The sequence below is a fragment of the Helianthus annuus genome, chromosome 1 (genome assembly GCF_002127325.2).
Source record: "Helianthus annuus cultivar XRQ/B chromosome 1, HanXRQr2.0-SUNRISE, whole genome shotgun sequence".
Taxonomy (NCBI): Eukaryota; Viridiplantae; Streptophyta; class Magnoliopsida; order Asterales; family Asteraceae; genus Helianthus; species Helianthus annuus.
The window spans coordinates 149,107,817-149,179,905 of NC_035433.2; the positions used below are offsets into that span (position 1 = coordinate 149,107,817).

Consider the following 72,089-nt stretch of genomic DNA (forward strand, 5'->3'; position numbering starts at 1 on the left):
TTATGACATAACTAATACCGAATGGATGTTACATCTATGAAACCTACTCAAATTCATCTAGAAAAAGTCCAACTAACTTTTAAGCAAGATATTTGAAAAGAGTAAACGTTTCCCTATTCAATCTTTTTTTTTTCTATCACATTAGGCTATGCTGGTATGGTGATGGTCATGATCCGTCACGTAGACGCCACGTAGAATGGGTGTGAGGATGGGGCAAAGAGGATGGAGGTAAGGAAATGGAAGATTGACCTAAAATGTATATGTATATGTTGTATGAGGGGGGGGGGGGGGGGGGGGACGGGGACGTCTCCATCGTCCGCGTCCGCAGGGACTGGGAGGACGCCGCTGGAGGGGGGCGAAGTGGGTGGAGGAGCGGCGCCGGTAAAGGATGGTCCAAGGACGAACCCCATACCGTGAAGCCTTATCATACTTTGTATGTATCATCCAGTTATTTAAAAATTGTCTGTTTCTACATGTGTCTTTTATTCTACACGTTGAAGGGGATTATTTTATTTGGAAGGCTGCATATAAAAAGGAAAGAAGGAGGTATTATTTGAGGGGAGGCATTCACGGCAGAAGCAGGTGGTGGGGAGCAAGAAAAAGAAAAAAAAAGGAAAGTCTATTGGAGGCTGCTCAACAAGTCGCGGCCAAGATCAAGAACTGAAGCAAGTTGCCAAGCTCGTCAAAAAGTCAAAGTAATTATTTAAGCAAGCTAGCAACCTGGTGTCAATTAATTTAAACTAACAGGCCCAGGCCCAGTAGCTCAATTTTTATTCTTTACGATGAACCGTATTTTTGATTGTGTTTTTGTTTTGTTCTTGACTATGAGTAGTTAACTTGTTATGGTTGTTTAGGATTGATGAACTAGACGAATTGTTTGAATGATTAACTTTTGGTTTCAAATGAATGTGATGATTTATATGTTACAACTTTAGAAGCCTATTCTAATTATTTGTGTGTTGGTGTTGATTGGTTTAATAATATATTCGTTGATTCCATTGCTCTAGATACTTAGAAATATGCTTTAGAGCCGAGAGTCAGTCTAGGTTGTTAATCTTTCAGTATGGGCCTAGGCCTTGAAAGTGAGAAATTTAATTCAAGTTTAATAATTATTAAAACCAATTAATTAAAACGTGCAATCTTTTCTAGAGGTGAGAAATCTAATCTAGAATTGCTAGATTATTAGCTGGGCGTTATTTGGTAGCAGTGGCAGAGCTTAATCAAAAGTTTCGAGGGGGCGTAAAGTCACGGGACCCAATTTTTTTTTCCTATCGCTATGTTTCGGGTCGGGCCGGCTATTCGATTCAGGTTAGGTCAAATAATAATAACTCCAAATAAAACTGAAAACTTTTCATTCATTCAAAGGACCCATTCTTACATATAAAAAAAAACTAAATATTGTTTAACAAACAAAAGACCAATATATATATATATATATATATATATATATATATATATATATATATAATGGTAGATTTTATGTTAAATAAGAAATTTAATAAAAAGATGAAAATAAAGAAAATAAATAGATTTTATTGTAATTAAGAGATATAATAAAAAGATGAAAATAAAAAAAATAAATAGATTTTGTAAAATTGATTTAAACTAAATAAAATCAGATGTTAATGCCCAAAGGTGTTATATGGATAAAATTTAAAAAAAATGGAAGGGTATTTTAGTCATTATATGGTTTTTAGTACCTAAATGTGTTACAAAATTGAAACCATAAAACCTAAACCTGTTAAAAAAAAAAGTTAGTACCTAAAGGTGAAACTAGCTATAAACAATCTGTGTAATTAACTCTTTTAGTACTATTGTCCATGACATTGAAATACAGTTTGACTTGACCGTTAGACAAAAAGACGTTTTTTAGCGTCTACAAGCACCACATGGCCAAAATTTTCTTCTCGTTATACCTATAGATGGATTAGGCTAGCATATGTCGTTGGTGGAGTACCACACTATCCTTAAGTATCGCCTCATAATTCCTTATTTCCGGTTGATAAGATATGTCTTGTTTGTCATAAGGCGTGTTTGGACTGTCACACCCTGCCCGAGGCGGAAACGCGAGGCGCGACCACAAAAGGTTTTCATAGCATCCGATTAGCAAACGTCGAAATGATTTTAAATAAACCAACGATGCCAAATACATATTACTTAAAAAGAAGTTCAAAAAAGCCATCAATATTTAGTTTGAATACATGAACCGATTAAATTTTAAGTTTCACAAAAAAAGTTGAAATTTTATAAACAAGGCTTTGGCCTATATATTCCGCATAAAGGCGGAAAATATAAGACAAACCCTCAAAATGGCATCATTCCATGCAATCCTATAATCTTGATTTCCAAATAATGCAACATCACTTATTTCTCGGTAATACATAATAATAAAACGTTAATATAATGTCAGTAAGTTCACAGGTTTTTCTTGACACAAATAAATCTTGAAAACATTTGATAAACTTTTTGAATAAACCGGTATGCATAGTGTCAATGAAATTCGTTGATCAATTAATGTTTTGCAGGGACATTAATGTATGTGTCGACATAAGGTAGTAATCAAACCATGACAAAGTTCCGCGGTTCCGTGCCACTAAACTCTAGTGACGCGTGGCTAGGGACATAAAAGCACTCCCACATGGTCTCGGCAATCAGGAGTGAAGCTTGGCAACACTCAATAGATCTATCCAATTGTTCTTCAAGTCATGACATGACTAGTGGCTACTAAAATGAATATCCCTTAGGTGGTTTACCCCGAGAGCAATAACTACCACTTATGCACACATAATGATCTAGTTGATTTCATTCGCTAACTATTATACCATTTGCGCAAACATGTATCTAACCCTAATTTTTTAAAGTAGCAATACTCACAATTTTGCGTTCCATGCAAAGCTAACAATACTCAAAGTCCAATTTAATGTTTCCGACCTACAATTGTCCTACTTCAATAAGACACCTAGGTCTAATCGTTTGTTTCGTGTACAAGTCTTTCACCAATCTTGTTAAGACTTAATAGATGTTCCATTTTAAAAACGCTTGTTTGTTTAGACACATTACCGGGCGATTATCCGGATGTTTATACATGTATTGTAACATTTCCATTTTTTATATTAAAATAAAGTATATAAAACCTTGTATTATTAAACGGGTAGATTACGGGTAAGTTGACTGTTAGAAATATGAGATATTTAGACGAACATTAGATCCGTTTAATAATTAAATTATAAAAATACATTATAACTGACCTTACTTCGTTTTTAATGAAACTTAGGTCAAAATGTAGATAAAAATATTCTCGTTCTAATGACATATTCATCGTTTTAATAAAACGTCATATTTTAGAAGTTATAAGCGATAAATAAGTGAGGCAGCTGAATTAATTATAAAAATAAAATAATATTAAAATCATAACTTACAATTGAATTGTTTGTGTACGTGTAACTCTAGAAACAAAAGGAATCTCATGCAAACGTGCTTTCCAAGTATGAAATTGAGTATAAATAGAATGCTTCTCCTCTGCGCCTTCTTTCTCTCGCTATCTCTCTCTGATTCTATTTTTTTTCTTTAATATTTCACCTATTGTTAGAATCTGAGTTTCTTTTGATTGTGTTGTTTAACTAAAATGAAAGATGAAACAGATAATGATGTGCAGCGGAAATGAAAAGTAAAATTTATAACACAATCATAGAAGAATAGTTTTCAGCAAACATGATTTCATTAGTCGAAAGATTATATCAATTACAAAGATCAACTATGCATCCATGCACACTAAACTCCCTCTCAAACTGAGCTCACAGTTAGTTCGTATAAGATGATGGTGAAAAAGAGCTAATAGAACAGTACAGGTACTGTTCTATTTATATAGTTCAATCCTAACCACTTAGCATCTAATGCTGACATCACCTAGACAGTGACATCTAACAGACTAACAACCTCTAAGCACTGATACATACAAAAAACTGATACAATAAACAACTGACACATAAACACTGATGTATCTTTCCACTGTTGTTGCCTAAACACTGATGTAGCAGATCAGTGCTTTCTTCAAAGGGTGATCAGGCCTTGAGTCAGCAGTGCTTTGGTCTTCATCAGTACTTGAGTAACAGCGGTTGTTAGGACTTCAGTCTTTATACTTCAGCAGTTCTTTGAATAATACTTGAGTAACAGCCCCTTAGCACCCAATTTTGCCCTTGGTTCAAAATTACGATTTTGCCCCATATAAATTTATAATTTTGCCATTAGTTTTTGTCACACCCCTATTTTCCACGTGTCACCGGTGGGCCCGGTGGGGAGTATCGTGACGTCATCGATATCATCATAGTCAAACAACACAACATATAAATGCACAACGGAAGCAAAAGATATAGATTTATTTCAACTGAATAAATTGTAATGTTTATGTATCACAAAACAGTCGAAACAGATCACAGGCGGATCAAATAAAAAGGAAAATTGTTCAACAGACTTTGACATCTGAAGCTTGCGAGACTTGAGTACTGATGCCTGGAGTAGCCAGCCTATTTCGTCTAGTATCTGCACTTAGCCTTTTTGGAAAATACGTCAGTTTGCACTGGTAAATACAACTTAACTGACTCAATTTGAAAAGAGTTTGAAAATTGATTTAAATGCAGTTCGGCAAAAATATTTTATAACTTGGGACAATTATTCAAAATAATCTTGTATACAGTTTTACTTATTTGTCGTCCATTAGGGCCGGTTTGTAGGGCCGGACTTAAGTTAACTGACAGGCCACATGTATAATGCCCACAAGGTCGATTCCTTATAGTGGGATACCAGTTTTTACATAATGCATCTGTCAGGTGTACGCCTACACCCCGTGCTTAGGTCGTGGCCATTTCATGAATGATGCCAATGATATCCGGGACATGGTCATTTAACCCCCAAGGGCCATACACCAAATAATACATATCAAACAGGTTATGTAAATACATCAATCACAATACGATTTAAATGACTACATACACCCGACCAAGCGGTACTTTTATAGTACCGTATCCCAAGCCCGTATAGGGAAAATAAGTTAAGGGTATTTACCTGAGCAAAGTATAAATCAAATACAGCAAGTGCACGTATCTTTTACTGGGCTCCTAATCTGGAACGAATGTTTTTAATAACCTATTACAATCCTAACGGGTCTTTAATTAAGCTTAGACTTAGACCGGTTAGTTTTCAAGAGAAAGACACGGTTCAAACGCATGATAAAGCGAAGACCGGTTTAGAATGTGTTTTTGACCCGACAAGCTTGGATACTTGTTTAATATGGGTAACTTAATCACATTCTGGATTTTGAGACAAAAATATTATGGTTTGACCCGTTTCGGCTAATATGTGTAAACTAGTTACATAGACTGATCCGAACGCGAAACAAGCGTAATGGGTAACCATAAGAGTCATGAACATGTTCCATAAGTTAATATGCCTTTGATATGTTGTGATATCAGTAGGATATCTTCCATTATGCCCAAAATGAGTTTAAAACCAACTTATGCCCCGTAGGGCTATTTTGGTCATTTTAAAGGTTATAAAAAGGGGTTAAATAGTAATCTGAGTTTCGGGTCTGATGTAAACAATAAAAATACTTAATTCACTAAGTTATATCAGTAGGGTATAACTTATATGTGAAATCTATCCTTTATAACCAGACTATGCATCTTAAGGGCATTTTGGTAATTTCACATAGGCTTAAAAGGTCAAAACTGGGATTCTGAGCTTAAGACTTTTGCTTACTGCTAAAGTATGAAAATTTACTTAAAACATCAGTAGGTATCAAGTCTTATAGATCTAAAATGGTTTTAATATGTATTATGCGTTAAAAACGCTTAAAAAGGCGATTTGGGGCCATTTCCGGGTTTTTAAAGAAAAGCTGATATTTTTATTATTCCAGAAGGCTCAAAATACTTTATTTATCATATTAGATCAGTAGAAAAAGGTTTGGGGTTAAAAATAATTTGTAAAACCCATTTTATAGCCCAAAAGGGCAAAACCGACAATTACCGAATCAAGCTTAGAACTCTAGATTATGCTCAGCTTAAAAATAAATAAAAATCTCCAAAAATCCCAAAATATTATATTACATCAGTGGGTAAAAAGTTTGGTATCTAAAATTGGGTTTAGATAGGCTATATGCTAATCAAACGGTTTATTAACCAAAAAGCTTCTTAATTACGCTAATGAGCATAACTCCTAATCTAGACCTCAAACTGATGTGAAATTTTGTGGACATGTTTATGAATCAGTAATAAAGGTTTTAGTCCTTTCACATTCTCAAGAATCTCGTTTTAACATCAAAAGGGCATTATGGTCACATTTAGGCATTATGGAATCATGCAATGAACTTTAATCCTAAAGGACCATGTAGTATAACTTTAGGAGGTTATACTAAAATATAACATGGTCACAAGGGACCCTAAGGCATAAATAAACTCAAGCTAATTCGGGTCAGAACTGAAAGTCAAAGCAAAGGTCAAACTTTGCGACTTTCGGTTGTGAACCGAGCCTATACTTAGAATTGTCGGGTTGAACATGCTTAGACATGTTCAACTAATATTTACCAAGTTATTAAAGTGACAAAACTGAGTTTATAGCTTCTTCATTATTAGTTATTAATTTTATTTAAAAACAACCCGTTTGACTTTTATTTTAATTAGTTTGACCCGACAATTAACTATGTAAACGTGGTAATTAGGAGGTGTTCTTTTGAGAGTTTAACACCTACCTAATTACGGTCACGTAGCCATGTTTGTTGCGAACCATGGCTCAACCGTTTAAAAGTCAAAGCGTTTATCGAAAACGCTTGACTTTCGGTTATAACCGCTAAAATTTAAACTAAGCATGAAAGGGGACTTACAAAGGTCCAAGCAAGGAGGGAATTGATCTTGGATGTTCAGGTATGAAGCACAAGGGCCCCAACTTAGAACAATTAGATCAAGGTGTGAAATGGGAGCAAGATCAAGGTGAGTATTTATAGGATTTTGAGAACCGTTAGGATCGTTTCTCGTAACCCGTGCTTCAATCTTGGCCCTCCATGTGTGCCCAAGGTTTCTAAATACAATGGGTGATGAAAACCAGCTCATGGTATTGAGAAAATTGTATAAAAACCCCTGAAAATCAAGCTGGTTGCTGAAAACAGGTTTGCTGAAAAAGGGCGCTTTCGCGCCACATGACAGGAGCACATGGGTTTGTCGCGTGGCATGAGGGAGCCTGTTTTTGCAAAAGTTTCATTTTTGGCAGAACAGGTCCCTGCATGCTATATAGTTGATTTTTGACACGTTTAAGCCCCGTTAACCCATTTTTAAGGCTCTACAATGATGCCTAAGCATAGGGAACATGAAACATGCTTAAAAACATGCCGAATGTCGGTTCGGTTGGCCGTACGGTTCCGTTGTTCGGTTAATTACGACGAAACACGGACGGACGCTAAAAACGATCCAAATTACGCGACGAATGGAATTTTATCAATCCAAACACTAAAACAAAATATTTTAGTGCTTACATAAATTTTTGGGTGTCCGGATATATTCAGAATGCAAGATATGCGCGAAAATGCAAACTTGTGCACTTTTTGACACTTTTAGTCCCTGCATGACTTAAAAGTTTATTTTTGCGCACCAAACACCTCTAAGCCTATATCTAAGCTATATAAGGGATAATTAGAGTATAATTAACTCATGGTCATATCCTGGAAGGTTCGATACCCTACGAATTGACATACTTTTGTAGTTTGACGCTTTTAACCCCTTGTATACGAATATTGCCATAACTTTCTCATACTTAATCGAAACCTTGTGAAATTTTTATCACACATTCTTGTGAGTATAATTTATCATTACAAAGCTTCGGGTCCGCTAAAAGATCACTCAGAGGTATACTTTAAGCATGTTGACACATTTAGCCCCTGTAGTTTGTAATTCCTCACTTTCTTTCACAATTAGCTTTGTATGATCCATGATTTATTCGTTTAAGGTTATAGACATCATGTAGGGTTATTGAAGGATATATTTATTCATTGTTGACACTTTGAATCCTTTTACGCACATAGATTTCTTGTTTGTCAACTTTAGTCCCTCCAAATCAATCCTTTATACGTTTTAAGTCCATGACACGTGTCGATATGATATTGGACATGAATTTTCGAGGTGTTACAGTTTTTTTTCTCACACCCAAGTTACGATTTTGCCCTCAAGTTAAATTTACATTTTGCCCATCGTTTTTTTTTGTTTTCCTGGTGAAATTACAATTTTGCCCCCAGTGTAAAATTACAGTCGTGCCGACAGCTTCCTGACACTCCCCCGTTGGTCCATTTAATTTACGATTTATCCCCGAATTAAAATTATGATTTCGCCCTCAGTTAAAAATTACGTTTTTCCAGTCGTTTTAGTTTTTTTAGCAAAACTATAAAGGTTTTTTTTAATTGGTTTACTCGATTTAATTTTTTTTTTCGTGTCAAGGAGCTGTCTAACACTCGTTCATTAGTCCTGAAAAATTACAGTTTTGCCCTGAGCCCAAAATTACGGTCTTATCATCGTTTTTGTTTTTTTTTTTCCTAGCAAAATTATAGTAGTCTTTTTTTAATTGATTGAGAATTATTCGGCTATCGCCCCGCAACACGGGCGGGGCATCAACTAGTTGTTATACAAATGGTGGCTAGATATATTACATGGCCGTATTTGATATTGGAAATCAATGTTTTAAATACCGGTATTAACCGGCCGGTTATACCAGTTAAACCGGATATCAGACACGAGTTCGGTACGATAAAGGCCGGTAAAACCCGAATACGGTATGTCTTATGTACGGCGATAAATCCGGTTTTACCGGTTCAAACCATTGAACCGGTTTGCATTATCTTAAGATTTGATTTCTTAATTTTAATAAAATACAATATTAAGGTAATATTGATCTTCTATATTTCCGGTAATTAACCTAGTGTCTTCTATTCCAATATTTCGTTATTGTTGAAATTGTTACTCACCTCGTACAATGCAATATTGTTTATAACTAATAAAAATATTCTTAAAATGCTTAATAGTTTACAATAAAAATAGTTGTTTCTAGATAACACTATGATCAGTTAAATAAATCCTAGTTGAGATTGGATTGTTTTTTGAGATGAATTTGTATTTTATGGAATTTTTAGGGTTAACTAGTAACCCGGTTCAACTGCCTGATACAACCCGGTTCAACCGATTGAACCATTTTAGAGCACAACCCAGTATAACTTAAAAAACCGATTTTTAAAACATCGTTATAAATATTGTGGGGCCGCCAAAGACATAAACTTACCAGATTGGACGTGAAAGTCATGCATAGGCCACCAAAGAATTATGAAAGTGTCCAACAATTTTAGGAAAACAGCATATTAATGGGCCTTTAAACAAACTAGTTGATTTTCCATCCGCGTATTACGGCGAGGACCTAATGTCTGCAAAACGCGTATTGGTAACGGTAAGCAGATACCAAATATCAAAACATAAATAAAAATGACGTGGTAACGCCAGTCACTTCGTCCTAAAAAAGCGATTTAAATAATCTAATATATAATAATAGGACCCACACGTCCTACGCGTTGGAAATTCGTTTTACTCCGATGTTTCCGCCATCGGTTGGGGTGTGACAGATTGATATCAGAGCCATAACTATAGGGAATTAGGAAAAACAATTCCATTCTTTTTGATCTAGTCTATAGTTTAGGAAACCATACCTGATCATTCTTGTTATCATGCTTAAATACTTGAAATCTCTCTACTTTGCTTCTCACCTTGTCTTTTGTCTTAGCTATATACTTCAGCCATAACTAACACGTTTGCCTATAATTCTTTAACACGTTTGCCTATACTTCTTTAAAAAGTATCTTATTTTCAAAACTCATCTAAATACATCTTTTTCGATCTAATATAGTATATAAATGTATACATTGAAAACTATATACATGTTGAAAAATGGGTGGGGCTATCTTCAAACATAAGGTTGAGTGTACAAGTTTAAAACTTTTGAATGAATTGTGAAATTATTACCAGTTAGTGTTAAACGTTTGAGAAGGCGAAACTTGCTATATGGACATGATACCCTTGAATAATTAGTGTTGTAGACCCATTTGCTATGCGGTGATAATTTAATCTTGGCGCTCTTTATTTACGGGGCTACATAAACCATACGCGAAATCAACAAAAAAATATGTTAAATTAACTAAATATATATTTTATGACATAACTAATACCGAAGGGATGATACATGTATGGACAAAAGATCAAGTACAAACACCCTTATCATACAAAACGTATGAATAGAGTGAAAATTTAAAAAACACGATGAAATGTTACGTAATTATTTACTCGTAGAGTAATTATCAAAATTACTCTACAATGGTCTTGTAGGGTAATTTTGATCTTGTAGAGTAATTTTGAAAAATGTCAATGTAGGGTAATTTTGATCTTATAGAGTGATTTTGTAGAGTATCATAATTACTCTACAAATGATCTTGTATGATAATTTTGATCTTGTAAGGTAATTTTACAGAGTAATATAATTACTCTACAGATGATTTTGTAGAGTAATTTTGAATTGTATGTTAACTTGCAGAGTAATTTTGATACACTTGTAGAGTAATTTTGATAATTACTATACAAGATCAAAATTACTATACAAGATCAAAATTATTATACAAGATACACTTGTAGAGTAATACGAGATCAAAATTACTCTACAAGATCATTTTTAGAGTAATTTTGATAATTACCCTATGAAAAAATAATTAAGAAAATGTCACCGAGGTTTTTTTTTTTTTTTTTGGTTTTTTCATACCTTTTGTACGTTTTGAACGATAAGAGTGTAAGGGGTGCATGACTAATGAGATTAGGCAAACTATCCCCCCACCCAATCATGTTATGCCATGTAATTTCTCTCTCATTCTTGCCTATTGCCCAAAAAAACATGAGGGGGGGGGGGAATTTCCACGGTCCTCCCAACCGCCGAGGTGATCCCACCTCGCAGACCGCCACCCAGCAAGCCTGTGTGTGAGGGTAAATCCGCTACCGTAGGGGCATTGGGAACGAGCAAGACTCAAACCCGCCACCTCCGGGTTAGAATGCGGGCTGGTGGCCATTGGGCTGACACCCAATGGTTAAAAAAAACATGAGAGGTGTATGCCTAAATTGAGATTAGGCAAACTAATTAAAAAAAAGGATGATTGGTTGACAAGAACTGGGGCCCCACCCCTTACCCCTATCCTCTTCTTTACCGCATGCGGCATGTCTTCCCCGAAAATCTCCTCCCTGCGCGGCAACAATGAGACGGTGGTGGGGTTGCCAATTGACAAAAGAGGTTGCCGAACTCTTTGCCAAAGGCACCCTGTACACCCTAAAGCAGTTTGTACGTGAACTTAACCCTACTCAAATTCATCTAGAAAAAGTCTAACTAACTTTTAAGCAACATATTTGAAAAGAGTAAACGTTTCCCTATTCAATCCTAGCTTTTTTCTATCACATTAATTATCGTAGTTTGTATAAATTGCACTAATTTTAACGTTATTTTACTAATCTCGTCAAAATAACGTTAAAAGCGACGGATGGTTAATCATGCATCATGAAGTGGCGTTGATAGCCGAAAGACAAGAGGGTGCATGCACCAATCTGTCTTTTTCCCGATCGGTAAGTGTTGTGTAACTTATGTCCAAGGCTTGATGCAAAACTACAATCGAGCCGGGGGTCTCACTAGAAGAAGCCCCTCTATCTTACGGGATAGAGGTAAGGCTGTCTATATCTTACCCTCCTTAAACCCTACCTTAGTTTTCCTATTGGTGGGATTTACTGAATACGATGATGATTATGTATGTATCATTAAGGGCGGACCCAAGCTTTGGCTTGGGTGGGCGGGCGCCACTGTGTATCATCCAGTTATTTAAAAATTTTAGTGTATTTTCGAGGTAAAAATCCCGACCGCACCCCTTGAAAATTTGGTTGAACTCTTCGTTCGCACACCCAGAAAATAATTTCTGGGTCCGCCACTGTGTTTCATCGAGTTATTTAAAAATTCTGTTTCTACATGTGTCTTTTAAAAAGAATTTTCTACACGTGTAATAGTGCGTTGGTATCTGCCAATAGGGACGTAGTTATTTAAAAATTGTTTGTTTCTACATGTGTCTTTACAAAAAAAATTCTACAGAGGAGTTGGTATCTGCAAGACCGACCAGTAGGGACGGGACGTTCAAGGGGGCCTTGTGTTAGAAATAACCCATTGATGTGGCCTTAAGGATCATTTGGTAACATTACCAATATGACATAACTAGTCCCCGACAATTACTTGATGGTAGTAATTGTAATTATTGATTAGTATTAACGGGCAATTATGATTTCCCTTTAGGTACCATTAATAGAGAAAACATAGAGTTTTATAACGGATCACCATTCATGATCATTATTTATTGATCTTTATATATTGGTGATAAGTGGTGATCAAAACTCTCTAGAAGAACACCATGATCAATTCTCTCTAGTGTGATCCATCAACACAAGGTACCATAACGGGAATCATGACTTCATCTTTATCCTCAAAGATAATCATCCCTACAAGTAAGTATCTCTAACTTGGCATCTATATTTACGTTATGATTGAATAAACATGATTAGGGTTCTTTATTTTAACCCATGTTTAAAGATATAATCAACATGTGGTATCAGAGCATTGTCGATTATATCTATTCAATCATGTGATTTGATGATTAGTTTCTTCAAAATAATTGTTGAATCATTTTTTATGAATAAGGGTATGAAATTGAAGAATGTATTTAATGAAATCCAATCATGGGATTCAAAAGTACACAATGGAAATACTATGGATGACATTGTTGTCGTTTGTTATCTTCTTTTGTTGATAAAATCAACAGTGATTTAAAACTCAATTCCTTTTCAATTCATTACTCATTACCATGAATCAAAATTATTTTCCATGACCCAAACTTAATTAATCTAATCATTTATTCAACTTGATTATTATTTTTCCATAAATGACCATCAATGATCAACTTAATGTTGAAACGTCTAATCATCAATTTGATATTATGGATAGTTATTTTGCCTTTACTATGGGCATCAAATAATGATATAGCATTGGTTGTCATATTTTGCAATAATTTAGTCAAGAATTGTTTCATGCAAAATGACACCATACTGTATTTTAAATTCATGAAATTGTGTATTAAATAATCAACACAATATTTGGTTGATGATATGAATTTTATTTTTTAAGTCATGATAGATGATTATGTATTCAAGTATAGGTTCCATCAGTTACAAATTTGATTATGTATTCATGAATGTTTTATTTGAGTTATTTTACAACTAATTCCATTGATTTGACATGAGAGTTTTATGTAATATTGGATTAATGAAAGTAATGCAATTTAAAATCTTTTGCAATGAGGATGAACTTATAATTAATAAATTTTCAATGCACTTGATTATGTATTCATGCATTCTTGAATTAATCGGTTACAAAGTCCTCATGAATTAATGTTTGAATTTAATGATTGCAATTAATGAATTGATTATAGAAATTCTAGATTATAATCCATGAACTGAATAGTTGATTTTGTGCCTAAATGTTTGTACACTTAAAGCCCTTTATTTTTATGTGAGATTCTTATTTTGCGAATGGCCCAACTTTAATTTATACCATTTTATGTGATTATGTGTATTGTTGGATAATGAAACCAACAATGAATTGTTTGATGATTCACATAATAAATTATCAGTCTAATTTACATAAATATTTCATTTCTGGCCCAAAGGTGTTATGTTATATTTATGTGCTTTACTTTATTATTTATGTGTGTTCATAATACATGAATTTTGGTCAAAGCCAAAGCGAAGCTAGAGTTCATGTAGAACATTGAGACAATCTATATTTATGTGTGTTCATAATATGTGAATTATGGTCAAAGCCAAAGCGAAGCCAGAGTTCATGTAGAACACTAAAGACGGTCTATTATTTATATCGTTCATAATGCTGAATTTTAGTCAAAGCCAAAGCGAAGCCAAAATTTAGGTAGAACATTAAGCCGAGGTTTATTATTTTATACCGTTCATAGTGCGTGAATTTTGGTCAAAGCCAAAGCGAAGCCAAAATTCAGGCAGAACATTAAGTTGGTTTGTTTTTATTTATATTCATAATACATGAAATTTGGTCAAAGCCAAAGCAAAGCCAAAGTTCATGTAGAACAATAAATCAGTCTATTATGTATGTTCATAATGCATAACTTTTGGTCAAAGCCAAAGCGAAGCCAAATTTATATAGAACATCAAGACAATCTGTTATTTATGTACGTTCATAATGTCTGAATTTTGGTCAAAGCCAAAGCGAAGCCAAAATTCAGGTAGAACCTTAAGTTAGTCTGTTATTTTGGTGTTGTAGCAGACTATATCTTCAATATAATAATTTGTGTCTGCCTTACTTGATTACCCCATAATGTAAATCACTCCAATTTTCTTCTTAGGTTTGTATCTCATCTGTTTTATCCACTCTAATTTCAAAACCTAAAATGTTTTGCTTACTAAAGAGTTTCTGCAAAATTTTCTCTTGTTGGATTGTTGATTATTTCTTAAGAAATGATAATTCTACTGCTCTTTTCTGATAAAAGTTATACAGAAGAAAACTAGAGCATGACTAGTGGGATAAGTCAAACATTATATCTCTTATGATAATCAAGAACCCACTTAATTATTGCTATCATGTGAGCTATTCTAGATTCTAAATTTCCTAAGACTAATTTATTTTCTTTGGAAGAATCAAAATAACTCCTAAGACGCATGCATTACTCTAGATTCTTACTATAAAGTTAGTGGCATATGTGAATACATCATGATGTACAATACCATGACCCATAATTTAAAGGTTTACACATGAAAATCAGTACACTTTTCTGATGCATTACATATAACTTTTCCACTAATATCATAAGTTGCCTTAAGAATCAACTATTACACTCAAGAGTACCAAAGGAAAATGAGTGTGTTGATTAGCAGCATATGTACAGGAAAAGGAATGCATGAAACTAGAAAATTAGATGTTCATCTCATCGCCACTAAACCTGAAAGGATGATACTTTTAAGATTCAGAGATAGTGTACAAGTACTACTTCCAGCTATAAGTTTCTTCAAAGGAAAGTCTCACTACAGGTTTATGCCATTAAACTAGGCATGAGCATCGAGACTATCCATAATTCAATGGAACAGCTGGCTAAGTGGTAAGATATTTATGATATTTAAGTCTGCTAATGGTAATATTCTAACCAACACATGACCGGTTGACTCTAGTTCTATGTGTTTCCTTACTAGAAATCAACAAATAATTAATATGAGAGTTAGTGGCAAAATTTTATGTTAAGACTATAAGAACCATAATAAACTGTTTTATAATTGGGCTTAATGATACCTTATATATTATGTATATTATTCAGAATTTAGTATCAATATAAAAGCTGCATTATGACAGTTGTGAGGTTTGCATGGTTAAAACAAAGTCACTTTTACCTTAAACTCTCATATTATTTGTTATCTCAATCTGGATAGAAACCTTATAAGATAGAACTTGATGATGCTACATTTTTCACAACCTTTTGTTATCATGAAAATGAAAATTTAACAAAAGAAAAATGAGACTTACAAATTCCATCCATTAAGACCAAATTTCATGACAAATCATGACTAGGTTAATGAAGGATGAAATATTATCAAATCTCATTTTTAGTGTCTTAAGAGCGTGTGTTAAAAGTCTTAATATTTAAATGGCTAAGGGAATAAATCAAGTTCCAGAAATTATATTTCACTGGAACTTATCCCAAAATGGAATATTTAGACATAAGTCATCTATCATTTCAAATAATATTTACTTGTATCTAATATGTCTCATATGGATCAATTTATTAAAGAAATTAATTCATATATACTATGATTCCTTCTAAATATGTCCCTCAAAATTTTTATAACATCTGGACATTAAGGAAATCAAGTCTAACATATATGACATGTTCCCACACCACGTACATCATTGAAACTTATCTTTTAGCATTCCTAGAGATCCAAAAGGTTAGTGGGAGCATTAAATGTCTTAATCTTAATTTGCGAGAGTTGCAAGAGGTAGGGGAGTGAAAACTTGTTGTTACCTCAATTTGTACCTCCTGTACGAGACACTGCTTCTTCACAACTTTTATCTTTAAGAATATACTACTACTTTAACAAAAGTTTCATTGTTGCTTAGACGTGGGCACACTCAGATTTCTTGCCAAACTTGTAATCCTCAAACAAAGAAACTACAAGAAGTAAATTCATTAATTTGTTTCTTTATTAGAATTTATTGGTCTTTTAATGTTGACCATAAGCATGCTAAATTGTTAAAGATTTCTAAGTCAGTGGGAGCAGTAAAAGTCCTTATCAGGATTTACCAGAAGTGCAAGAGGCGGGGGGAAGAGACCTATTAAATTTTACTCCGATTACACCTCTTGCACACCATACTGCACCAACTCTTACACACTTAGAATCTTGAAAGTGATAGCAACTTAATCAAGAGTTAATCCATAAAACTGAAACTCTTAATAAACCTAATAATCAACTAAGGAGGCCATCTAGGTTTAAAAGCCTACTAACTTTGATGATTATGTATCCTTCTTGACTGAAGTTGAAATGGATTTTAGAAAGTTTACTGATCCTACCTCTTCTAATTAAGCCATTAGCATCAATCAAATTTCTAAATGTAATAAAATTGTTATTAGCAAATTTGATTTTAACGTTTGGGATTTGGTTGAATTACCTAAGGGTGTTCATCATTAAACAAAATCTGAATGCAAACGTTAAGACTCTAAAAATATGATTGATTGTTAAAGGCTATGCTCAGAAGAGAATTATTTATCAAATAATCATCTTACCTTTCTTACAAAATGTTTCTTTGAGGATCATTGTTGTTCTAGTGGCTTATAATCTAGAGCTACATTATATAAACATTAAAACAACTTTCCGTAAACAAAGACTTACATGTTTATAAAACAACCTGAAAGTTCTAAGCTAAAGGTCAAGAACACTTACTTTGTAAGTCAATTAATTCCATGTATGGGTTTAAGGCAAACATCAAAATGTGATGAAATCTTAATGCATTCTTTTCATCAAGAATTAAGTGGATTTATGTGCCTACCTCAAGATGAGTGGGAGCAACTAATGTAAACTTATCCTTATATAGATAGCACTTTTTTGGATAAGTATATGTTACACAAGTCAAATAATTTCTCACACATATTTTGATATAATGAATCTCGGAGATACCACTTACGTGAGAGATATCAAAATATACAGAGATAGACCCAACAGGACATTTGTTTCGTCCCATAAGCTTTACTCTAAAGCGGGCTCTTACATGTGTAACAAACAATATAGCTCTCCTTTAGAGGATAAAATGATAAATGAGATTATTTCCTTATGCTTCATTAATTAGAAGCCTTACGAAGGTTCAAGTCTATACTCGTTCAGATATTGCTCACATTGATGAAAATTAGACCACTATAGATTATCGTGAAGCATCTTACAATATCTTTAAGAAACGAGAAAGACTATAAGAAGAGGTTGATTACTCTTACCTTGATTTTGTAATATTCAGAAGAAACTAAAAGTCAATTTAGGGTGATCCTTATGTCTGCGGACAAATTTGTCTCATGGAGTAGTCATAAGAAACTGATAAAACAAAATAAGTTATATTGACATAATATTTTGTTAATTAACAACGCAGTTGTCAATAAATGTTGTTGAAGATTTATTAGTGGGCTCATAAACTTGTTAACTCCATATAAATACTATATTGAAGACTTATTGTAAAAAGTCAGCTACCTTATTTCCTCGAGCAGTAACAGTTCGAGAGGTGCTGCATTAAACTTCGATACAAAATTATTGTTCGTTTATGAACAAGAAGAGGAACCTAAATACTTGTATCGAATACATTTACATTCATGATATGCTTGCGGATCCGATAACTAAGGTCTACACCCAAAGTCTTTTTAAGAGCTCATAATAAAGACGGGTTTTACTTAAGGCCTTACATAATAGCATATCATACATATGAATGATTAGTTATTATTTTCCTCAATTATACAATTTGTTTGTCTATAAATACGTATGTGCACCTAATGACGTATAGACAAGAATTATACAAATTAATTTTAAAGGGCTTACCTCAGTCATTTTGGTCTTAAATTTACGTATGTTTAGATTTGGGGTTGTAACATGATTAATGGGGGTCTTGAGTTGACAGTAACTCAATGACTGTATTTTTCTGTTGCAATTTCAATTTGAAACATTGATTAATGTTTTAACTTGGCCAAACTTACTTATACTTATCACAGATGATCACTCGGCCAAGTGGGAGAATGTTAGAAATAACCCATTGATGTGGCCTTAAGGATCATTTGGTAACATTACCAATATGACATAACTAGTCCCCGACAATTACTTGATGGTAGTAATTGTAATTATTGATTAGTATTAACGGGCAATTATGATTTCCCTTTAGGTACCATTAATAGAGAAAACATAGAGTTTTATAACGGATCACCATTCATGATCATTATTTATTGATCTTTATATATTGGTGATAAGTGGTGATCAAAACTCTCTAGAAGAACACCATGATCAATTCTCTCTAGTGTGATCCATCAACACAAGGTACCATAACGGGAATCATGACTTCATCTTTATCCTCAAAGATAATCATCCCTACAAGTAAGTATCTCTAACTTGGCATCTATATTTACGTTATGATTGAATAAACATGATTAGGGTTCTTTATTTTAACCCATGTTTAAAGATATAATCAACACCTTGATCAATTCAGATTTATTCTACATGTGTCTTTGGTTTAGCGCATTGGAGATGATCTTAAAATTTAACTAAACATGTATAACTATCGAGTGCATGTTATCATTGTTATGCAAATGAAAACTACCCAAATTCAAGTAACGTGGTTTAAAGAGTTAAACCAATTTATTTACTCATTCAACTTGTAGATCCTACAACTCACTTTTTCTTTTGGTTTAGAGTTTAGGATTTAGGATTTAATTTAACATAACAATATTCAACAACTATTACATCTTGTCTTTTATTCTACACGTTGAAGGGGATTATTTTATTTGGAAGGCTGCATATAAAAAGGAAAGAAGGAGGTATTATTTGAGGGGAGGCATTCACGGCAGAAGCAGGTGGTGGGGAGCAAGAAAAAGAAAAAAAAAGGAAAGTCTATTGGAGGCTGCTCAACAAGTCGCGGCCAAGATCAAGAACTGAAGCAAGTTGCCAAGCTCGTCAAAAAGTCAAAGTAATTTTTTTTTTTGAACGGCCAACAAACTCAATCTCGAGCACTCTTGAGGTACCCACTGGACAAACGGAGTACTCCGAGAGTAACCCGAGTCCACCACCAATTCTGAGGAAAACCCGATAACCCACCCGCCCATAGGCACGACAGTGAAATTTCCGGTAAAACCCGTTTGGCTCAAGGATCCAACCCAGGTTTCCCTGGGTCTCATATCATTGCTCACCAGTGCCTCACTCTGCACCAAGTGAGAGTCGAACCTGCATCTCTCAAGAGAAATGCAAGCCCTCCACCACTTGATCTAGAGATCATTGACAAAAATAAAGTCAAAGTAATTATTTAAGCAACCTAGCAACCTGGTATCAGTTAATTTAAACTAACAGGCCAGTAGCTCAATTTTTATTCTTTACGATGAACCGTATTTTTGATTGTGTTTTTGTTTTGTTCTTGACTATGAGTAGCTAAATTTGTTATGGTTTCTTAGGATTGATGAACTAGACGAATTGTTTGAATGATTAACTTTTGGTTTTAAATGAATGTTATGATTCATATGTTACAACTTTAGAACCTCATTCTAATTATTTGTGTGTTGGTGTTGATTGGCTTAATAATATATTTGTTGGTTCCATTGCTCTAGATACTTAGAAATATACTTTAGAGTCGGGAGTCACTCTAGGTTGTTAATCTTTCAGTCCAGGCCTTGAAAGTCTAGGCCTTGAAAGTGAGAAATCTAATTCAAGTTTAATAATTATTAAAACCAATTAATTAAAACGTGCAATCTTTTCTAGAGGTGAGAAATCTAATCTAGAATTGCTAGATTATTAGCTGGGCGTTGTTTGGTAGCAGTGACAAAGCTTGATCAAAAGTTTCGAGGGGGCGTAAAGTCACGGGACCCAAATTTTTTTTTTCCTATCGTTATGTTTCGGGTCGGGTCGGGTCAAATAATAATAGTTTCAAATAAAACTAAAAAAATTTCATTCATTCAATTCAAATGACCTATTCTTACTTATAAAAAAACTAAATATTGTTTAACAAACAAAAGACCAATATATATAATATATATAATGGTACGAGATAAATGAAACCTGGACGAAAATTTACAACTCAGCTCGACGACCTTTGAGATTTAAAGTGGTAACAAACTTTACCTTGATTTATATATTGTATAAATATTTAGGCAAAATAATTGGAGGGCGATCCTATATAATTTTAAAATTTTCGGACGATAAATCAAAAATTATACACTTCTAACCGAAACATTAGAAGGGGACGGGTGCACCCCCGAGCACCTACTAACCTACGCCCCTGTTTCTAAACATATTACCGCCGGCCTCCTAATGCTCAGGCATCTGCGCATCAAAGTGGCCAGTGTGCTCGGAGCTAGCACCATAGTTAATGTGTTTGACGATTTTTATGAAAACCTGATTTACATTTAAGTATAATATATATATATATATATATATATATATATATATATATATATATATATATAGGGCTGGGCTCTTTAGAAAACTCTATCTTTTTAAGAAAACTATGCAAACCCATTGTCATCCATTGATTATCTTTCATCTAACTTGATCAATGTCTCTCTTAATTTTGGTCAGAATTATATTTAAAAGAAATCTTATAATAGACATTAGTACAACTGGAAGGGCATTTTCGGAAGTACATTCCTTCTCTCTCCACTGTCCAATCCTATCATCTCTCTTTAATGCACTGATCTTTCTCTCTCTTCCCTCAATTGCCTCCCTCTATAAAATCACAGATCTCATTTCTCTCCTCCCCAAATCAAACCCCTAGCCCCCACGACTTTCCCTTCTCTCTACACAACAATTACAACCTACAAAGCCTAGAGAGAGAGTTCTATAACGACAATGGCGGTGGTTAACCAACCGGTGTTCTGATGTTCGCTTCTGTTGCTGCTTATAGTCGTCGTCGCCACCACCGGTGCCGGTCAGGAAGAGATGGAATCTAATCTCAGGTGTGATGATTTTTTCCCTCATTGAATGATATGTTCTTTTGCCTGTTGATTTCTTAATTTTAGTTTTTTTTCCCTCATTGAATGATATGTTCTTTTGCCTGTTGATTTCCCTCATTGAATGATATGTTCGTCGACACCACCGGTGCCGGTCAGGAAGAGCAAAGGAGTCTGAAGCCTTGAATGAGAGTGCGTTCAAGACCCTGAAGAGTGTCCATGGTAGAAATGTAAGATTCTCATTAATTCACTTGTATCTAGATACATTATTGGAATTGATATATTAACAATGTCTTTATGATATTCCTGACAAAATTACTTAAGATATTTCAATAGCAAATTATATTTTAAAAATAATAATAATAATAATTCATATCCACAATTGACCAATGACACTTCTAAATGTCACTTTCGGTGCTAACCGTCTGTCCATAACTTTCATTTATGTCGTTTCAAAACCATTTACAATATGTTGATTATGATAACAATTAGTCATTTTGTTCATTAGAGGCAAAGTTACTTTTTCGGTAAACTGGGATTGCATATTCAACATATTAGTTTGTTGTGATGAGCAGGAGCATGAGAAACAGCACTGAAAGAAGGAAACTAGGACTGGTGGAGGTGTGACCCGAACTGGCAAAAGAACCGCAAGCGCCTTGTAGACTGTGGTAACGGTTTTGGGCGGAATGCCATTGGAGGCCGTGAGAGCCGGTTTTACATGGTCACGGATTCTGGAGACGAGCCATTTATGGTAACACATGTACCGGTAATGTGGATAGTATGTAACGTGTAATATGAGACGAGCCATTTATGGTAACACATGTACCGGTAATTTTGGAATATATAATATGAAACGGGTCATTTGTTTTGCACATTTTGGAACGTATAACATGTGTTAAGCCTCTGTTATAATCTTTTTGTAACCTGACATGTATTCATGTATAAGCTAGTGGTTTACAAAACACCATGATGTGTATATACTGATCTAACATGTGTTACAATTTGTCTGTTTGGAACATGTAATTGCTTAACATGTGACAAGGGTGAAAACAGTCGACGGGGGCGATGAGTTTAATGGTGAGCTTAGTTAATATCGTAATCTTGTTGTAACCCCACTTGTTGTAACCCTATATAACGTGTGTTAACCTTTTGTTAATTAAAAAAAAGCAAGTAATATCTATTTTATTTTTGTTGATGTTTAAAATATCCGATAATGTGGATACTGAGCGTAAAACTTGTACAAGTAATAAATGTACAAGTTAGTATGTAACATGTAATATGAAACGAGCCATTTATGGTAACACATGTACCGATAATTTTGGAATATATAATATGAAACGGGTCATTTGCTTTGCACATTTTGGAACGTATAACATGTGTTAAGCCTCTGTTATAATCTTTTTGTAACCTGACATGTATTCATGTATAAGCTAGTGGTTTACAAAACACCATGATGTGTATATACTGATCTAACATGTGTTACAATTTGTCTGTTTGGAACATGTAATTGCTTAACATGTGACAAGGGTGAAAACAGTCGACGGGGGCGATGAGTCTAATGGTGAGCTTAGTTAATATCGTAATCTTGTTGTATCCTACATGTATACATATGATAACATGTAAGCATCCATTATAACCCAACTTGTATTCATGTATATGAAAGTGGTTTGCAAAACACCATGATGTGCATATACTGATCGTAACACGTGTACAAGTTATATGGAATTATAATCTTGGTTTAACCCTACATGGTGCCATGTATAAGCAAGTGGTTTCCAAAACACCATGATTTGTATATACATAATGTAACATGTGTTACGCGCCTGACATGTATAACGTATGTGTAACAACTGTCACTAAAATCCATAATTAGGATGGTAATTAGGTAATAAGGAAACCCTAATTGAAAAACCCACGTGATTCTGCATAAACATAAAATTTTCATTACAATCAGAATCAGGATCAGGGCCCCTAAAACTTAGGGGGGGATAAACCCTAGTTGGTAATATCTTAATAACTTTTACGTGGGAGCTAAGTTTCGTTGAACGTCGACTCAGCAGGGCTATACCCACAACAAGGCTACTCTAGGCTAGATGGGTTTCCCAGGCGAGTAGCGGAAGAATCCCTGTCATCTTCCGCGACACGCGGGAGATGCCAAATTCACGTATAAATACTAGGCATTGGGACTTGAATTCTGTCTTTGGAACGACGTAAATTCGAGTTACGTAGATCGAGTTATCACAGAAACAGTCCAACACACACACACTAATCACGAGGTGCTGCCACAATTAGGGTAATAACTCGATCGCTATTACGATTCAACGTCCGATCGATTATAACTATCCAACGATAGACCGGGTGCTGCTCAATTGAGCTTGTACTTTGATTATTCGTCGTGATTTCGACTTGAATATTTGAGTGCTGTTCGAATTCGGACTATGCTCTGTTATTCGTTGTGAATCCGACTGAATTATCGAGTATTGCACTGATTAATCGTTGTGAGGGTCTAATCTCGTGAATTGACGTAACTGCTGTATTAGTTACTAACCTGTCTGTGTGTGCATTGTGTTAAACTAGGTGTAATCAAGGCTAATCAGTAGGCTTATATCTATTGCTCGTTAATCTGCAATGTGAGTCATTCTTCTTTTTTAACTGTTTTCTCACAGTTTGTGAGTAAGTATTACAAAACTCCAAGTTATTTTCAAAGGTTATAATTACAGGGATTAAGTCTTTGTAATCACCAAATTACAGCTGGTATGTGGGGTATTGTGCACATTACTATTTTTATCACTCTATGTGAGTGAATATTACTCTATGTGGGTAATTATTACTCTGTGTGAGTACACCGTCACTATTAGGCAACGGGACCCAATAGTGGTATGACCACAGTAACAGAAATGAATCGAGTGACAAATACCCATTCTTGATAATTGGTTGATAGAAACATTGTAATCGCTCTTAATACTGTAAATTATAACTAACGGGTCGTTTTAGAAAACAGAATGATTCACTCAGTATTTCCCCGCTGACAAAACCTTTTTCAAACATGTTTCAGGTGATCTGTGTGATCCAGGAAAAGTGCAGTAAAGCACTATCAAGCTCAGAGAAGTGGCTCAGTGTAAATAAACCAATAAAACGTGTTTTGAAAAATAAAGATTTCTGTGTGAAATCAACTTATTGTAAATTATGGGATTTATCCCTTAAACTTTGTGTAATATATTAAAACGAGCATTTTACGGTGAAAAGATCCTGTTGTAAAAAGACTTCCGCTGTCGCATAAATTAAATACCACGGGTACCACTGAAATCTGCACCGCGGGCCCCGACTCCGTCCAGGGTGGGTCGGGGGCCGCGACAGAAGGTGGTATCAGAGCTAATAATTAAATTGAGCCACTGATCGAGCCACTGATTAAGCCTAAATTAAGTATTTTGTCCAAATGCTTAATTTTACTAATTGTTATTCGGTGATTATATGTTTTATTAACTGGCTATTTTTAGTTACAGTATGGGTAAGCAAAAGCTGTCTGCTATCTACCACAAAATAGATATTGCATCTTCTTCTAGAAACCCAGTAAACCTAGAAGAAGGAATCTTTGTCCGCAAAGCAAACTATGAGAATCCTCTTTCCCCAGAGAAAAGGGATTCAATACTTAAAAAGAGTCAGGAGAAAAAGAAACCCCGAACCAAGAGAGTTAGGTTTAACCCAGAAGTCCAAGAATTGGATAATAGTACACCTTGGGAAAATAAAATAGACGAGAAATGGGCAAATCTCTATATGCTAGCTACTGTAGCAGAAAATACTAATCTCTAAATATCCGATAAGTTGGGTCTAGTAAGAGAAATCACAATCCCGTAAATAAATAAAATCCCAGTGTGTTTATTTCAGTTATTTCTGTACAAAAAGAAATATGCAATAAAACTTCAGTGTTTGTTTGTTAAACTTTGTTCCAAAGTTTTAACATTGCATTTTGCATATATGCTATGCAGCATGAATGAGATGTCGGAAGCCTTCCAGAATCTCAACTTATATCCAGTGCCTATCGAAGTCTCTCACGACTTTACTGGTTACATTGCTGACATAGAAGAACCTGTGGAATTCAAAGCTCCACCGCTGGAAAAAGCCAAACCTAAAAAGAAAAGAAGATACGTAGGATGGAGGAAAGTACGCCGTAGGAAACCTGCCACTAGGAGACTCCCTAAAATAGAAAATCCTGTGATCATGAGCAAGGGAAAGGAAATAGAAACTGGAGAAAATCCAAAACCACCCGAAAAAGAAATAGGAATAGATCTGAAACAAAAGGGAATAGAGATTGGCGAAAGCTCTAAACAGTCTGAGGAAATCACGTTCCAGGACGAAATAGATCGCCTACTGGAGAATTGTGATGTTTTAGAGCCTATCAACGATAATCTCTTTTCTTACCCGGCTACAGTTCAATTCCCACTAAACCTAGGACCATCTATTCCAGACCCACTAGTTCATACCAGACCATTAGGCCAAATGGAGGAATGGTGGACCAATGACTGGCAATTCCAAAACATAGTCAACAGTCCTTATAGCTTACTTCCACAATTTGACCCAGAACCACTCCCAAATCCTCCCATGAGTAATGAAAACCTAGCTGAACTCCGTTAGTTCGATGAAGAACTGATAGGTACAGGTAATAGGATCAGGGAAATGGGGGAGCATCTAACTTGGAAGTACGATGAGAGGGAGCATCGTTACTAGAACCGTCAGTTAAACCACAGAAAGCCGTATTGTATGATAGTAACTTAAAATTCTGTAAAAATGGGCAATAAAACTCTGCAAAATACGGTGTGTATGGATGCATATACAATATACTAACAAAGTAAAAGTCGAGAAATCGACAATTTTGGTTATATTCGTATGTTGTGATAATCTATGTGTATCTATGTGAATTTTGTCATTGATAAGTTAGACACTAATAATTTTACCAATTAGCAGATGGAAAACGCTAACAATGAACCAATTAATGAAGTAAATCAATCTGAGCAAGAACAAGAAGATCAATATATAACTCGACAAGATATCGAGCATTTTATCGCCCAAGGGATAGCTCATGCTATTCCAGAAATTGTAGCTGCTGTTCAGAAACCTGCCGAACCACAATTAATTCCTAGTAAACGTATTCCAGAAGATAACGGCAGTAACAGCATAAATGGAGGCGGCAATCATGACGATCATGATCCGCAACAGGCCCCACTCCCTAAAAGAATGAAAGTTGCAACGTCTGGTTGCACTTACAAAGAATTTCTTGCTTGCAAACCCGCTGAATTTGCAGGTAACGAAGGGGCAACTGCAACACTGCGTTGGTTAGAGAAAACCGAGGCAGTAATTGCAATAAGCAAATGTGCCACAGAGGATCAAGTGATGTATGCATCAAATCTGTTCAAAGAAGGAGCACTCGAATGGTGGAACACGGTCCTCCAGGCCAAAGGAAGAAGGGTAGCCTATGCAATGAATTGGGAAGAATTTAAGAGTCTTGTTGAAAGAAAATTCTGTCCCGAATACGAGAAGGAACAAATGGCAAACAAATTCCTTAGTCACCGCATAACAGGAGTAGATTGTCGAGGCTATACTTCGACATTCTTTGAATACGCAAGGGTAGTGCCATCACTGGCTTCGCCAGAACCGGTACTTATCTCTCGTTACATATGGGGGTTAATTAGTGAAATCCGAAACATCGTTAAAGCCGCGAGACCTCGTACTATTGACGATGCGGTAGAATTAGCTAATACCCTGACGGATGAATTGGTACGCACAAGAGAAGAAGATCGCAAGAAGGAATTAGCTCAAAAGATTACCCAGGGATTTCGTGTGGGTAATGCCAAGAAAAGAGGAACCTGGCAATCCTCATCATCTCCTTTCTGCAAAATTTGCAAAAAGAAGCATTATGGACAATGCAACATGGTTTGCAATTTTTGCAAAATGAAAGGACATCGGGAAGAAGACTGCAGGAAGAAAACAAAAGTTTGTTATAATTGCAGAGAAAGGGGACACTTTCAATTTGAATGTCCTAAGTTAGCTAAACCTGTAGTTAACCAAGCCAAACCAGCTGAAGGAACAACCAAGAGAAATGCGCGAGCATTCCAGCTGACCACTCAAGAGGCCGAACTCATCCCCGATGTGATAGCTGGTACGTTCTTAGTTCACAACGTCTTTGCAAAAGTATTATTTGACTCTGGTGCGAACCAAAGTTTTATAAATACTTTATTTTGCCAAGATCTTAAGTTACCATTAACCAGTCTTAGGCAAATCTTCACAGTAGAAACCGCAGAAGGAAATTCTGTGAAAATAGATAAAATCTGGCAAGAAGGAAAAATAGAATTATTAGGCCATAAGTTTTCTGCAAATCTGTTACCAATGAATTTAGCAGGATTCGATGTAGTATTAGGAATGGATTGGTTAATAGCCAACCATGCTCGAATCCTATGTGACAAAAATGCAGTAGAAATTCAAACCCCTTCAGGAGAAATAATTTTAATTACTGGAGATAAACCTCGAAAGCCACTGAAATTTATCTCAGTAATGAAATTGGCTAGTTATTCGAGAAAACAGGAAATGGTGTACATGATTTCAGTAATCATTAACACTAAAGATAAAGAACTTCAGGACATCCCCGTAGTCTCAGAATACCCAGACATTTTTCCAGAAGAATTACCTGGATTACCACCTGATAGGGAAGTAGAGTTTAGAATTCATTTAATTCCAAGTACTGCACCAATAGCTAAAGCACCTTATAGATTAGCACCTACCGAAATGCTAGAATTGAAAAACCAATTAGATGAATTACTAAGCAAAGGATTCATACAACCGAGTTCATCCCCTTGGGGTGCACCAGTACTGTTTGTGAAAAAGAAAGATGGATCGATGAGAATGTGTATCGATTATAGAGAATTGAATAAGGTTACAATTAAGAATCGATACCCACTACCTAGGATTGATGATCTTTTTGATCAATTGCAAGGAGCTAGGTATTTCTCTAAGATAGATTTAAGATCTGGATATCATCAGTTGAAGGTACAAGAAGAAGACATACCTAAAACTGCTTTCAGAACTAGGTATGGTCATTATGAGTTTACAGTCATGCCCTTTGGATTAACGAATGCCCCAGCAGCATTCATGGACATGATGAATCGAATCTGTAAACCATACTTGGATAAATTTGTGATCGTTTTCATCGACGATATACTTATTTACTCCAAAAGCCAAAAAGAACATTGTGAGCATTTACACGTTCTCTTAACTGTGTTAAGAAAAGAAAGGCTTTATGCCAAATTCTCGAAATGTGAATTTTGGCTGCAAGAAGTACAATTCTTAGGTCATGTGGTAAATCACGAAGGTATCCATGTAGATCCTGCTAAGATAGACGCAATTACGAAGTGGAAAGTTCCACAAACAGCTATGGAGATAAGAAGTTTTCTAGGCTTAGCTGGATACTATAGACGATTTATCAAAGATTTTTCTAAAATAGTCGTACCATTAACTAAGTTAACCTGTAAAGCCGCTAAGTTTGAATGGGGATCTAGACAAGAAGAAGCCTTTAAGATTTTAAAGCATAGATTGACGAATGCACCAATCTTAGCTTTACCCGAAGGAACAAAAGACTTTGAAGTATATTGTGATGCTTCAAAATTAGGATACGGATGTGTGTTAATGCAACGCAAGAAGGTAATTGCGTATGCTTCTAGACAACTGAAAAAGCACGAAGAAAATTATACGACTCATGATCTAGAATTAGGAGCCATAATCTTTGCCCTTAAAATCTGGAGACATTATCTGTATGGAAGTAAGTTTACTGTTTATACAGATCATACAAGTCTAAGATATATATTTGGGCAAAAAGAGTTAAACATGAGGCAAAGAAGATGGATGGAGATGCTAAGCGATTACGACTGTGATATCCAATATCACGAAGGAAAGGCAAATGTGGTTGCAGATGCCCTAAGTCGTAAGTACCATGAGAAACAGAAACGAGTCCGTGCTCTGAGATTAAATCTACAAGTAGATTTAATGACACAAATCAAAGAAGTTCAGAAAACAGCAATCCAAGATGATGCTGAAGGAATGAAAGGTTACTTAAAAGAACTAGAACAAGGAAATGATGGAGTTTGGAAATTCCATAAGAAACGAATTTGGGTACCTAAGCAAGGAGAGTTAAGAAATAAGATTTTAGAAGAAGCTCATAAATCTAGGTATACCATGCACCCAGGAAACAATAAGATGTACCAAGATTTAAGAAATCATTTCTGGTGGATAGGAATGAAAAAGGATATAGCCGAATACGTATCCAAGTGTTTAACTTGTTCACAAATTAAAGCTGAACACCAGAAACCTTCAGGACTACTACAACAGTTAGAAATGCCTGTATGGAAATGGGAACTCATAACAATGGATTTTGTTACTAAGTTACCCAAAACAAAAAGAGGGAATGATGCAATTTGGGTAATTGTAGACCGATTAACCAAATCAGCTCATTTCTTACCAATGAAAGAAACCTTTAGCATGGAAAGGTTAGCACAACTATACGTGGACGAAGTAGTATCCCTACATGGAGTCCCACTCTCTATTGTATCGGATAGAGATAGTCGATTTACTTCTCATTTCTGGAAAAGTTTTCAGAAAGCAATGGGAACTCGACTAAATCTAAGTACTGCATATCATCCACAAACAGACGGACAGAGTGAAAGGACAATACAAACTCTAGAAGACATGCTCCGAGCATGTGTAATTGACTTTGGTGGTAATTGGGATAGCCAATTGCCATTAATTGAATTCTCCTATAACAATAGTTATCATTCAAGCATCGAAGCTGCACCATTTGAAGCACTGTACGGACGTAAGTGCAGAACTCCAGTATGTTGGGTAGAAATCAGAGAAAGTCAATTATCAGGTCCTGAAATAGTACAAGAAACTACTGACAAGATAACTCAGATCAAGGAAAGATTAAAAACAGCCAGAGATCGCCAGAAAAGCTATGCAGACAATCGTCGCAAGCCTTTAGAATTTCAAGTCGGAGATAGAGTACTTTTAAAAGTTTCTCCTTGGAAAGGAGTAGTACGATTCGGAAAGAAAGGAAAGCTAAGTCCAAGGTACGTTGGCCCATTCCCAGTGATTCAACGAATCGGACCAGTTGCTTATCGTTTACAACTACCAGAAGAATTGGCTGGAGTACATGATGTATTTCATGTATCCAATTTCAAGAAATGTTTAGCAGATGAATCCCTGGTAGTACCTCTTCAAGATGTAGAGGTGAACGAAAAGTTGAAGTTTATAGAGAAACCACTACAGATCGAGGACAGAAAAGTCAAGTTTCTCAAGCACAAACGACTAGTACTAGTAAAAGTCAAATGGGAATCCAATAGAGGACCAGAATACACTTGGGAACTGGAATCGGAAATGAAGCGAAAGTACCCTCATCTATTCCAGTAAATCTCGAGGACGAGATTTTTCTTAAGGTGGGGAGGATGTAACAACTGTCACTAAAATCCATAATTAGGATGGTAATTAGGTAATAAGGAAACCCTAATTGAAAAACCCACGTGATTCTGCATAAACCCTAAAATTTTCATTACAATCAGAATCAGGATCAGGGCCCCTAAAACTTAGGGGGGGATAAACCCTAGTTGGTAATATCTTAATAACTTTTACGTGGGAGCTAAGTTTCGTTGAACGTCGACTCAGCAGGGCTATACCCACAACAAGGCTACTCTAGGCTAGATGGGTTTCCCAGGCGAGTAGCGGAAGAATCCCTGTCATCTTCCGCGACACGCGGGAGATGCCAAATTCACGTATAAATACTAGGCATTGGGACTTGAATTCTGTCTTTGGAACGACGTAAAATCGAGTTACGTAGATCGAGTTATCACAGAAACAGTTCAACACACACACACACTAATCACGAGGTGCTGCCACAATCAGGGTAATAACTCGATCGCTATTACGATTCAACGTCCGATCGATTATAACTATCCAACGATAGACCGGGTGCTGCTCAATTGAGCTTGTACTTTGATTATTCGTCGTGATTTCGACTTGAATATTTGAGTGCTGTTCGAATTCGGACTATGCTCTGTTATTCGTTGTGAATCCGACTGAATTATCGAGTATTGCACTGATTAATCGTTGTGAGGGTCTAATCTCGTGAATTGACGTAACTGCTGTATTAGTTACTAACCTGTCTGTGTGTGCATTGTGTTAAACTAGGTGTAATCAAGGCTAATCAGTAGGCTTATATCTATTGCTCGTTAATCTACAATGTGAGTCATTCTTCTTTTTTAACTGTTTTCTCACAGTTTGTGAGTAAGTATTACAAAACTCCAAGTTATTTTCAAAGGTTATAATTACAGGGATTAAGTCTTTGTAATCACCAAATTACAGCTGGTATGTGGGGTATTGTGCACATTACTATTTTTATCACTCTATGTGAGTGAATATTACTCTATGTGAGTAATTATTACTCTGTGTGAGTACACCGTCACTATTAGGCAACGGGACCCAATAGTGGTATGACCACAGTCACAGAAATGAATCGAGTGACAAATACCCATTCTTGATAATTGGTTGATAGAAACATTGTAATCGCTCTTAATACTGTAAATTATAACTAACGGGTCGTTTTAGAAAACAGAATGATTCACTCAGTATTTCCCCGCTGACAAAACCTTTTTCAAACATGTTTCAGGTGATCTGTGTGATCCAGGAAAAGTGCAGTAAAGCACTATCAAGCTCAGAGAAGTGGCTCAGTGTAAATAAACCAATAAAACGTGTTTTGAAAAATAAAGATTTCTGTGTGAAATCAACTTATTGTAAATTATGGGATTTATCCCTTAAACTTTGTGTAATATATTAAAACGAGCATTTTACGGTGAAAAGATCCTGTTGTAAAAAGACTTCTGCTGTCGCATAAATTAAATACCACGGGTACCACTGAAATCTGCACCGCGGGCCCCGACTCCGTCCAGGGTGGGTCGGGGGCCGCGACAGTATGTTAAGCCTCTATTATAACGTGTGTTAAGCCTTCCAGAATGGATGCATAAACTCCAATACTAACTTAATAACAACATAGTATACCTGATATAACGTGTGTTAAGCCTATTTTATAACGTGTGTTAAGACTTCCAGAATGTGTTAAGTCCATACCGTTTTAACATCATGTACTAGACAAAACAAAATAAGAGTCTCACATTACACATTACTAGTAAACAAAAATACATAGCACTAAGAAAATGGTGGAGCTTCCTTTTACAGTCTGCCTTAGCTTTTCAGCGGCTACCTTTGCTGCCTTAGCTTTTCAGCGGCTACCCTTGCTTTATTGTTTGGGTCGGTCTTGAAACGGTTTGTAAACATGTGGGTGTGCGTATGCCAGGGAAGTTATAAAAATGTGTTTTCATGTCACACGTAACACGTGTTACGTTGTACATGGGTTTCATGTCACATGTAACACATGCATGTCCGAGAAGTTCAACCTATAACACGTGTTGGTTGTGTTGTGCTGTAACATAAACATGGTCATGATCCTTGAGCATCTGATCCACGTTTGACGAAACCAACGATCCCGAGAATTGGATCTTATTTCCCTTGAATCCATCACCGCCCTAATAACAAAAAGATAAGATAACCGTTAAGTCGTTAAGTCGTTAACCAGACATAAATATTAACACATTCATAGCCAGAAGTTCAAAATATAACACGTGTTACGTTGGTTGTGCTGTAAGACAAACTTGGCTTAGCTGTGAAACATGAGTTCAGACTATAACACGTGTTACGTTGGTTGTGCTGTAAGACAAACTTGGCTTTTCGTTTCTAAAAACAGATGTGCCGATTATTAGACGTCTAAATTAAAAAGTCGGGCATGTGTTAAACACGTCATAACTATAATAATTTAAACTGTATGGCTATGTCTAATAGGATAAAGTGTAAGATGTATTAGGGTATGACGATGTTCAAAATTGCAATCAGATCCACATTGCAATCTATCTTCTTCTCAAATATGTTCAAAATTTCTAATTTGGTCTAAAAATTGTATTTTATTACCTTGTTTCTTACTTTCTTTCTTATACATTATATTGGAAGCAAAATGAAATAACCAATGTTGTTGGTCCAAAACATGCCAAGATTATAGGCAAAGGTCAACTGGTGTATGTAGAAGCAAAAATAAAACAAATTGACGTTAATAAACCAAACATCAAACAAATTCATCTTCATCTATGTATGAATTTCATCTTAGGTTTTCTAAGATGATATAAAAGAATCATATTGAACTAATCCACATAATAAATAAAGAAAACATCAAACAAAAATCTTGATGAGAGTATGGATACAATACACAAAGAAATCAAACCCTACAGTTGAACTTCAAAGCAAATTGCTTGCTTGATATCAAAATCAAATATAGAAAAATAAGGGTAATAACTTGATTAAAATAAATCCAACCTTCACATAAGAAGTCGGGTACGCACATCATCTTCATCCATCGCTTCCTGCAAATCGATTTCCCAAATCGTCATCAACACAACCTGCAATTTGACACTTCTTCAATTAAAAACTTGAACCTCAAATCTCCACCTCTATCGTTTTATCCTTTTCCTCTTCTTCAATTTGACACTTCAAGAACTGGGGAATGACGATTTTTGGGGAGCGAAGAAATTGATGGAACCAGGCTCTCTCTCTCTCTCTCTCTCCAAATGAAAAGAAAAATCAGTAATACCTGTTGGTTCTATCACCAAACCCTAGAGCTAGACTCACCATTCACCATCAGCATTTGTCTCTATTTCTTTCTGGTGTGTGTATGAAGGGTGGAAATGAAGAGATTGGGGGATACTTGAAAGTAGATGGCATTCAAAATTTGAATCTCGTTGGGGAGCAGATGAACCGGCGACATTAACTCGGAGGTTGGTGGATTTGTCTCCATGGACATTAATGGAGAAAGGATGATATGCAGGAGAAGATGTTAAAGGAGATATGAGGGACATTAATGGAGAAGAGATCTATAAATTTTGGCTTTTAAAAATGAAATAATCGAAAAGAAATGGGGGGTTGGGTGATTTGTACAATGAGGTGATGGGCATTAATGATAATGTCAAATCAAATGGGGAAGAGATCTTGGGTTGGGTGGATAGATGTATAATTACTGATATACCCTTAGAGGCAAAAAGGTTAATTAGTTGACTATGGATACGTGGATAAATATAGGCCACATGTTGAGTTTGCAAAGTTTTCTAAAAATCTAAGGTTTCCTATGGAGCATTACTCTATATATATATATATATATATAATCTAAGGGTTATCTTGAGAACGCTAAATATTGCGAGAACCGTGAGAACGAATGAAAAAACCAATCAAAACTAATTTTTTTTATACAAACCTCATTGTAATTAAGATACAACATCAAAACAAGAATTTATAACATCAAATAATTCATTTCTCATTTCAAAATCATTCTTTTTAGATTTTTTACACATGTGTAAATATAACAGATTTACACATGTGTAAATGGCAAACTTACACATGTGTAAAGTTTCTTTATTTACGAATTCACGTAAATTTAAACGTGTAAATTGAATTTCTAACATTGTATTCGAATAATAATGACAAGTGTAGAAAATTTTTTTGAATTTGAATTGTTTTTGACCAAGTTCTCATGGTTTTTTCATTTGTTCTCACGGTTCTCACAATATTTAGCGTTCTCATTTAAACCCTCCCCTACATATATATATATATATATATATAGGTAAAGAGTACTGTACAATATTGCTTATCGTACATTACGTAGGCTTCAATCTCAGCCGTCAAATCATCTTCCCGCATTTTAAAATCGCATGTTGTTTTTTTATAACAATTTTGCATGTGATAATTTTTGATGAATTCGCATGTTGTTTTTTGTACCAATTTCGCATGTGATAATTTTGATGAAATAACATGTTTTTTTGTAACAATTTCTCATGTGGTAATTTTGATGAAATCTAATGTTAAAAAACCTACATGCGAAATTGTTACAAAAAAACAACATGCGAATTCAATGCGGGAAGATGATCGGACGGCTGAGATTGTAGCGTACGTAATGTACGATAAGGGCATTTGTACATTAACCTAACCCGATATATATATATATATAGGGTAAGGTTCATGCAAGAACCACCTTTATTGCGAGAACCGCGAGAACCAATGTGAACACAACCTAAAATAGCTAAAAAAAAAACCTAACCCCCCCCCCACACACACACACACCCCCCTCAAAAACCTAAAACCCCCCTCCCCCTCAAGCTAAAATGCTAAAAACTAAACCCCAAAAAAACCTAAAAAAATCTAAAAAAAATAAAAAAAACACACAATTTTTTTTTATATTTTTTACATTAAAATCGCTAAATTTTTTTTGGTTACTAAAAGTCGCGATTTTAAAAAAAAAATTGTTTAAAAAAACATTTGTGTGTTTTTTTAGCTATTTTTAGGTATTTTTTGTTGTGTTCACATTGGTTCTCGCGGTTCTCGCAATAAAGGGTGGTTCCTAACAGATCCTTTAAATCGTACAATTGGTCTTAACGTACATTACGTATGCGATTAGAAATCGCACGTTAATAACATGAAATCACATGGGGGAATCAAACTTCGCATGTTAAAAAAACCAACCATTTTCATATGTATATGATGTGTTGAAAAATACCGTCATTTACCCGTGTGTTTTGTATTTATTTCTATAGTTTTTTAGTCATTTTTAGTCTTTATACGTTTATATTTGATTAGTTTGTGTTTTGCCAGGTCCTGATACAAAAGGAAGCAAAAACGAACTTAAATGATAAATAAACGAAGAACTAAGAATTAGGATTAAAGTTCAAGTGACCAAAAATGTTATGAGATGAAAGGTTGTTTAAAAATACCTCATGAAAATTGAGAGACTAATATGGCCATATCTTGAGAGTTGTAATTAATTCATAGAATGACAAAAGGAATATGTTGACCAATGACAAAAGGAATATGTTGACCGAATGTTTCATATTTTTCTTAATATTGGGCCAGTTAGAGACGGGCTTGAAGGAATTTGGACGACTGCATATAAAAAGGAAAGGAGGTATTATTTGAGGGGAGGCATTCACGGCAGAAGTCCTCTATAAATATGCCTTGTAACCGTAGGCTAAAATAGAACATAATTAAGCTCAAAATATATAGAAATTTAGCAAAATGGGCAGCCAAGCAATGATGAACCCTCTAGACCCTGAGGAGTTCAGGAGACAAGCCCACATAGTGGTTGATTTCCTAGCCGATTACCACTTAAATATCGAAAACTATCCTGTTTGTAGCCAAGTTGAACCTGGTTTTCTCACAAAAACCATGCCCCTATCAGCACCACTGCAACCCCAACCCATCGAAACCATACTGCAAGACGTTCAGAAACATATCATTCCTGGCCTAACCCATTGGCAAAGTCCTGGTTTTTTCGCTTATTTCCAATCCAATGCAAGTACCGGAAACTTTCTAGGCGAAATTGTAACACCTCGAATTTTTGTGTCCAATGATGTGTTAACACGTGTCATTTGTTTACACGTGGCATCTATAATAAATAAAGGACTAATTTTGACAAACCTTGAAAGTATATAAATTCGAGGGTTATAAATGTCAACAAGGGTAAATATACTGTATAGTATCCCTAAATAACGCTTAAACCTTCAAACGAATAAATTATAGATCGTACAAAAATAAAACGCGGAAGAAAGTGGGAAATTTCAAACTACAGGGGTTAACTGTGTCAACATGTTTAATAATACCTCTGAGTGACCCTTTAACGTCCCAAAGACTTTGTAACGGTATTATACCCTCACTAAAATAATATATATGAATTACGCGAAGTTTCGATATGAAACGAGAAAGTTACGATCAAATACATAGAAGAAGGGTTAAAAGCGTCAACAGTGAAAGTTAAGGCTTTCCAGTATAATTAATAAATAAACCGGGGACTTATTAATGCGGGTAATTAACACGAGGCCCCTATCGGTAAATAACCGAGGGCCAAACCGCAAAGTTACCCCTTCAGAACCGAAAGGCCAGGTGAATCATTACGAAAGATTTCGTTATTAATGGCCCGATTCTGTAATGATTATAAAAGATATGAAAAATTCTGAAAATATAACCTCACGCGACCCGCGTAAGGTTTAAACCTAAGTCGAGGCGGGCCGCGAGCTCCCTCTAATACGCGTCTGATCTTCTGATCCCAGGCGACCCGCGTAAAGATTGCATGGAATGTCCATGCGGGTCGCGTACGACGCCCAGATGCAGAATAGTTGTGGTTTCTTGACTTTTGAGCTCTTGAACGATCATTTGATCAATTATGGCAGCATGGGTGACCCCTACACGACCCATACACCTCAGGGGACATCTACCCATCATCATGGTCAGTATAGATTGTTGTGTAGTGAACTAGAGGGCATGGTTGCACTATAAATAGCACCATTGTGCTCATAACCTTCATCACACTCAAAACACACTATCTGATCATTCTAAGGAGCTCTCTAGCTTTTCTTCTGCTCTATAGTCAAGAACACAACCTCTGTAAGTAATCTCACCCTTTGTGGTGTCACATTTCCATAGTTATAGCCTATAAACGCAACCGTCGTAACTAACGGTTGTCATTGCAATATCTTGCAAATGATTCAGTCTTATGACGAATCAAAAATGGTTATGAGTTGGTATTTATGTGGGTATTAAACCTCTAAAAGGGTTCCCCCTGATCACCACTCTAACTATGTCAAATATCGGGTCAAACGCGCGGTTAAAAAGTCAACAGAAAGCTATTTTAGCAATTTAAGCATAATCTGTGAAATATATGTTATGGAACCTGTTTTGACAATCATAAAATATGATAATAAGTATATAAACATGTTTGCGCTCGTTTGAATCGATCATTTACTATATAGAACCGGTTCGGAGCCGAAAGTCGCAAAAGTTTGACTTTTGCTTTGACTTCAGTTCTGACCCGTTTTAGCAAGGTATAAATATACCTTAGGACTCTCTTAGGACCAGGTCACATGTTGGTATAAGCCTCTGTGGTCGGTTCATGAGTTATCCGAGTCTTTAGCGCATTTCCGTCATTCGCCTAAAAGTTGACCGTAACGGCCTTTTAAAATTAAAACGAGTATTTCGGACATGTGAACGGACCAAAACCTTGCTTATTAAATTATAAGCATGTCCCTGAAGTTTCACGTCAATCCGAGGCCTAGAATGAGAGTTATGCTAAAAGGCGCACTTTTAAGAAAGTTTTGTAATTAATGGCGCAATTAGCATAACACCCATCTAACCCAAGTTTTCGTCACCAAACCTTTTACCCACTGTGGTAAAATAATATTTTGGGAATTTTAAAGATTTTTAATAATTTTTACCTTGCTCATAACCTGCGGTTATGGCTACGGTTCGGTAAATACCGAATATGCCCTTTTTGGCCAAAACGGGAGTTCTACGAGGTCTTTTGACCCGATTCCAGTTGCTACTGGTTTTAAATAATAAATAAAATATTTTAAGCTTTATAAGCTGTTCGGGAAACTCAGATTTCCTGTAGAACTCAAAAAGCCCTTTTAAAGTCTTTAAAATGACCGAAAAGCCCCTACGGGGCATAATACTAACTTAAACTCGTTACGGGCATTACGGAAGGTATCCTACTGATACCAAAACACTTTTAAGGCATATTGACTTAGGAAATAAGCGTACGACTCTTATGGTTAACCGTTTCGCCTATTTGCGCACACGGTACGGCTCATGGAACTAGTTTTCGTGCAATAGCCGATATGGGTCAAATTATATTATTTGAACCCCAAATTCCAGAGTATGAACTATAAACCCATACAAAACAAGTCTCTGAACTCGTTGGGTCCAAATCATACTCCATTCTCGGTTTTCGCCTTTTCGTGCGAATTAACCATATCTATATATCGGAATCAACCGGTTTAAGCTACGGCTAATACAAGGACCGTTAGGATTCTAAGAGGTTAATTAAAACCTTCGTTCCAGATTAGGAGCCCCAGTAAAAGCTATCGGTGACTTGATCTAAATTAAGGATTAATACTTGCAAAGGTAAATACTTTTGACTTATTTCCCCTATATGGGCTTGGGTTACGGTATATTAATACCGCTTGATTGAGCATTATATTCGTCCATCGCTTAGGTGGATAACTAAATAATATGATCGGCTCATTTAAACAGTTTTGTTGCTTATAAGCCTTTGGGGGGTTTAATGACCGTTGTCCCGGATATCCTTGGCATCATTTTACGAAATGGCCACGACCATCGACATCCCGGTGTAGGCGTACACCCGGTATAAAGTGTCGACATTAAAACTAAAAGACGTAGCCGTTGGTTTCTGTACTACGGTTTTACGCAAACGTGGTGTGTCTATAAATCTTTAACCCGGCACGACCCGGGCTACTGAACGCATAAAAGAACATGTAAAACGTTCACAAGATCATTATGAATTTTCCCAAGTTATAAAAGAGTTTGTGCCTTGTGCATTCAAATCAATTTTAATAAACATTTTCAAATGTGTCAGTTGAACGTATTTACCAGTGTAAACTGACGTATTTTCCCCAAAAAGATTAAGTGCAGGTACCTAAACGTAATTGGCTGGTATTAGCTCCCTAGCGTCGGGATAAGCCTCGCAAGCTTGATTGCAGTATCTAATGGAACAATACTTTATCTGTATTTACGATCCACTGTGGATATTCAACTTCTGTAATACATTTTTGATATTACAATCAGAGGTTGAAATTTATATATTTATCTTATGCTTCCGCTGTGCATTATATAATTGTGTGGTTTGACTATATTGTTGCCAACATCGTCACGGTAATCCCCCACCGGGCCCACCGGTGAGACACGTGGAAATCGGGGTGTGACAGGTTGGTATCAGAGCCAACATTGAGTGAATTGAACACTATCCTAATGTGTTTAATCTCAGTGACACAATTGCACATACTTGAGTCTAGACAATAACTTAGGACAAATTCGGATTATTACTCCTTTTTTTGTCTTTATTTTCGATTTGATTTTTAATAAGTTTTGGAGCAGGAAAATGCCACCTGTTATATTCCGAGGAAGAGGAAGGGGACGTAGAGGCCGAGGAGAAATCGTGACACATCACGATCAAGAAGCTGGACCATCTGGTACAAGACATCCTTCGATGACACGAAGCGAAGAGCCACAACGACGAAGAGATCTTTACGAACCAGCGAGGCATTCCACTTCGCACAGCTCAACGCCATCCTACCGACACTCCTTTGGGCCAGATTCAGAAAATAATCCCAACAACCCACAACCTTCCTTCATACCTCTACAACGTTCGGTTTCGCACCGGAACTACGACGACCCTAGTCCATACTACGTAGCTCAGTTTAATCCGGCTGACTACATACAGGAACCTTCAGGTTTTGTTCCACTAGGACCACAAGACCATTTTTCTGAAGATCCCATGGAGGAAGATGAGGATCCAACTGAACCAGCTCGTGGTACGCCCACGCATCCGATAGAAGTATCTGATGGATCTTCATATCATGGTCCACAATATCAAGGCCCAGATAGCTTTATGGCCTTGTTTGACCGACATGAGTGGTACAACACACCATCTCATCAGACATCGCAACCGAGACATCCACAGGATCCATCTGAGGATTCACGCTTTGAGGCAGTTACGCCACCACCTCCGCCACCGGCACAACCAGTTATACCTGATCCGCCGAGGCGTAGGAGGACCAATGCTCGTATGTCTACACGAGGAGGAGGGGGTAACCACTTCAGCACTCCTCGACATTCTAGTAGCAGCCACTATCCGCCGCTACAAGAAGAAGGACCTTCAAGTCCTATACAAGAAGCGAACTCCGCACCTACTGCACGAAATTCGCCACCATTTGGGTATGACCAACCCATACCAGCTTACACAGGTCCAACGGCTTACAACCCGTTTGAACCATCACAACCACAATACAACTACGGCTATGAGCACGACCCATATGTGGTGTCAGCTAGATATAATGCGCGCTACCCTGACGGAGCACATGGAAACATGGGACCACCGGACTACTCAGCTCATGGGTATCCAATACCTCCCAGACCTCCAGTTCCGCATCAAGCGCCACAACCACGATTTTCTCCTCCTGAACAGGAAGAAATACTCCATCGACTAGATCGTGTGGAGAGAGAGTTCGAGGAAGAAAAGAAAAGCCACCGAGGATTTCTCAAGGGCTTGGCGAATTTACTAAAGGGCAAAAAGAAGAAACGTGACCACTAGCCTTAATAGTAGTTTGAATGTAATTTCTACTCTGAAATAAGTCCCTGCGTGGACAACTTATCGTATTTCAGTCCCTACGTGGACTTATCTTTAGTCCTTGCATAGACACCTATCTTATATTAGTCCCTGCGTGGACTTGTCACTTATTTTAAAAACCTCTATGGAGGTATGTATTATTTGAAAGACCCGTTTAGGGCAATATGTACTTGTATTTGTGATTTTTGGAACGTATGTTATGGGTTTTGTTTTAATATATATAAAAATAAATCAAAACCATTCCTTTTATATTGATCTGCCTAGTAAAGAATCTTAAGGGGGTGAAACCTAGCTTGGGGTCTTTTAAGATCAGTCAAGATGGTACGACCTAGCTGAAAAGATTCTGATTCCCTGTTAACCTCTGTACGCATGTTAACATTCATGGCAGAAGTGATTCGTTATAATCACGCACGTCATTCCTATACAATAATCCTTTAAGGATTTCAAAACCCAACTAAATGATTTATAAATCGTGGGTTAAATCACCAATGAAGGTGGTCAATATTATAAAGACATCCATTTAGCGATGCAATGCCTACGGGCCAGTACTATAAAGACATCCATTTAGCGATGCAATGCCTACGGGCCAGTACTATAAAGACATCCATTTAGCGATGCAATGCCTACGGGCCAGTACTATAAAGACATCCATTTAGTGATGCAATGCCTACGGGCCAGTACTATAAAGACATTCATTTAGTGATGCAATGCCTACGGGCCAATATTATCAAAACATCCATTAGCGATGTAGTGCCTACGGGCCAACCATATTAAGACATCCATTAGAGATGTAGTGCCTATGGGCCATAATAATTGTCTTATAAGACAAAAGGCAGTAGTAGTCTATGACTCTCTGTCAGAAAGAGATAACAGGACTACGGTTCAACTCTCTATGCCTTTGATTCTCTGGAATCTCGGCTAATATTATAAAACATCATCATGATTAGGCTTTATGCCGCCAATACTACTTATATAGTTGAAATAGGATATATTCAAATCCTAATATTTAATGAAATAAAAAGTTAACCAAATATGGTCTCTGTACCATGGTTGACAAATTGTCATAAAAGACAATCATATAATAATCTACTAAATTAAAATTTTGTTATCTTCTGTAACAGATTCAAGTTACAATGGCGGATCCCAACGGAGAAAACAGCCACACAAACGAAGATGACTATGACAATGCGTCAGTACATTTGACAGGCGCACAGCTAAAGGCTCTGATCAACAATGCTGTCCAGGCAGCTATTGATCGTCAAAATACTGAGTCTCAAGGCAGATCTGTGTCAAAACCACACTCTAAACCAAAGACACACTCCAAACCACCCTCTGAACCCAAGAAAGATGACGACAAGCATTCGTCTACTGAGCACAGCGTTCACCGTGATAGAGAATATACGGATGCGTCTGGTGCTAAGGGTTGCACCTACAAATACTTTGTATCATGTAAGCCCCGTGAATTTACAGGGGAGAAAGGTGCGGTGGATTGTATCACCTGGCTGGACGAGATGGACACGATTGTGGACATCAGCGGGTGCGCTGAGAGGGACGTGGTTAAGTTTGTGTCCCAGTCATTCAAGGGCGAGGCCCTGGCGTGGTGGAGAGCTCTGGTGCAGGCTTCAGGTAAGTCTGCCTTGTACAAAATGTCATGGGGGGAGTTTATTACCCTCATAAAAGAAAACTACTGCCCTCAGCACGAGGTTGAGAAGATTGAGGCTGATTTTGTCTCACTAGTGATGACAAATCTGGATTGTCAAGCTTATCTGACAAGCTTTAACACTATGTCACGCCTGGTGCCATATCTTGTGACACCAGAACCACGAAGAATTGCCCGATTCATTGGGGGCTTAGAACCGGCGATTAAGGCCAGTGTGAAGGCCTCTAGGCCGACGACCTTCAGGTCAGTTACTAACCTCTCCTTGTCTCTTACACTTGATGCTGTCCGTCTGAGGGCACAAAGGAGCAAGGAGGCTGAGAAGCGAAAGCGTGAGGATGATACCTCACGAAAGTCCGGTAAAAAGCACCGTGGAAACGGTGAGGGCAAGAAAGGGTCGGAGGCAAGGAAGGAGGGGCAATCTGATGGGAGACCTTACTGCAAGGTCTGCAAGAAACCTCACTCCGGGAAGTGTAGGTTTGCGTCTGGTTCGCAGTCGCAACAAAAGACTCCATCCTGTGGGCTATGCAAGTCCAAGGAGCATAAGACGGTGGAGTGTAAAAAGATAAAGGACGCAACCTGCTTTAATTGCAATGAAAAGGGGCACATAAAGAGTAATTGCCCGAAGTATGCCAAGAAGGCAGAAGAAGCGAAGAAATCAAATGCGAGGATATTTCGCTTGGATGCAAAGGAAGCGGTCAAGGACGACAATGTGCTTACAGGTACCTTTCTCGTAAATAATATATTTGCAAGAGTACTGTTCGATTCTGGCGCTGACAAGTCCTTTGTAGACCAGAAATTTTGCCAACTACTAAATATGCCAATCAAAACCCTAGACGTAAAATACGAAGTAGAGTTGGCAGACGGAACGATAGAAACCGTCTCTACCGTTCTAAAGGGATGTGAAATATCCATTAGGAACCATTCTTTTCCTTTATCTCTACTTCCTTTCAAACTTGCGGGTTTTGACATCGTGCTAGGCATGGACTGGTTATCCCATAACCAGGCCCAAATCATTTGCGGCAAAAGGCAAATAGTCTTAAAGACTCCGAGTGGTGAATCTCTTACCATTCGAGGGGATACGCATTACGGATTGCCCGAAGACGCATCTATGCTGAAAGCTTCAAGGTGTTTGAACAGGGGCTGTGTAATTTACATGGCTCAGGTGATAATTGAAGAACCAAAGCCGAAGATCGAGGATCTTCCTGTCATTTCTGAATACCCCGAGGTTTTTCCTGAAGAACTACCTGGTTTGCCACCAGATAGACAAGTGGAGTTCAGAATTGACATCATTCCTGGAGCAGCTCCGATAGCAAGAGCACCTTACAGATTAGCGCCAACGGAAATGAAAGAACTGAGGACCCAGTTGGATGAACTGCTGGCGAAAGGTTTTATCAGACCTAGTTCATCTCCCTGGGGAGCTCCTGTCCTGTTTGTAAAGAAGAAGGACGGATCGATGCGGTTGTGCATCGACTATAGAGAATTGAATAAAGTTACCATAAAGAATAGATATCCTTTACCAAGGATCGATGATCTATTCGATCAGCTGCAAGGAGCAAGCTACTTCTCCAAGATCGACTTAAGGTCGGGTTATCATCAACTAAGGGTCAGAGATGAAGATGTACACAAGACTGCATTTAGGACTCGCTATGGTCATTACGAGTTCCTAGTGATGCCTTTTGGGCTCACAAATGCACCGGCTGCGTTCATGGATCTCATGAATCGCGTTTGCAAGCCATACTTGGACAAATTCGTCATAGTCTTCATCGACGATATCCTTATATATTCCAAGAACCAAGCTGACCACGAGAAGCACCTCCGTTGCATTCTCGAATTACTACAGCGTGAGAAACTCTACGCCAAATTCTCGAAATGTGAATTCTGGCTACGAGAGGTTCAATTTTTAGGACACGTTGTGAGTGAGCGTGGTATCCAAGTGGATCCCGCTAAGGTAGAGGCAGTCATGAACTGGCAGGAGCCAAAGACGCCTACCGAAATCCGTAGCTTCCTGGGGTTAGCAGGATACTACCGGAGATTTATTGAAAATTTTTCGAGGATTGCTGCGCCCTTGACTTCCTTGACCAAGAAGAAAGAAAAGTACATTTGGGGCCCGAAGCAGCAAGAGTCCTTTGAAATACTGAAGCAAAAGCTAAGCAACGCACCTGTGTTGACCTTACCTGAGGGTACAGATGAATTCGTAGTTTACTGCGATGCATCACACACAGGCATGGGGTGTGTGCTTATGCAGAAGGGCAAGGTGATTGCCTATGCTTCAAGGCAATTAAAGGTGCATGAAAAGAATTACACCACCCATGACTTGGAGTTGGGTGCCGTTGTATTTGCACTTAAGTTGTGGAGGCACTACCTTTATGGTATCAAATTTGTGATTTATTCTGATCACAAAAGCCTCCAGCACCTGTTCAACCAGAAGGAGTTGAACATGAGACAACGCCGTTGGATGGAAACCCTGAATGATTATGACTGTGAAATCAGGTACCATCCCGGCAAGGCGAATGTGGTCGCCGATGCCTTGAGCAGAAAGGAAAGGGTAAAACCCATTCGAATCAATGCCAAGAGCATTGAAGTTAAGAATAATTTGATGGAAAGGATATTAGCTGCGCAGCGTGAGGCTGTGTTGGAAGCTAATTATCCTAATGAAAAGCTGGGAGTAACTGCAGAGCAGTTGACTCTTAGCAAGGATGGAATTCTTAGGCTGAATGGACGTATATGGGTTCCGATTTACGGAGGACTACGCGATGTTGTTCTCCAGGAAGCCCATAGTTCCAAATACTCAGTCCATCCTGGTGCTGATAAGATGTACCAAGACTTAAAGGCAAATTATTGGTGGATAGGCTTGAAAAAGTCTGTAGCCGCCCATGTAGCAAAGTGCTTGACTTGTGCTCAAGTTAAAGCCGAGCACCAAAAGCCGTCTGGCTTGCTACAACAGCCTGAACTTCCCGAGTGGAAGTGGGAATGCGTAACTATGGATTTCATAACCAAGTTACCCAAGACCAAGAAAGGAAATGATACAATATGGGTCATAGTCGATAGGCTGACTAAATCAGCTCATTTTCTACCCATCAAGGAGACGTATAGCTCCGATATGTTAGCCCAACTTTATGTTGATAAGATTGTAGCCTTACACGGCATACCTGTGTCTATTATCTCCGACAGGGATACTAGATACACATCTCACTTCTGGAAGAGTTTCCAGCAATCTTTGGGCACGCGTTTAAACTTTAGTACGGCTTACCATCCACAGACGGACGGTCAAAGTGAGCGTACTATCCAAACGCTAGAAGACATGCTTCGTGCATGTGCGATCGATTTAGGTGGTAACTGGGATAAAAACCTACCCCTGATCGAATTCTCCTACAATAATAGCTACCACACCAGCATAAAGGCTGCGCCTTTTGAGGCATTATATGGTAGGAAATGCAGATCGCCTGTTTGTTGGGCGGAAGTAGGAGAGGTCCAATTATCGGGACCAGAGATTGTTTTCCAAACAACGGACAAGATTGTCCAGATCCGGGAACGTCTCAAGGCTGCCCGCGATAGGCAGAAGAGCTACGCTGATCCAAAGCGTAAGGATTTTCACTTTGAAGTGGGTGAAAAGGTATTACTTAAGGTATCGCCCTGGAAGGGGGTGATGCGTTTCGGCAAGAAGGGCAAGCTGAGTCCGAGATACATAGGGCCTTTTGAGGTCATTGAACGAGTCGGATCAGTTGCCTATAAACTAAACTTGCCTGAAGAGCTCAATGGAATTCACAATGTGTTCCACATCTGCAATCTCAAAAAGTGCTTCGCCGACGAATCGTTGGTGATTCCACACACAGATGTGCATATAGATGAGAGCTTAAAGTTTATAGAAAAACCTTTGTCGATTGAAGATCGACAGGTGAAGAGGCTTCGCAGAAAGCACGTACCGATTGTAAAAGTCAAATGGGATGCTCGTAGAGGTCCTGAATATACGTGGGAAGTCGAAGCTACAATGAAAGAAAAATACCCCTATTTATTTGAGTAAATCTCGGGTCGAGATTTATTTTAAGGGGGTGAGGATGTAACACCTCGAATTTTTGTGTCCAATGATGTGTTAACACGTGTCATTTGTTTACACGTGGCATCTATAATAAATAAAGGACTAATTTTGACAAACCTTGAAAGTATATAAATTCGAGGGTTATAAATGTCAACAAGGGTAAATATACTGTATAGTATCCCTAAATAACGCTTAAACCTTCAAACGAATAAATTATAGATCGTACAAAAATAAAACGCGGAAGAAAGTGGGAAATTTCAAACTACAGGGGTTAACTGTGTCAACATGTTTAATAATACCTCTGAGTGACCCTTTAACGTCCCAAAGACTTTGTAACGGTATTATACCCTCACTAAAATAATATATATGAATTACGCGAAGTTTCGATATGAAACGAGAAAGTTACGATCAAATACATAGAAGAAGGGTTAAAAGCGTCAACAGTGAAAGTTAAGGCTTTCCAGTATAATTAATAAATAAACCGGGGACTTATTAATGCGGGTAATTAACACGAGGCCCCTATCGGTAAATAACCGAGGGCCAAACCGCAAAGTTACCCCTTCAGAACCGAAAGGCCAGGTGAATCATTACGAAAGATTTCGTTATTAATGGCCCGATTCTGTAATGATTATAAAAGATATGAAAAATTCTGAAAATATAACCTCACGCGACCCGCGTAAGGTTTAAACCTAAGTCGAGGCGGGCCGCGAGCTCCCTCTAATACGCGTCTGATCTTCTGATCCCAGGCGACCCGCGTAAAGATTGCATGGAATGTCCATGCGGGTCGCGTACGACGCCCAGATGCAGAATAGTTGTGGTTTCTTGACTTTTGAGCTCTTGAACGATCATTTGATCAATTATGGCAGCATGGGTGACCCCTACACGACCCATACACCTCAGGGGACATCTACCCATCATCATGGTCAGTATAGATTGTTGTGTAGTGAACTAGAGGGCATGGTTGCACTATAAATAGCACCATTGTGCTCATAACCTTCATCACACTCAAAACACACTATCTGATCATTCTAAGGAGCTCTCTAGCTTTTCTTCTGCTCTATAGTCAAGAACACAACCTCTGTAAGTAATCTCACCCTTTGTGGTGTCACATTTCCATAGTTATAGCCTATAAACGCAACCGTCGTAACTAACGGTTGTCATTGCAATATCTTGCAAATGATTCAGTCTTATGACGAATCAAAAATGGTTATGAGTTGGTATTTATGTGGGTATTAAACCTCTAAAAGGGTTCCCCCTGATCACCACTCTAACTATGTCAAATATCGGGTCAAACGCGCGGTTAAAAAGTCAACAGAAAGCTATTTTAGCAATTTAAGCATAATCTGTGAAATATATGTTATGGAACCTGTTTTGACAATCATAAAATATGATAATAAGTATATAAACATGTTTGCGCTCGTTTGAATCGATCATTTACTATATAGAACCGGTTCGGAGCCGAAAGTCGCAAAAGTTTGACTTTTGCTTTGACTTCAGTTCTGACCCGTTTTAGCAAGGTATAAATATACCTTAGGACTCTCTTAGGACCAGGTCACATGTTGGTATAAGCCTCTGTGGTCGGTTCATGAGTTATCCGAGTCTTTAGCGCATTTCCGTCATTCGCCTAAAAGTTGACCGTAACGGCCTTTTAAAATTAAAACGAGTATTTCGGACATGTGAACGGACCAAAACCTTGCTTATTAAATTATAAGCATGTCCCTGAAGTTTCACGTCAATCCGAGGCCTAGAATGAGAGTTATGCTAAAAGGCGCACTTTTAAGAAAGTTTTGTAATTAATGGCGCAATTAGCATAACACCCATCTAACCCAAGTTTTCGTCACCAAACCTTTTACCCACTGTGGTAAAATAATATTTTGGGAATTTTAAAGATTTTTAATAATTTTTACCTTGCTCATAACCTGCGGTTATGGCTACGGTTCGGTAAATACCGAATATGCCCTTTTTGGCCAAAACGGGAGTTCTACGAGGTCTTTTGACCCGATTCCAGTTGCTACTGGTTTTAAATAATAAATAAAATATTTTAAGCTTTATAAGCTGTTCGGGAAACTCAGATTTCCTGTAGAACTCAAAAAGCCCTTTTAAAGTCTTTAAAATGACCGAAAAGCCCCTACGGGGCATAATACTAACTTAAACTCGTTACGGGCATTACGGAAGGTATCCTACTGATACCAAAACACTTTTAAGGCATATTGACTTAGGAAATAAGCGTACGACTCTTATGGTTAACCGTTTCGCCTATTTGCGCACACGGTACGGCTCATGGAACTAGTTTTCGTGCAATAGCCGATATGGGTCAAATTATATTATTTGAACCCCAAATTCCAGAGTATGAACTATAAACCCATACAAAACAAGTCTCTGAACTCGTTGGGTCCAAATCATACTCCATTCTCGGTTTTCGCCTTTTCGTGCGAATTAACCATATCTATATATCGGAATCAACCGGTTTAAGCTACGGCTAATACAAGGACCGTTAGGATTCTAAGAGGTTAATTAAAACCTTCGTTCCAGATTAGGAGCCCCAGTAAAAGCTATCGGTGACTTGATCTAAATTAAGGATTAATACTTGCAAAGGTAAATACTTTTGACTTATTTCCCCTATATGGGCTTGGGTTACGGTATATTAATACCGCTTGATTGAGCATTATATTCGTCCATCGCTTAGGTGGATAACTAAATAATATGATCGGCTCATTTAAACAGTTTTGTTGCTTATAAGCCTTTGGGGGGTTTAATGACCGTTGTCCCGGATATCCTTGGCATCATTTTACGAAATGGCCACGACCATCGACATCCCGGTGTAGGCGTACACCCGGTATAAAGTGTCGACATTAAAACTAAAAGACGTAGCCGTTGGTTTCTGTACTACGGTTTTACGCAAACGTGGTGTGTCTATAAATCTTTAACCCGGCACGACCCGGGCTACTGAACGCATAAAAGAACATGTAAAACGTTCACAAGATCATTATGAATTTTCCCAAGTTATAAAAGAGTTTGTGCCTTGTGCATTCAAATCAATTTTAATAAACATTTTCAAATGTGTCAGTTGAACGTATTTACCAGTGTAAACTGACGTATTTTCCCCAAAAAGATTAAGTGCAGGTACCTAAACGTAATTGGCTGGTATTAGCTCCCTAGCGTCGGGATAAGCCTCGCAAGCTTGATTGCAGTATCTAATGGAACAATACTTTATCTGTATTTACGATCCACTGTGGATATTCAACTTCTGTAATACATTTTTGATATTACAATCAGAGGTTGAAATTTATATATTTATCTTATGCTTCCGCTGTGCATTATATAATTGTGTGGTTTGACTATATTGTTGCCAACATCGTCACGGTAATCCCCCACCGGGCCCACCGGTGAGACACGTGGAAATCGGGGTGTGACAGAAATGCTTCTTACCGGGTTTAATTCTGTAGGCTTTAACTGGTTGGCTTCTCCTGCTGCCACCGAGCTCGAGATGGTTGTCATGGAGTGGCTTTTGAAGCTTCTTCAACTTCCAAAATCATTCTCATTTTCTAGTGATGGAGGGGGTGTCATTCATGGGAGTACATGTGAGAGCTTTGTATGCACATTGGTTGCTGCTAGAGAGAAGAAGTTGAGCCAAAGAGAGGCTGATTTAGGTAAGCTTGTTGTTTACTGCTCCGATCAGACATATTTTTCTCTCCAAAAAGCTTGTTGAGTTGTTGGCATAAGTCCTAACAATGTTCGATCCATCCAGACGAAAAAGTCCATGAATTTTCAGTTATCTCCGGATGCATTATTAACGGCTATTGAATCGGATGTTAGAGCCGGTTTGATCCCATTATACGTGTGCCTCACCTTAGGGACAACATCAACGACAGCGGTGGACCCGTTGCTCGCATTAAGTGAGATTGCAAAACGATTCCTTATGTGGGTTCGTGTGGATGCTGCTTATGCTGGAAGTGCATGCATATGCCCAGAGTTTCGTCACTTTCTGGATGGTGTAGAAGGTGCAACATCCTTCAGTTTTAACCCACACAAATGGTTCTTGACCACTTTAGATTGTTGCTGTCTCTAGGTTAAGGATCAAACCGATCTTACAAAAGCTCTTTCTAATGATCCCGAACTGTTGAAGAACAAAGCGAGTGACACTAAAAATGTGGTAGACTACAAAGACTGGCAGATTGCTCTTAGCCGTCGTTTTAGAGCAATGAAATTATGGATGGTGATAAGAAGCTATGGAGTAACCGGGCTACAAGAGGTTATAAGAAAACATGTAAAATTGGCCAAGCATTTTGAAGCACTTTTGATTGCTGACAAGAGATTTGAAGTTGTAGTTCCTAGGAAATTTGCTACCGTGTGTTTTAAGGTATTGGCCCCTAATGCTAGCAATGAAGATTCTAAACGTCTGACCCAGACTCTCTTGGATTCACTGAATGTGTCGGGTCTCGTTTACATGACACATGCGGTGATAGAAGGGGTCTACGTGATTCGGGTTGCCATCGGTGCAACCCTTACCGAGGAGAAGCATGTTCGTATGCTATGGGATATGGTGCAAGAGCATGCAACTCATTTGCTAGCTTCGTATGCCGATATTCAATAACTTACACCACACTTAAATGCCTAAATGTGTGACACCCTGCGAAAATATTTAAACACACTAGCTTGTCAGTGGTTGCGCGCTAAATTTCAGGATGAAATTTCTTTAAACTTGGGGATAATATGACACTTCGGGTTTTCCTGCACGTGTTATGTCATGATTGTGTGAAAATAATTATGTAAATTTAATAAACGAGATTTGTTGATAAATTATGTGTGAATTATGTGATTAATACGTGGGTTGTTGTTGTTGTTGTTGTTGTTGTTGTTGTTGTTGTTATTATTATTAAACCGGCCGCATATTGGAGCTAGCCGCACACCCCCTTTTGGGGTCGCACACCTCCTTAATCCTTTCGGATTGGGCTGCAAAACAAGCCCGAACACTCATTGGAACCAGGCCCAAGCCAGCCCACGAGAAACCCTATAATGTTGCACACTTACTAATGTGTGCGGTATCCTTAAATCAGTATAAAAGCCCCCTTTTCAGCTGACATGAAGAATGTTGGTAGCATATTGTTGCAACCCCCGTCCACTATCTACCCGGGATTGTCTAGAATTAGATAACTACGATTGTTTGTGTTTCAGGTACAAATGGAGCTTAAAATGGAAGGAATACAGAGAATAAATGAAAAAATCAATTATTGGAATTGAAGAATTAAGAGGATAGCATTATAGAGGACAAAATTACGAGAACGTAGGCGAAAACGGTGAAGAACATGGAGTTGAAACGAAAAAGTTATGAAGAAAACAAAATTGCATGCTGAAGGCTACCGTAGCTTACGGTAGTTACCGTAAATTACGGTAGCCCCCAGCATTTTTCTTCCATTGTAAGGCAGTAGAGACCCACCGTAGCCAATTGAAAGCTACCGGTAGCCACCGTAGCTTACGGTAGGCTCAGCGGAAAAGAGTAACTCCTCACTTTTAATGACCATTTGATTAGACTTTTGATTATCCAATCATTGTTTTGGGTTTTGGGAGCATGATAGGGGCGATTTTGGCTGTTTTCCTTTTGTTCTTGAAGATTCTAAACATTCGGTTTGTGTTTTTGATTTGTATGAACATTAAACTTTGTGTTATGATGATGCACCGAACTATGGAAGGCTAATTTCGTTGGTGATCATACTCGAATGTAAGGTTTTACTTGTGACAATTGTGTTTTGATCTTTAATTTCTGGAGTAACAAACTTTGCATGTGTTGTTTAGTTGATTATGGTGTATGAATGATTTTTTGTAAATTGTTGATGTGTGTTTGATCATAGTTCTAAACCATACGTTCTTGGTGCCGTTGGCAATCGATATATCATGAGAGGGATTAGGGTTGGATATATGTTGATTGATCATCGGGTAACAACCTCGTGTTCTAGGAATCCGAGTACTTAGTTCCCTTTCATCACAAATAATTGATCTTACATGAGCCATGTCTATGTGGTTCTTTCCAGTTGAACATGAACGTTAGTTGTCACTTAAAACCTAAAACTCGGGATGATCACTACCCTCTTATCCTGTTACAAAACTTGACTTTGATTTGTATTCTAATTTAGTAATTCTAGATAATTAAAACCAATCAACCCAAACATTGAAATTTACATTTCTTGCAATTTAGATTAATCTAGTTAGTTAGAAATACATTGAGATAGCACATATTCCACAAACTCCTTGTGTTTGATACCCACTTACCGCTAGCTAATTAGTTGTAAATGGATTAAATTTGCGTGAGACTACGATAACACGTCAGTCAGGTCAACCGGTTGGATGGTCATCCAAACGGATGGCCATTCGAGCGGGATGATCTGTAGTTAAAGTTTTCGTAAATTTTTCCAAGTAAAAGTTTGAAGTTTAACGGAGACGGCGTGACGACGTGTCAAACAACGGAAACATACCAAATCCAGTTCATTCGGTCAGATGGGTACCACCCCTTCGGACAGACGAGTTGTTCTTGATGAGATTCCATGTTTGACCCGTTAATCGGTCCATCTCTCTGGTGAAAATCCGTTTTTCAAGCCGGCTCTCGACTAAGGAACGAGTAGAGAGTCTGATTGAGTCCAGATTCCATCAATTTTATGTAGAAAAGTGAAGAAATGTTGAAAACAGATGAAAAAGTGTTGAAATCTTGTTGAGATTAAGTTAAAAAGTGTGAAATCCTTTAGATCTAGAACCAATCTCGATCAAATAGTGTTCCACGACAGTTTACCTGAGCAAAACGGGTGGAAACCACCTTCAAGAGGTCTGAATAAGTGATTTCAGGGAAAAAGTTAGTGTTTATGTGTGATTTTGATGAAGAAGATGATGTAGAAGTGATTAGAGATGGAGATTAGAGAAGATTCGAGGATAAATTCTTACAAGATGGCCTTGAATCGCGATTAAAAGCAACTGAGAGCGTGTGAGCGGATGAGAGTGTCAAAATCAGAGAATGAAGGTGTACGGGTAGTATTTATAGGGCGAGAGCGAGTTTAAGGCGGTGCGCGAGGGTTGTGTTCGGTCGGATGTCCATCTGGACGGATGGTCATCCGGTTAGATGCCCATTCGAATGGATATCCATTCGGACGACCGTGTTGTGTTTTGTTAGTTTTCCAACTTTGTTTCGTTTGTTAAGCGTTGTGTTGCGTTTAATCGAGCTGCGAGTGAGCATTTGAGCGTGTAAGCGTTGCGTTGATAACCACATAACATTCAAACAAATAATCACACAAATAACACACATAACATAAGTAAATCTGTGTTTCGAGTCTGCGTTGAGTCTGCGTTGAGTTTGCGTTGCGATAGAGTTTAGTCTAAACAAGCGATGTGAAATGCGATAAATGCGTTTAAATAGTAAGCGTTATAAACAGCGTTAAATGCGATATATGTGTTTTGAATAAGTGTTGTAATATGCATTTAAAATGCGTTGAAAATATAGTTTTAAACCCATAGTGTTAATCGAATACCAAGAGTACAAGCGTTTACGAGAAAAAGACAGCGCTAGGTAACGATCCGAAAAGTCGGGTTATTACATTAAGTCTTATTAAAGTTTATTTATTTACTATTTTTATTCATTTTTTATAAAAATATTGACTCATAATTTTTATTTATATTTGTAGTTGTCTCAGCCAAGAAAACAAGGGGTAAAGCAAAAAACAAAGGACTTAGACAGGCGATTGCTTTAAACAAGGGGCCTGTTTCTCTTCCATTTGATAAGAAGTCACTTATTGCCTGGTTGGTATCCCTAATGATTGGTTCACTCGTGAAGTGGGGAGTTATATATGGGGCCGCTTTGCATTCAATAAGAGTTCTTACTACTACGTTTCTGATCCCGAAAAGAATGCCATGGAGGTGCATTTGAGGGTAAATATTTTATTTAAGTATATTTATATGTTCTCTGTTCATGATCTGTTTTCAATATAGCTAATTTATTTTGTTTAATTACTAGCGACATTTCGATTTTACTGAGATTGAGAAGGATCGCGAATGTAGACAATTGATGGGTGGCCTTAATGCGGTATACATGAAGCGTTATAGAAGCCGAAAAGCCAGAGCAAAAGAAGAACTTGTAGGAAACGGAGGGCTCACTGACGTAGTGAGAGCAAGGGCCAACATCCCCGAGGGTACGAGTGAATAAAATTGGAACAAAACCGTAGACTTTTTTCTTGACGAGAGAAAATAGTTTTTCTTACAAATATGTAATGCTATATTTATATATATTATTTGTACATATAAGTGTTTAGTTAATCTATTCTAATTTTTAATGATAAACATGATGAGACCGAACTCGCAGCATTTAAAAATGGTCATACTCTTAAAGATGGAAGGTTTGCAAGCGAGCTAGATGAGCAACAATATGTAAGTATCTTATTTAAAGTATAATTTCTATGTATTGATTTTAAGTATCTTATTTAAAGTATAATTTTTATATATAGATATAAATCTCTCATCGTTGTAAAATACAGAACGAATTAAAAGAAGAGTTTGAATCCCGAAAGGAACCCAACATAGAAAACGAATTCGAAGAAGGTAGTGCGTCACAAGTGAGTGACGTTCAAGTATTTGAAAAGGTACTCGGTTCTCGGAGCGGGTATATTAGAGGTATGGGGCGTAAACCTTCGTTATCTAGATTCGCACCACCGAGTTGTGTTGGTCCTCATGAGCAAGAGCAGACACCTCTAGCACTTACAGAGGTAAAAGTAGCTTATTTTATGACTTGAACACATTAAAAGACTTACAATTTTCAACTTTTAGTTTGGATGGTCAAAATAGCTCGGATCAACTTTAATATGTTAATAGTTAGATGTCTTAAGTGTATTATAGTGGGCTCGGGTTTAATCACCCATTTGGTTAATGTTGTGCTTCACACTATGTAGTTTGTTTGTACTCATAATTTATACCTTATTTTGTAGGATTTTCTTGATGGTTTATTTAAAATGAAAGCTTTTTAGAACGCCTTTCAAAATTCATGAATTCGAAGAAGGCTTCAAAGAATGGCAATGAAGATGACATGGACGAGGATAAAGAATGATGAAAAAAGAAACTTGATGTTTATTATGTTTTATTTTAGACTTATAACTTAATTAGACAAAGAAACTTGATGTTATTTTGGTTTAATTTAGATTGATATTAGTGTTATGTTTGGGTTAGAATTGATGTGTATGTCTTGGAAACAACCAGCAGGTTATGGTATTTGCAAAAAAGGAAAAGGCGGGAATGCAAGAATAAGAAAAAAAACAATTTTACCTGGAATGGACTTTTAGGGTGACATATCGCCCCTAAAGAATGCCCCTAAAAGTAAACAATGACATCATCAATGAACTTTTTAGGGGCGACATGTATCGCCCCTAAAGGTCTTACGTCATTACTGACAACAATTATCATCCCTAAAGATCAACAGGGACAAAGCGTTAGGGGCGACTTATTAGGGGCGATATGTCGCCCCTAAAGGTTTTAGGGACGATTTTCTGCATCAATAGGGGCGAGATAGGTCGCCCCTAAAGCTCCAATTTCTTGTAGTGGCTTTAAGTTTTGAGAAGTCTTTTAAGACACTTTCCTGCTTAAATGCTTGTACATAGTGCTTATCTTAAAAGTAGCAAATTACCAAAGCTACCTCTTCAATATGCATTACAATATAGTATAAATATTTTAAAACAATAATATCGCACTTCCTACACGCACTTTAAATATATCAATTATTATGTTTTACAATCACTTATAGGTTGTCTGATAATAGCGTGGCTAACCATGGGGTCGATAGCTATAAGTTGTGTATTGTTGAATTACGAAATATGAATGGCCAAGTAAATAGCTAAATCCCCACTTGGTTCTTAAGTCTTAGAGCATTCACATCCCTTCTACATTTTCCAACCCTATAATTACACTAAAAAATACTATATTTTCTATCTTCTTTCAGTTAAATAATACTTTTTATACCTTTATCATTATTATTTTTCTCTTCTCCACTCACAACTATTTTTAAAATAAATTAAAAAATTATAGAGGATGAATAATGTCTTCTTCAAATTTATAGATAAACAATAACATTTTATCTCTTCTTCACTCACAACCATTTTTTATAATATAAAGAACACCCTCACTTTTTAATGGAAGGGCTGTGAATACTCTTATAAGTTATAAATAACCAATACCACAAGTAATTAAGGGTGGAGACGAGTCCGTGACTCAAACAAAAATATACGCTTTTTATGTTGTAATACTCTCGGGGTTTTTCGGGTAAACCTGATTTCTCCTCACCCTAGTTGGGGTAGGTTTTTGTATTTTTGACTTTTTTTTTTTAGTTTATAAGTTTGAAATTGTTGCTTGTAAAATTTATGTAGATACGAATTTAATATTTGAATGTGAACATACGAATTTAACATTTGAATGTAGAAAAATATTTGAGGACCCAACCACTGAGATGTGCTACATTACGTATGTGATCTTTTTATTTAACATAAATACAGCTATCAAGATATTTTCTATACCACAAAACCTGGAATAATATCTTTTTAAAAGTTGTTTAGTTAATATTAATAAGAACTAGTTGATGGTTCGCTTGCGTTGCTGGGCGATAGGCCGAATATTTCTCAACTAATTAAAAAACACTACTATAGTTTTGCTAGAAAAAAACCGAAAACGATGGCAAAATCATAATTTTGAGTTCGGGCCAAGACTGTAATTTGTCAGGATTAATGAGCGAGTGTTAAGCAACTCATTGACACGAAGAAAAATTAAATCGAGTCAATCAATTAAAACAAACAGTTCTTAGTATTGCTAAAAAAACTAAAATGATGGTAACAATGTAATTTTGAACTAAGAGAAAAATTGTAATTTTTTGACTGGGGTAAAATCATAATTTGCCAAAATATAAAGCGATTGCAATCCTGTAACTTTGAATCATAGGCAAAATCGTAATTTTAAACAGGGGCAAATTCGTAATTTTTAACTGGGGGTAAAATTGTAACATACCTGGGCCAATGTGGGAGTGCCATGCAGTAGTCTGGCACTATTCCCCCACACACCTTTTAAAGAAACCAAAATGATGGCAATACTGTAATTTTTAACTAAGGGCAAAATAGTAATTTTTGGATGGGGTAAAACCGTAATTTACCAAAAACTAAAGCGATGTCAATACTGTAATTTTTAACCAGGGGCAAAACCGTAACTTTAAATATAGGGCAAAGTCGTAACTTTAAACTGGGGTAAAATCGTAATATACCCGAACCAATAAGAAAGTGCCAAGTAAATATACAATCGGAAAACAGAAAAAAAAAAAAAAAAAAAAAAAAAAAAGATGGCCACTGCCCTTTTCCTCCGCTTATTGTAAACAGCTATTCCCTATCTTGGTTAAAGATGGCCACCGCCCTTTTCCTCCACTTATTGTAAACACCTATTCCCTATCTTGGTTAAAGATGGCCACCGTCCTTTTCCTCCACTTATTGTAAACAACTATTCACTATCTTGGTTAAAGATGGCCACCGTCCTTTTCCTCCACTTATTGTAAACAACTATTCCTTATCTTGGTTTTGTTGTTATAGAGAATTATTATAGCTAGATCATTGATGTATAAATATCACAAATAAAGAACTATATTTGTTATTTTTTTATGATGATATGTGATTATTGATTAGCTTTAATCTTTATATGACTATAAATATAAATCTCCAAGTAGCTTTAATCTTAATCAGGGGCAAAACCGTAACTTTAAATATAGGACAAAGTCGTAATTTTAAACTGAGGGTAAAATCGTAATATACCCGAACCAATAAGAAAGTGCCAAGTAAATACACAATCGGAAAACAAAAAAAAAAGATGGCCACCGCCCTTTTCCTCCACTTAGGTGGTGTTTGTTTTTTAAGAGGTAAAACGTCTGCAGTCTGCGGACCACATCTGCAGACGTCTGTAGAAGAAGAGATGGACCAAACCTCTGCAGTCTGCAGTAAGAAGACTGTTTGTTTTTTAACTTCTGCAAAATACCACCTAAAATTTAACACCTAAAATCAGCAAAATATCACCAAATTTCTGAAATTTAACACCTAAAATCAGCAAAATACAAACAAATTTCTGATATTTAACACCAAAAATTATCAAAATACCACCAAATCATCTAAATATTCGAATTATGACCACATTATATTGGAACCTGATTGTATAGGTAATGACTTGGTTCTGATATCGAATTGTTACCAAAATCAAGAAAACATATAATAATAATAAGTTAATTTACCCACTGTATCAAGAAAACATATAATAATAATAATGATAGTTAATTTACCCACTGTATAAATATTTGAAATGAAATGAAATGAAATAAAGAACACCTGGTAGGCAGAAGTTTCGGCACCAAAAACGAAATCAGGCGGAAAATCATCTCGTACATACTCATCAACAACATTGTATTCATTGTCATTGTATCCAATCACCATAAGAATAAGAAGAATCACAACGAAATTTGACATCATCTGTTGCTACTGCAAGTGATGAATCTACAATGTTAATCATATTTAACGGCTGGAATTGGTTATTCGCTATCCAATCTTTTCGAACTGTTACATGCGATTGGAGTAGCAGATGGTGGAGGTCAACGGAGGAGGCGGAGGTCAACGGTCGAGGCGGAGTGCGACGGTCGAGGCGGAGGTCGACGGAGGAGGTGGAGGTGCGACGTAGAGTGGAGGCCGACGTGGTGGGGGCGGCGCCGACGTGGAGCAGGTTGATGGCGGACATGGAGAGGGTGGGAGAGGAGTTGGGTGCTGATCAAGAGACTAGGGTTTTATTTTTTGATGGAGAAGTTTTGTGAAGAGGCCAGAAGACATAAGACCAGCTCTGCGTGAAAAAGAGATGAGGAAGAGGTTTTTTAATGAAAACTCTTCTAAAAAACAAACAAGCTGCAGACCCCTATGTTTGCGCGTGGTCTGCGTGAGGAAGAGAAAAAAGGTTCTAAAGTACTTTTCTGAAAAAACAAACACCCCCTTATTGTTACAAACAATGTGGTTGTGTTTCAATGTGTTTGTTTGGTCCATCTTAATCCATCTTAAAATTTAAAATACTTATATCAACCCAAAATGGAATGGATAGACTTGTTTTGCCAGGTCTAATTTCCACTAAAAAGATTATGAGTGATAGAATAATGGTTGATGATATGGCGCAAACTTGATTAGTAAAAAGCTCAAACTAAAATGTTTGGGAGTTTTGTCATTTTCTCTCGATAGCAAGATTCTTTTGCCAAGGTTTCTTTTTTTGTGATGAAAGTTAGAATTTACGTGAATTAGGTTGTAAATTAAATATTATGAGTTGCAGACCCCCACACTTACCCTTGTCAGTGCACAAACGCTTGCGACGGGCCATCATTCTCTCTCTCTTTCATCTTTCTCTCTCTAAAATCAAATCAATTATATTTTTTAATTATTTTTTATAAATAGTGTGGGCCCCATCCTCCACCCTTTTGGTTCATCCCTTTTAGGCCCATCCTCACTCCCGGTGACGTGGCGGCCCATCCCTTAATAAAAAGCCCAAACTAAAATGATTGGGAGTTTTGTCATTTTCTCACGATAGCAAGATTCTTTTGCCAAGGTGATGAAAAATAGAATTCACGTGAATTAGGTTGTAAATTAAATATGATAAGAGTTGCAAAATGCAAAACGTGTTTCAGCACGGAGTCAATGTGTCAGGTTTTAGAATTAAAATACGTCCGGCCCTCTATAAATAAATATGCCTAGCTTGTAACCGTAAGTTGAAATAGAACATAATCAAGCTCAAAATTTATAGAAAATACAACAGCAAAATGGGCAGCCAAGCAATGCTGAACCCTCTAGACCCTGAGGAGTTCAGGAGACAAGCCCACATAGTGGTTGATTTCCTAGCCGATTACTATTTAAATATCGAAAACTATCCTGTTTGTAGCCAAGTTGAACCTGGTTTTCTCACAAAAACCATGCCCCTATCAGCACCACTGCAACCCCAACCCATCGAAACCATACTGCAAGACGTTCAGAAACATATCATTCCTGGCCTAACCCATTGGCAAAGTCCTGGTTTTTTCGCTTATTTCCAATCCAATGCAAGTACCGGAAACTTTCTAGGCGAAATGCTTCTTACCGGGTTTAATTCTGTAGGCTTTAACTGGTTGGCTTCTCCTGCTGCCACCGAGCTCGAGATGGTTGTCATGGAGTGGCTTTTGAAGCTTCTTCAACTTCCAAAATCATTCTCATTTTCTAGTAATGGAGGGGGTGTCATTCATGGGAGTACATGTGAGAGCTTTGTATGCACATTGATTGCTGCTAGAGAGAAGAAGTTGAGCCAAAGAAAGGCCGATCTAGGTAAGCTTGTTGTTTACTGCTCCGATCAGACGCATTTTTCTCTCCAAAAAGCTTGTCGAGTTGTTGGCATAAGTCATAACAATGTTCGATCCATCCAGACGAAAAAGTCCATGAATTTTCAGTTATCCTCGGATGCATTATTAACGGCTATTGAATCGGATGTTAGAGCCGGTTTGATCCCATTATACGTGTGCCTCACCTTAGGAACAACATCAACGACAGCGGTGGACCCGTTGCTCGCACTGAGTGAGATTGCAAAACGATTCCTTATGTGGGTTCATGTGGATGCTGCTTATGCTGGAAGTGCATGCATATGCCCAGAGTTTCGTCACTTTCTGGATGGTGTAGAAGGTGCAAACTCCTTCAGTTTTAACCCACACAAATGGTTCTTGACCACTTTAGATTGTTGTTGTCTCTGGGTTAAGGATCAAAGCGATCTTACAAAAGCTCTTTCTAATGATCCCGAACTGTTGAAGAACAAAGCGAGTGACACTAAAAATGTGGTAGACTACAAAGACTGGCAGATTGCTCTTAGCCGTCGTTTTAGAGCAATGAAATTATGGATGGTGATAAGAAGCTATGGAGTAACCGGGCTACAAGAGGTTATAAGAAAACATGTGAAATTGGCCAAGCATTTTGAAGCACTTTTGATTGCTGACAAGAGATTTGAAGTTGTAGTTCCTAGGAACTTTGCTACCGTGTGTTTTAAGTTATTGGCCCCTAATGCTAGCAATGAAGACTCTAAACGTCTGACCCAGACTCTCTTGGATTCACTGAATGCGTCGGGTCTAGTTTACATGACACATGCGGTGATAGAAGGGGTCTACGTGATTCGGGTTGCCATCGGTGCAACCCTTACCGAGGAGAAGCATGTTCATATGCTATGGGATATGGTGCAAGAGCATGCAACTCATTTGCTAGCTTCGTGTGCCGATATTGAATAACTTACACCACACTTAAATGCCTAAATATACTTAAATAATTAAGCTTGCTTTTGGTGTAATATCTCTCAAAGATATCATCAATATATAAGATAATGCTATAAGTTATAACGTCCTATAAGTTATATGTAATGTTACATTATTTGAGTTGTGATTTCCAGTTTTAAACTCTAATTTGTCTTTCGATTAGGATACTAGAAGTTAGAGATGTCATTATGTCAATGTGGTTGAGTAAGACGAGTAATTTGACGAAAATAAGTTGGGTTAGTTAATAGTACATATAGCATAACAAATTGCCACAAAGCCAAAGATCTTGAGTTGTGACTTACAAGAGTGACAACTTGAGAGTGGGAGGATTGGAGCGACAAGTTGAGAGATTTGAGGTCCATGTGTTTCTTGGGTTGGGTTTTTTTATTGAATTTTTATTCCTAAATTAAGATGGTATAAAACGTAAATTATGATACATTAATAATGCTTTAAGGATGATACTTGTATAATTGTTAAAAATTATAATAAAGCTATAAACCTTAGCTTGATCAATACAATATTATTCTTTATAACTCTAGTTCTGCTAATTGAAATTGTTTAAGTCTTATTTTGTCAATTGTAAATACATACGATTTTAAACTTTTAACTTTATCGGTTTCACTAACAAGAAACCCCCCCACCCCCCCTCCAAAAGTCCTATGAATTGACGAGTGCCCTTTTTAGTAATATTGTCCATGACATTGAAATACAGTTTGACTTAACCTTTAGATAAAAATGCATTTTTGAGTGCTCGCAGACGGGGTACAGGAACGGGTACGGGAAATGGCAAAACTAAAAAATTCAAGAAGCGGGGACGGGACGGGTACGGGAATAAAAACATATAAAAAAATAAATATATATTAAAGATAATGTAACACAAAACTCCAAAATAGTTATATATTGATGTAAAGTTCAAAAATTTCATATCTTTCTAATCTAATCAAACGTTAACAAGCAAATGCATAGGTGCTCCAGTTTCGCTCAGCGCATGAAGACGAACTAGGTTGTCCAAGTAATTTAAAAGCTAAAGTTTGGAGAAGAGGGGTTTGAGCACCAAAGAAGCCCACAATGACTTGGGTTCCATCATAGTAATCAAAGACGTTAGGCGCACTCAAGGCGCATAGGCCTCGCAAAAGACCTTTATATACTATAACCAAAGAATAGTGCACAAACAACTAAACATAACATTTAAAAAACGAAAATAAAAAGAATAAAACCAAACTAGACAAAAAAAAAAGCATAAATCAGAAAAAAGGATCAGACTAAAAAAAAGAGGAAAAGTCATAGAAAAAAAAAGTCTTTTACTAGCTACTCTACTCACTTCACTAGTTCTGTCTTTACCAGTACAACACTCATCTTTCTATTCATCTTCTTTCACTACTACTGTCTTTTTTCTCTTTTCCTCCTCTTTTCCCACTGCAACTCAAAAAAACTCCGAAGAAAAGATCAACCATGTTCATGGTTTAAAGAAGCAAAGGCCTTATCTCTGTGAATCCAACTTGTTCAAACCAAAATGTGACCGGAATTTGCATAAGCTTGTTGAAACTGTCTGGAAAGTGACCGGAGCGTGCCTTTGACTGCTCGAGGCGTTCTTGGTGCGCCTCGCCTGAAAAAAAAACAAAAAAATAAATGGAAACTCGACGGAAACGTTTCCTGCACGTCCCCAAACCCTGTCCCCTTCTGCAGCACGTTTCCAGGCCGTACCCAACATGCCAGGGACGTTTCCCGGCCGTCCCGTGTCGTTTCCGTCCCCTAGCAGTCACCGGGACGGGAGACGGCACCTCAATGGCGTTTCCGTGCTTTCGAGTCTGCGAGCACCACATGCCCAAAATTTTCTTCTCGTTATTTGAAACGCCCATTTATACACAAGTCAAAACGATTAATGTGGACGTACAAATCTTTAAAACTTACATACCATGATCATAACCATTTACTAATAGAAACATTTAGCCGAAATTTACAAAAAAAAAAAAAAAAAAAAAATCCAAAGGTAGTTATGAGAGTCTGCTAGCCATCAAAACACCAACACGATAAGTCTAGGATTAGATTTACATTATATGACGAAACTGAAAATACGACCACAAAATGTTTTAACCTTTTTTTTAATATTTGAATATATTAATTTGATTAATTTAATGATTTAAATTAGTTTGATGGATTGAAGATCCTACGGCTAAGAATATCGCATACGTAATGTAGGATAAGTGGTATTGTACGTTGACCAGCCTCTATAAATATATACCTTGAAAATTATATACATGTTAAAAAATGAGGGGGGCTAATATATCTTCAAACATAAGGTTGAGTGTACAAGTTTATAACTTAAAAGTTTTGAATAAATTGTGAAATTATTACCAGTTCGTAGGGTTGTAAACAAACCAAACGAACACGAACAAGGTGTTGTTCGTGTTCCTTCGTTAAGGAAATAAATGTGTTCACGAAGGGTTCATGAACACTTACCGAACAAGATTTTATGTTCATGTTCGATCATTAAGAAAATGAGCGTGTTCGCGAATGGTTCACGAACACAAACAAACACAAATAAATTTGGCGAACGCGACGAAGGATAAAGATAGATGGCCCAAAGAGTAGCACTCGAACTTGAATCCTTTATTGTGGAACAGAGGTCGATCGTATTCGCTGATGTAAGTAATGAGAAATGAAAGGGAAATGATGCATAAACAAGATGAAAGTGGGTTTCCTAGTTTAATTGTTAGGGTAATAAAATAAATAAAAGATTAATAATATAAAACGTACAAATAAAATATAAAAAAGTACAAAGATCTTCAATTAAAACACAAACATACGAACATAAACGAACGCAAATCAACAAATGTTCATGAGCATGTTCACGAACACGTTCACGAACACCTTACCGAACGTTCACGAACACAATCGAATGAACTAGACCTCTGTTCATGTTCGTTCATTTAACTAATCAAATGAAATTTCTTGTCCATGTCCGTTCGTTTATTAAACGAACGAACATAAACGAACTTCCCGCCGAACGGTTCACGAACTGTTCGCTGAACGTTCGGTTCGTTTACAGCCCTACCAGTTCGTGTTAAACGTTGGAGAAGGCGAAACTTGCTATATGGACATGATAGCAGTGGCGGACTCACCTTATGGGGTGGGTGGGCGGCCGCACCCCTTGAAAAAAAAATTTAGTGGTATTTTTCGCGAAAAATCCCGACCGCACCCCTTGGAAATTTTCGTCCGCACCCCTTGGATATTTTCGTCCGCACCCCTTAGAAAAAAATGTTAGGAATTTATATACAAAAAATTATGAACACGGATTGTAACCCAATCAAATTATGTAAGCAAGTTAGCCCACTAACCTCTTTAATAAAACTTAAATTCAATCCATCAACCCCAATAACTTTGTAACACCTCGAAAATTCACGTCCTATAATGTATTGACACGTGTCATAAGCTTGAACGTGCGAAAGAATACTCTAGAGGAACTAAAGTTGACAAACATGGAAAGTATGTGAATTCTGTAACATTTGTGCTTGTAATCGTTGTGAATAGTTCAGTTATCAATAAAACAATGTTATTTTGTCCCAATGTTTGTTTGGTTGTGTTTTACATTTTTCATGATTTGACTTTTGTTCAATTTCAAACTCTACATCGCTTTCTGGAGAGTTATACGCAAACTGGTGCGTAAACGTATTCAGTTTAATGCGACAAATACTCCGGAACATCAACATATACCCAACATACCTTAAATAACCTTTACATAACTTAGAAATAAGTTTTGAAGGCTTTGGTATGGCAAAAACAAGTTAATTCGCTTACAGGGACTAAACTTGACAAACTGCAAAAGTATGCCAATTTGAACTGTAACAAACATTCCGGAACATGTCCATAAGTTAAACATACCATAAATATCCTTTACATAGCTTAGAAATAGGCTTTGAGGGGTTTGGTATGCTAAAACAAACTTTTGGGTCATTCAGGGGCTAAAAGTGTCAAAAAGTGCACAAGTTTGCACTTTTGCGCATAACTTACGTTCTGAATACATCCGGACATCCAAAAATTTATGTAAGCATCCTTATATTATGCCTTAGTGTATGGCATGAAAAAAATCCATTCGTCGCGCAATTTGGATCGTCTTTCGCGCTTATGCGCATTCCGTCGTAATTAACCGAACATCGCGATCGTACGGCCAAACGAACCGACATCCGGGATATTTTTGAGCACATTTTAAGTTCCCTATACTTTAACATCATTTTAGAGCTTTGAAATGGGGTTAACGGGGCTTAAACGTGTCAAAAATGCATCAAATACCAAGTTTTGGAGCTGCAGGGACCAAAACTGTAAATCTGCCAAACTAAGGGCTTACGGACCGTAAGCCAAAACCCATACGGTCCGTAAGGGGTCCCCAGTACAGCAGATTCATTGAACCCACTTGCAGTTGGCCTTTCGTTCATTCAAGGGGCAATGCCCTTTCACCCAATCAAGAGCCAAGGGCCATTATTCAGTAACCACAATAATTCGACAAGTGTACGGGCGAGATCGTGGCACGGTATTCGATAAACGATCCTAACGGTTATGCTTTTCCTATAAATACCCCCCCCATTCTTGCAAAAACCCACAAGAATCTGATCTAAAAAGCTCTAAGTTGAAGTATTACTTCATACCTGAGTTTCTTTGATCAAGATTAGCTTTCGGGAATCCTTTGTAAGTGTTCCTTCGTTGTTTTATCGCTTTTCGAGTCCGAAAGTCGAACTATGTTTGACTTTCTGCATTGACCAGTTTATGGTCGATGCGAAGTTCGTTGGAACTTCATAACGTGAGTGTGATCACGATGGTTATAGCCCGTAGTGACTTTACCTACTGATTACCACGTTATCTAGGCTCAATGACGAGTCGTAGTTTCGGCCAAAATGTGCATTCTTGCATATTTTGTAACCAAACTACTCGTGAGCATCAAAGCCGTTTGTTTTGATGTCAAACCTGTTTTCTAAACTTAGTTAAGCATGTTCTAACATGCTTAGCTCGTCACTTTTAGTATAGTGCTTATATAGGGTCGTAAGGTAAGCGATCTAAACAATCGCTTATATTTTCGAACCCGACCCATTTGGTCGATCATTAGGATCCGACCAAACACATTAGGTGACCATAGCTATAACCTTCCGAGGTTATGCCTTGTGGTCATGATGTTAGGCGTTCCAAACGCGTTCTACGCGAACGACGCGTTAAGGTAGCATAAGCTACCTAAACGGGTCGTGATGGGTCGTAAGCACTTAGGTTAGGTTTCATTTTAGTATGTAGGCTTTGTTAAACCATATTACACGAGTCTCCATACTCGTTTGGTTTACGAACCCGCATACTATCCGATCCTTCCGATTTTGGTCCGGTATATTAATATAGCTACCTATTAGGTGCCGTTTGATATTCCGTGATCTCTAGCATTATCTGGTTATTATACAAGGAATTCAAAGCAATCTCAGGTGAGTACATAGAACCCCATTTTCTACTGTTTTACAAACTGTTTTGGGGTGAAACACATGTGCCTATCTGTTACTTTCATGCTTTCCATGTTTTCACATCATATGCCTGCTATGTTGTTAGTACATTATAGTACACGATTTCATTACATTTCATGCTATGTATGCCCATTGTGTGCGTACTTAGTACATTGATTTACATTACATTTCTGTTGCATATGTTTACTCAGCATATGGACACATTGATTTACATGAACATTTCTGTTGCATATGTTTACTCAGCATATGGGCACATTGATTTACATGAACATTTCTGCTGCATATGTTTACTCAGCATATGGGCACATTGATTTACATGAACATTTCTGCTGCATATGTTTACTCAGCATATGGGCACATTGATTTACATGAACATTTCTGCTTCGTATGTTTACTTAGCATACTTAGTACAATTGTTTACATCACATGCCTTCATTTTGTTATGACATTTGGTTTGTTTAACATGGGACAATACATTCATTAACATTAGCTACGCCGTTCGTTAGTAGGTAGTGGTACCATAGGAATTGACAACTCCCGTTCCTGAAATCCTGGGTTTGATAGGATTGTAAGGAATGACCGAATTCGATATACATAACTTAGATAAACCTTTAATTTGTTTAAGGGTTTATCGCCACAGTCTCAAGGCTTGGATGTATGCATATTTCACAATACCGCATAAATGTTAATATCAATAGAGCATGCATTTTTCCACAGAACATAACGTTGATTTAAACCACGTTTTACTTCAACGACTTGTTTTGTGCATTTTACATATGGTTTAAGTTGATACATTTCGCTTACCGTACATGATACATTTTGGGATACACATTACATGATTTACATTGAACATAAACACGTTGACATTGACATACACATTTGGTGGTTTACATTGAACTTAGACATTTGACATGGTTTACACAATAACACTTGACAATTGAGTTATACAAGAACAATCTTACATGGTGGATGGTTTGGGTAAATGGTTTGAGTAACGTGGAGTATGTAATATGATGCAAACATGGTGGATACGCCGCTGGTACTTCCTATCTATAAATGTTTGCATAATATTACATATCTTGGCGTTATCTAAATCATTTCAGTTTGGACATATATCATTTTATACAAATAACATGCTTTTCATAAAACATTGTCTTACAAAACAACTTATCTTATTCAACTCATTTTACTAGGTTATTCATTTAACCTTACGTTCATCTATACATATCATCTGATATTATCGTTTTTCAAATGGTTTACAAAGCGAGACAAATTACAAGGTTCATGACTGACTGTTATTAAACATCTCTTTAAACTCAAGTCATGAATCCCATTTTCACAAAACTTATGTATCTCACAGGCATTTTTATGCTGACGTACCTACTTTCACATGTGTTTTCAGGAGCTATTCCATAGGACGATGATCATGATTCGAGGGCGGACCTGTGCCTTAGAGCCTAAAAATGAAGATAGAACTAGTATAACTATGTTTTGAATTCCGTACTTCCTTTTAAGACAATGTAACACCCATGTTTGATAAATAAAATGTGACTTTAATTTCCATGGTTGTATAACAATTAATTCTGTCTACAACATTCCCCAACGTTTTCCGTCGCGGTTGCATGTTATACGCGGTCGGGGTGTGACAAAAGAGTTGGTATCAGAGCCAATGGTTATAGGGAATTAGGTTATTAGTAATGCTTTGACCTAGACTATAACTTTCTAGGACCCTAACACAAGTTATCTTGTGTTTAGAGTTTAAAACATGCACTTCACCTATCCTTAGGTGATAACCACAACGGGAACTTCGGTTCCGAATCCGCTTTGAAAATTATTCATCTGTTCTAGGATGATTGATTACTAGGTTTTGAACCCTCTGTTATAAGGTTTTGAACCCCTTTGGATTCTCAAAAATCTCGTCAAGGTTTTGGGGCTTTAATAGTGTGAACACGTGCAAACTGGAAGAGTGAATGCCTGTACCCTGAGTTTTCTGTCTAAGGCTAGAGTGTTCGTACAAATCCACATAATCGGACCAGTCACTCTTACCTGGGAACTCTTGGGGTGAGTGTTCACTTATAGGCGAGCATGTCTTCGCGATACACTAATTCTGACCCATTTACTTTGACTAGACATTTCATGTCGCTTGTTTGCTTTGCGATGCATAACCGCCATCTTTGCTTTTGTTGATTTTGCTTCATCTCATTCTCTTCATCCAATTATCTCACTCGTTTCATTTCATGTTTTTCTCTTCTAGAATGCCTCCTCGATGCGACAACCAGATAGCTACTGCCGAGCTGGCAGAAATTATTGCGCAGCAGATGGCTGCTCAATTCCCAAATCTCTTTGCTCAATGGAACCAGGCCAACAATAACAACAATGGTACATGCAAATACAAGGATTTTAACTCGGCTAAGCCACTCAAGTTTAGTGGTTCTGAGGGAGCAACTGGGCTTCTTCAGTGGTTCGAGAGCATCGAGAACACTTTCCGTCATGTGCAGTGTCCTGATAATCGCAAGGTCGAGTTTTCTTCGAGTGTGTTTCAGAAGAGGGCTCTTACGTGGTGGAACGGGGTTATGAGAGATCAAGGTGCAGAAGTTGCTCTAGCTCAGACATGGGCTGAACTGAGAGCTCTTATGATGAGGGAGTTTTGTCCTCGTCATGAACAACGAGCGTTGGAGAAAGAATTTGATGTTTTGAAGCAAGATAGTGGCGAACACAGGGCTTATACTGATAAGTTTGAGGATTTGAGTCTACTTTGCCCGACTATGGTTACCCCACTCGATAAGGCTATCGAAAGGTACATCGACGGCCTGCCTGACTCGGTACAAGACATCCTTACTGGTAGCAACCCTACCACACTCCGTCAGGCGATCGAGTTATCAGCGACGTTGACTGAGTCGCAGATTCGAAAGAATAAATTACACAGGAAGGGTGACAAGGGCAAGAAGCAGTCGGCTGACAAGGAAGATAGCAAGAAAGGTCAAAACAAGAATGGAAAGGAGTCTGGTTCATCAAAACAAACCTTTGTTCATTAACAAAGAAATATTAGATTACATAGAGTTGACGAATGAGATGGGTTCATTAACAATTCACAGATGAAAAAATGTCAAAAAAGAAAGCATTCACTCCTCTTTTATATCTTGTATCTATCGTATTTTTGCCCTGGTGGATTTCTCTCTTATTTCAAAAAAGTCTGGAATCGTGGGTTACTAATTGGTGGAATACTAGGCAATCCGAAACTTTTTTGAATGATATTGAAGAAAAGAGTATTCTAGAAAAATTCATAGAATTAGAGGAACTCCTCTTCTTAGAGGAAATGATCAAGGAATACTCGGAGACACATCTACAAAACCTTCGTATAGGAATTCACAAAGAAACAATCCAATTAATCAAGATACAAAACGAGGGTCGTATTCATACGATTTTGCACTTCTCGACAAATATAATCTGTTTCATTATTCTAAGTGGTTATTCTATTTTGGGTAATAAAGAACTTGTTATTCTTAACTCTTGGGCCCAGGAATTCCTATATAACTTAAGTGACACAATAAAAGCTTTTTCTCTTCTTTTATTAACTGATTTATGTATCGGATTTCATTCGCCCCATGGTTGGGAATTGATGATTGGCTTTGTCTACAAGGATTTTGGATTTGTTCATAATGATCAAATTATATCTGGCCTTGTTTCCACTTTTCCAGTCATTCTAGATACAATTTTAAAATATTGGATTTTCCGTTATTTAAATCGTGTATCTCCGTCACTTGTAGTGATTTATCATTCAATGAATGACTGAAAAATGTCTACCTAATCCAATTATAATGTTTCTTACTTTGCAGTTGTACCATTGAAAATCCCTTTCTATTTCTACCCATCCCGGAGATTCATCCTATATTCCTATAGATTAATCGAGTCAAAT

The 72,089-nt window shown here is 37.2% G+C and overlaps 2 protein-coding genes, 1 long non-coding RNA gene and 1 pseudogene across 3 annotated transcripts in view; all 4 read left to right on the forward strand.

The window, feature by feature from the left end:
- The first annotated feature begins 21,164 nt into the window (after positions 1–21,164).
- On the forward strand, positions 21,165–22,078 carry LOC118481163. The gene is made up of 2 exons (XR_004864621.1): positions 21,165–21,567; positions 21,913–22,078. It is a non-coding gene; the product is annotated as an uncharacterized LOC118481163 (long non-coding RNA).
- A 14,454-nt stretch (positions 22,079–36,532) lies between these two features.
- On the forward strand, positions 36,533–52,171 carry LOC110910976 (annotated as a pseudogene).
- An 8,971-nt stretch (positions 52,172–61,142) lies between these two features.
- Positions 61,143–62,775, forward strand: LOC110913093 (tyrosine decarboxylase 1). The gene has a single exon (XM_022157964.2). It carries the CDS (start codon positions 61,179–61,181, stop codon positions 62,655–62,657), a length of 1,479 nt encoding a protein of 492 aa, XP_022013656.1. The 5' UTR covers positions 61,143–61,178; the 3' UTR covers positions 62,658–62,775.
- An 8,474-nt stretch (positions 62,776–71,249) lies between these two features.
- Positions 71,250–72,089, forward strand: part of LOC118481165 (cytochrome f-like) — a 2,214-nt gene continuing 1,374 nt past the window's right edge. Inside the window, exon 1 of the mRNA XM_035976412.1 lies at positions 71,250–72,089. This exon is cut by the window's right edge and continues 1,374 nt beyond it. The gene's annotated coding sequence lies outside the window, so the exon portion shown is untranslated.

Excerpts from the sequence above, each read along its gene's own strand:
- LOC110913093 (XM_022157964.2), top strand. The coding sequence starts at position 61,179 with ATGGGCAGCCAAGCAATGCTGAACCCTCTAGACCCTGAGGAGTTCAGG.